The sequence below is a fragment of the Setaria viridis genome, chromosome 2 (assembly GCF_005286985.2).
Source record: "Setaria viridis chromosome 2, Setaria_viridis_v4.0, whole genome shotgun sequence".
Classification (NCBI taxonomy): domain Eukaryota; kingdom Viridiplantae; phylum Streptophyta; class Magnoliopsida; order Poales; family Poaceae; genus Setaria; species Setaria viridis.
This window is the reverse complement of record NC_048264.2, coordinates 4049583-4109837: the sequence shown is the minus strand read 5'-3', so window position 1 is coordinate 4109837 and position 60255 is coordinate 4049583. Positions and strand designations below refer to the sequence as shown.

Sequence of the window (60255 nt, the reverse complement as noted above, 5' to 3'; positions counted from 1 at the left end):
CTGTGCATGCAAGCCTACGAGCTTTGGTCGAGAGGATTTTAATTGATTGTTAATGATAATGTTTATTGGAGCGCATCTTAATTTGCAACCAAACATATTCTCTAATCATGCATGCAAAAGGATCAGAGATGCCAACCGGCCGGCGTATATACAAACCAACACACCACGCAGCTGGCTCGCTGACAGTGCCAAAAGATGTGGCAACCCGAATCGTCGTCCGTTCGCTCACTCAAAGTATAGTTGCAAACTCAAATCTGTAATGCATTCGTAGCGAGCCATATAATTAAATAAGTTGATCAGGGCAATTCGGCGCGTGATTGGCTGCGGTTTAAGGAGAGGTAAGAAGATCAGGTCGGTCAGTATAGAAGCATACAGGCCGGTTTGATTGGTTTGCATATGATCCGAGTCAGGATGGATAGAGTTGTTGATTGGTTGGTTGTGCGATGGGCTGCTTTGTGTGGCTGCAAGTGGAGCCCATAGTATTGCCCGTATCAGTTTAGCAAGGGAAGGCCAAGTCTTGCGTAGCATGCGGTCTAGAATGGAGGAGGTAATCTGAACGAGACCATACAACAAAAATATGTGGGTGTAGAAACCAATCAAGGCTAACATGCGCAGCGCGGAGCAGGATGGTGCGTCGAATCACGGTATTTGGTCTACCAACCACCCCGATTCATGTATGCTCTTTTACATGAGCGGAACTTCCTTGAGGTTAAAGGGGGTCATGGTTGAGATTTCTTTCAGTAATCACTTATGTCCACCACCTATAAGCACTAATACATGCATGTGCAATTTGTGTTTATCTCTTAGCTTAGTCCTCTGCAATATCTTGTTTAATCAAAAAGGTTGAAACTTGAGGGTATTGACGGCTGTCACAATTAATTTACTGAGCCTCCAAGACCTTATTGCTTACAACTACATGAAGTTTGGCTGTAGTGTAAGATTTGCATAGCCTTAACTTTGCCAAGAAAGTTTAACATGATAAGAAAAATACATTCAAAACAAGATGATTCTTAAGGTACGGATAACTCAACCAAGGAATCAATTGAGCACCAATTTCCTGCACAATGAGATGAGATGAGCCCCTTAGGTGGATGCGAAGCTCAACTCTTAGACACTGTTTGGTTCCGCTTATACACATGTTGTAGATGAAAAAAAGGAAAACCCTACCTAAATACTCTACTTATTCCTCATTTACCATAGAAGTTGCTCAGCATAGAAGCACGACTCACTTATTTTCTACTCCCTTTGTCCAAAAAACAAAGCATCCAAGAAATTTTAGGACAGATCAATATGGAGGTAAAATGCCCTCGATTGTCCCTATTTATTAACCATATTTGACGCTAATGGAATAACTTATTTTTTTACGGAGGGACTAAGCGGCCTGATCCCCACCCCACTCTTTTAGTAAATAAAAATGATTAGAATCGTTAAATATCCAATTAATTATCTCTCCATCGAGCCGTGGTACCCGTGCCTTCCGACAGAGACCGGAGTGTTTACCTCGTATAGGACGGTGACGGCCAGGCCACCACCTCGCCGTATGCAAAGCAGCAAGCCACGGCCTCGGACACTGCTCACCAGAGTGGTGGCACTACTCATTGCCTGGCACGGGACCACCGGTGCCCACCACCTCGTGCAAGGTGGCGGCGTCGGCAGCCGGGCAGCCACCCGCGGTGGCGGACAGCCTCGCCGGCGGTGGGTACATTCCCGGGGTGCACCCTGCACGCCCCCCCACCCCCCTCCTGTTCCCGCCATCCCACGCTGCCCGCCACCACGCCCACGCCGCCTGCTTTCCCCGCCACCTCCCACCCCCACCGCAGCTCACCAACCCCCACCCACTGACTCCCGGGCCCCATCTTCACCCCTGCCCCATCCGCACGCGGCACGCGCCTCCCCCTACCCCGCGCAGCCGCGACCTGCCCACTCCCTCACTGCGGCCACTTTACAGTGCCGCAACCGCCACGCGTCGCGCCGCCATTGGCCGGTGGGACCCTCCCACCACCCCACCCACCTCTTTATTCACTCCCACCTCCTCTCGCTTTCCCCTTTCATTCCCCATCCACGCCTCGGGGGCAAAGCAGGAGGGGAATTTCCGGCTAGGGTTTCGCGGATCGAGAGCGGGGAGGGCGGCTAGGGTTTCGGGTCCAGGTCGGCGGCGGCGGCGAGCGGGCCCGGCATGGCCTCGCCGGCGGCGGTGAAGGCGGAGGAGGGGGCGGAGGAGGGGGCGGTGACGGGGGACATGGTGAGCGCGGGGTTCGCGGAGCTCGAGCGCCAGCAGCAGCTGCTGGCCACCTGCACGCGCCTCTACCAGCAGCTCTCCGACCACTTCGGCTCGCTGGAGCGCGGGCTCGCGGCGCGCTCCGACGCGCTCCGCGTGCGCTGCCGGGCCTTCGACGCGCGCACCCACCGCGCGCTCGACGCGCTCCACCGCAGGGAGGCCTCCATCGACGGCTCCGTCTCGCGCGCGCTCGACCACCTCGCCTCCATCTCCGCCGACAAGGGGGCGGCCCCCGCTGCCGCTGCCGCCGGCGCGGACGCGGACGGGCTCGCGGAGGGCCTGCGGACGCTGTGCGCGCGGATGGACTCCGCGGCGTTCTTGGGCTTCGTGGTGGCCCGCCGCAAGGAGGCGGACGCGCTGCGCGCCGAGATGCCACCGGCCCTGAAGCTCTGCGTGGATCCGGCCAAGTTCGTCATGGACGCCGTCGCCGGCGTGTTCCCCGTCGACCGCCGCGAGGTCCGCAGCCCGGCCGACCTGGCCTGGGCGTGCGTGCTCATCCTCGAGGCCGCCGTGCCGGCGCTGGCCGACCCGGACCCGGAGATCGGCGCCGCGCGCCCGCTCGTGCCGCGGGAGGCGCGGGAGCGCGCGCGGGCCATGGCGAGGGAGTGGAAGGAGGCCGCGGAGAAGAAGGGCGGGGTGGAGGGCGCCAAGCCGCCCGATGCCCACGCCTTCCTGCAGCACGTGGCCACCTTCGCCGTCGCAGAGAGGGAGGACCGCCCGCTGTACCGCAGGATTGTGGTCAGCTTCTCCTGGCGCAGACAGATGCCGCGCCTCGCGCTCACCCTCGGCCTCGAGGAAGAAATGGCTGGTATATACACTTGCTTCTTGCTTGCTGCTAAGCAGCCTGCATTTTTTTTTGTTCGTGTCTGTTACTCCACAATTATTTCTGATAGTTCTTTAGGTTCTATCTATGCCAAGCAAGTGCTGGGTTTGATTTGGGGACAATCAAGTGTGCAGTGGTATAAATTGGGCGAGATCTAGCATTTAAATTGTCATCAATAGGGTTAAGTGGTTGGCACCAGTAATTGTAGATCAGAGCAGCAGTAGCATTTCAATAGGCTTTTCAGGGAGGGTAAAAAATACCACACAGGCAAAATGAGGAGAAAAGTTTCTTCTTTATTTTCACTAAGAGCGATTCCAATGGTCTAGCTTAGAGCTATCTCAATTAATTTTTGACTAGTTAAACAATGCAATAAGTATGAGACTAGTGTGGAGTGAAGAGCTAGTCTCGATGCAGTTTTAGTTTTCTCTCACAGCACGAGCTTCAAAGCTGTACATGGGACCCACATCAAGTATGAGCTATCAACTAACTTACACCTGGAGATGCCCTAATGCTCCTGCACTGCTAATTACCCTACTGTGCAAGGGTATGGTAGTAGTACTACGATTAAATCGAGTCTTTTTAGAGTAAGGCATGTCCTTTCCTGGGCTGGGTGGTCTCTGTCATAGCCATGTGCTAGAAAAGGTTGTCTAGTATTTATCTAGTGCTCAGGATAACTGTGTCTTCTGTTCCTGATGGCCATCATTCTTAGTGGCGCTTGTCTTGGGGGCCATTGCTTTAGCCTTTAGATGTCGTCAGATTCTTGTGCCTACAGTACTGTTGCCTTTGAGTGAAAGGCAATTCAGTGTTGCAGTGTCGTTAACAACAAGTTTCTGGACTCCCAGGTTCCAGTGCTGAATAGCCTTCTTTACTCTTCCAACCTGCAACACATACTAGTCTAGTACATAGTATTAATTTGTCATGCAGCCACAACACTGATAATTCCATGCATCTGCATGCTGTAACAAATTATTTCTGTTACTAGAATGGAGTTTGCTGCCAAATTCATGGCAGTTTGGTTTTGCTTCCTGGGCATTTCCACTGTTTGCATATGCCAATGCTTATATATGGACTATTTCCTTTGCTTTGTTAAATTTGGTGTGTTTTCACGAGCACATAATCGGTCATTGTCTTGTTGAGACTTAAGCAGACTAGTCACTACGTATTTATATACCTTCTTTGTAGATATCATTGAGGAGCTAATTGCTAAGAGGCAGCAGCTTGATGCTGTGAATTTTGCATATGAGGCTGGTCTTCAGGAGAAGTTCCCTCCAATTCCTCTTCTGAAGTCCTACCTAGAAGACTCCAAGAAAACATCATCTATTGCTTCAGATAATTCGAGCACTAGCAGTGGCCAATCAGGGGTATGTCTGATGTCAATTTTTGAACTGTAACTTGTTAACAGTTCTCACATGTGCATAGTGCTATCCGTCATCCACATGTTACTTCTGATTTCAGTTCTTATCACCTTGCCTGTTAATTGGATTCTATTGCGCCTCTCTTTGTTATATGAAACCTAATGGTGTCTGATGTTATTTATCTTGTAGAGCAATGTGAACAAGAAAGAGCAGTCGGCACTGCGAGCTGTTATAAAGTGTGTTGAGGACCGTAAACTGGAAGCTGAGTTTCCACTGGAGGATCTCCGGAAGCAGCTCGAAGAGCTGGAGAAGGCCAAGACCGAGAAGAAAAAGGCAGCATCAAGTGCTTCCAGTGGCGGCAGCAGTGGCCCTGCAACCAAGCGTATCCGTGCAAGCAATGGAGGCCCAATGCCTCCTGCCAAGGCAGGTCGAACTAACAACGCGTCCGTGTCTTCTTTCCCAACTCCCACCACATTTGCCCGCTCTCCCTCCCACACCTCATACGCCACCACTTCCCCTTCCCACACCTCATACGCCACCGCCTCCCCTTCCCACGCATCATACGCCACCGCCTCCCCTTACCCTTATGACAGGGCGGTTGGTCATGGCCTCTACTGCAACCGGAGCCCACCGGCTATCAGGGAGCCATATGTTTACCCAGTTGAGGAGGTAGCCACTGTCAATGTCGGCATCGCGATGCCATACTCTACCCCACCCATGAGCTACCCCACCCCCTATGGTGGGTATGCCAATGGTATGGCAGCTTACAACAATGGAATGGCTCCTGCCTTCCATCAGGCTTACTACCGGTAGGTTCAGTCAGGAAAAAAAAAGTCGCTGATGAATGACATGACAACAACTAATGATGCCAACGACTCAATCGCGCAATGGCCCTATTTTGTAGTGACTGACTACAACGGTAGATTGGTATCTCAGCTCATATGTCCTTACCACTACTATTAGATGTCTCTGTGTTGTATTAGCGCTCGTCTCATCCTAGAACACTACTTTTTACTGCTACTAAGGAACCTGGATGTAAATTATGTATGGTACCAGCGAGACTCACGTCCTCGCCTTATGTAATTCTATTCGGAACTATGAAAACCCCCCAAAAAAAAATCAGCATGTAATCCTTTATGTACCGTGGACTTGATTAAAAGCGTTTTTAGTTTACCTTTGCTGTGTGATCATTATGGTCTGTGGACATCACTTGAGTTTTGGTTTGAGTCTGTTGAGCACGTTTATTACTTGTTTGTCTTATGTTCCAACTGTTGTGGTCAGCTGGAGTTGGTTTGGAGGGGGGATGGTGGGTGAACTGAAGGTGATGATGGTCTTGTAGGTCACTATGAGTGGGGTGTGGCGGTCACATGGCTCTGCCTGTCCAATTTGGTACCAGTGTAGTGCAAAGAGCAGGCAGGCTAGCAGTTGCATAATGCACGCATGTTCTTCGCGCATCAATGCCTTTGCTGATAGCATTTCATCTCATTTGATGATTCCATTTTGCTTTTGCTGGCCTTTTCTTTTTTGCTAGGAGCTAATGGCGACATCTATACAACCTTATTTTGTTCATATAAACATAGTTATGCTTGTCAAATTTGTCAAGAACGTTGTGCGACTCAGACTGCTGCGCTGCTGCCGTTGACCATCAGCAGCACTATGTCAAATGTGACAAAGCTGCTTGTCAAGAACTACTATTAGATGCTCATCCCTGTTGCTTCAGATGACGAGACTGCTTTGCCGTTGATGAGCATCTTGATCTGATGGTGCTGCATATTTACAAAATATGGCCATCTCCTTTTCTTTTTGGCACATAAGCATGGTTATGCTTACAAAATTTGCCTGGGTTTTTATTTGATTGGCGTGATTTTGTTCATAGCAACAGGAAGGCAAAGATGCTTTAGCACCTCATCACCCCCCCAACACCAATGCTTCCTGGAATCACCAACTTTCTGCACGCGTTGCGTCGTGCTTCCCCAGCCTTGCTCTGTTGAGTTTTCTGCTCATACCATCAGCTTTGTTCTCGGCCTTATCCGCGCAGCATCCGCTCTTCTCCAGCCCCGCCTCCGCCGCCGCTCGTCGCGACAGCCGACAGCCCTGCCCCGCCGCCCCTGCGCTGCTACGCTCCATTCTAGCCGCCTCCGTGGCTTTGGCCCCTCTCGCGGCTGTGGGGCCTCGGCATCCTCGCCACAGTTTGGTGGAGTTCAGCTCGGCCTTCCGCATCAGCACCTTTCCCCCAAAATGGCCGTGTGGCCGGCCTCCCTCCTCATCGCCGTTCTCTCGTTCTGCGAGGCAGTACGGGCCATCAGGACGCACGGCGGCGGCGGCGGCGGCTATGTCTCCGCGGTCGGGGACCCCGGCATGCGGCGCGACGGCCTCCGCGTGGCCTGGGAGGCCTGGAACTTCTGCAACGAGGTCGGCCAGGAGGCCCCCGGCATGGGCAGCCCCCGCGGCGCCGACTGCTTCGATCTCGGTTGATGCTCTCTCTCATCTTCTCCTGCCCTTCCATTCTTCCAGTTCCACACGCCGCGGTTTTCCAAGATTCGAATTTCGATTATTCAGCAAGGCTAGCTAAATCTTTGCAGAGACTAGCGCTGGCGAGCACGGCCAGCCGGTGTACGAGGTGGTGCACCGGGTGACCGACGCCGACAACGACCTCCGCGCGGGCAACCCGTTCCCGGGGGCGCCGGCGAACGCGACCGTCACCGACGTCGACCGCTACGCGGCGGCCAAGGAGCTCTACCTCGGTGGCCTGTGCCAGGTGCCTGACAACCCCGCGCCGTGGCAGTTCTGGATGGTCATGCTCAAGAACGGCAACCTCGACACCACCGCGGCCATCTGCCCGGAGAACGGCCGCCGGGCACGCCCGTTCCCGCAGACTTCCCGGTTCCCCTGCCCGGGGGGCGCCGGCCGGTGCATGAACCAGCCGCTGGTGTTCCATAACCGCACCGCGCTCGACGACGCCGGCCGGTGGCTGCGCGGCGGTCTCTTCGGCACCTACGAGCTGGACGCCGCGGATCCCGGCAGCGGCGACGTGTCCTACTACTCCGTCACGTGGGAGAAGGAGGTGGCGGCGAGCGCCGGCGCCGGCGGGTGGGCGTTCCACCACAAGCTGCGGACGTCAAACGAGTACCCGTGGCTGATGCTGTACCTGCGCTCCGACGCCACCAGGGGATTCTCCGGCGGCTACCACTACGACACCAGGGGCATGACCAAACAGGTGCCGGAATCGCCGGACTTCAAGGTGCGCGTGACGCTGGAGGTGAAGCAGGGCGGCGGTCCCAACAGCCAGTTCTACCTGATGGACATGGGCAGCTGCTGGAAGAACGACGGCCGGCCGTGCGACGGCGACGCCGCGACGGACGTGACGCGGTACAGCGAGATGATCATCAACCCGGAGACGCCGGCGTGGTGCCGGCCGTCGAGGATCGACCAGTGCCCGCCGTGGCACACCTTCCGGAACGGCACCCGCGTGCACCGCACCGACGCCGCCCGCTTCCCCTACGGCGCGTACCACGTCTACTGCTCCCCCGGGAACGCGCGGCGCGCCGAGCAGCCCACCACCTACTGCGACGCCTACAGCAACCCGCAGCCGCAGGAGATCCTGCAGCTCCTGCCGCACCCGGTGTGGGGCGAGTTCGGCTACCCCACGGCCAAGGGGCAGGGCTGGGTCGGCGACCCCAGGGCCTGGGAGCTCGACGTCGGCGCCCTGTCCCAGGCGCTCTACTTCTACCAGGACCCGGGCACGCCGGCGGCCAGGAGGCGGTGGACGTCGCTCGACGTGGGCACGGAGATATACGTCAGCGAGAACGCCGAGGCCGAGTGGACGCTCAGCGGGTTCGATATCCTTGTGCCGGACACTTGCATCAAGTCGCAGCAAGAAGGAACCGCCGGCAACAGTTGCTGGTAGAGTAGTTGATCAAAGGGAACATCACGCTCGTGTCAACAATTCTGATTGAAACTTGTAACAAAAAAATGCTAACAAGGAAGGCATATGGACAGTAGTACTGCAAAATAAAAGAGTTCATCGATAGTAATTAGACAGCAAAAATTTTAGCTGTTGCCTTCTTTTTTATGGAGATATCGATACAAGGAACATCACATGGCCTCTGCCTGTCCAATTTGGTACCAGTGTAGTGCCAAGAGCAGGCAGGCTAGCAGATGCATAATGCACGCATGTTCTTCGCGTATCTCAATGCCTTTGCTGATAGCATTTCATTTCATTCGATGATTCCATTTTGCTTTTGCTGGCCTTTTATTGCTAGGAGCTATGGCGACATCTATGCAATTCTTGTTTTGTTCATAAACATAGTTATGCACTTGTGCTTGTCAAATTTGCCAAGATGTTGTGAGACTTGGAGACTGCTTTGCTGCTGATGGTCATTTTGCTCTTTACCTTCTCCCCAATCACCTCTGCGCTGGTCTCGAAGCAAAAAAAAAAAAAAGAGCATTTCAGTGTTTCAGATGACTAGACTGCTTTGCCGTTGATGATCATCTTGATCTGATGGTGCTGCATATATATTTACAAAATATGGGCATCTCTATTCTTTTCTGGCACATAAGCATAGTTATGGTTACAATTTTTGTTGATTGACATGACCTTGTTCATAGCAATAGGAAGGCAAAGATGCTTTAGCACCTCATCACCACCCCCCAACACACACATGCTTCCTGGGATCGCCAATCGTTGTGCACCCGTTGCTTCGTGTTCCCCAGCCTTGCTCTGTTGAGTTGGCAGACAATGCGCTCTGCTCATACCGTCAGAATGATAACAATACGAACTCAAAAGCAACGCCACAACATGAAGCCATCATTCTCGGTCTTTACATCACGTCCGCGGTGAAAAGAAGAAGAAAAAAAATCTGCTCCTGCCGGATGCGAGACGCCTGGACTTTTAATCCCTGTAAAAATCAAGCAATCTGGTCCTGGTAAAATCGAGATTCTCAAAACTCCAACACTCTTCCCAGGAAATGACATGGTACACTCTTTGCCTTGCAGTCTCGCAACGCCACTGGAAAATATCTCCTCGTTCCGTGGCAAAGTTGCTCGAACAGACGGCGTAAAGATGCAGGGTGTTTTTCTGAAATTTTCGTTGCTTCCACTTCACTCCAAAAGTTACAGAAAATAGAGTGAAATTTCCAAGTGTCTACGGAAACAGAGAGAGAGCCAACATTTAACATCTTTGCAAATGCTTGGATGCTGTACTGGGTCAACAAGGTAAGAGCATGGCAAAAGGGTACAGAAGCATGATGAACAGTTGTGCGAAAGAAACAGGGGAAAAACAGCGTCAACTGGTTCAGAGAACAAAATTGGCAACACGTAACAGGCGAAGATCACACTCATCCTCGAACAAACACACCCCACAGGAGAAAAAGATCACAAAAAGAAACTCAAGAAAGGTGTTTCTCTAAGTGGTTAGATATATTTGGAGCACCAGAAAGTCCAGCAATTTTACAAGAGGATTGATTAAAGCGAATCACCCGATCAATAAAAATTAAAGGAATTCAGGTGGGGTTAAGACCCAGTTAGAAGTAAGCTAGTTTGACAAGCAAGCCGAGCATCTTCTGAAAGCAAAAGATGCGATAAAAGGGAGCGAATACATCAGAACAAAACTAGGATAAAGTAGACAAGGAAATCTAGGCCAATATATGCTCAATAGTCTATTGGATACGCTCTATTGCTTTAAGATGCAATTATTACAAGTTTTTGAGGACACATGATGAATTTCTGTTATGATGCATGACTGCATGTAGAACAAAATAGATATCTCCTTAAAATGGATTGGTGATTGATCGACAGGCATCACCAATCCGAAACCTCTAGGGGTTTAAAAATACACCAGAAGATTATGACCCATGCGCCTGGATTACTTATAGACAAACTGATAAGAAAATGAATAGTTGATTGACCCAAACCATGACATCTTAACCTCCAAATCACGACACAATCATTTCCATCAGTTCAGCACAGGAAATGCACACACGCAACAAAGCTAGCCAAGTAGCCAGACAACTACGACTGTAGACTGGACACATTAAAATCACCTATACATCTCAGATGCCATGAGATTGGAAATTTTGCTCAAAACACTCCAGCATCAAGTGAATATAGAGTCAACTCTTAGTCTTGCAGTCTTCAGAACTGCTAACCTACTACAAAACATCACTAGATACAGAGCAACTCTTCAAGCAATTTCCCAATTCCTGACCAACCTGATTAACAGACTTCCCAATTTCTAACCCGAATCATTTGATCCTTCAGTTTTGCTAAGCTAATCAAACTGCAACAAATGCCTGGATGCTAATTCATGCTGAACCTTTACTCAACTAAACAACTAAAAAGGTATAGTTATATACATCACAAATGGTTTGCAAGAACTGACACAAGATCACCAACAGTTGAACGAGCAGATCAGAGAATTCACAGAAAACGGCGATTTGCATCCATCGTTCATACTCTTATGACTCTGTTATTAGCATATTATCACCATCATCTCGCATGATATAAATATTGATATTAGTAGTAGAAAGTAGAAACAGGCGAATCAGCAAAACAGTCGGGTCATGGCATAAATATACTATACAAGCACAAGGACGCTCTCCGTGCCTCCAAGGACAGTGGCGCCGTCGCCGTCGCCGTCATCGGGTCCGGCGCCCTTGGGGACGGTGACGACGAGCTCGCCCTCGGCGTAGGTGGCGGTGGCCATGGCGGGGAGCGTGCAGGGCGGGAGGCGGAATCGCCACCGGTCGAGCTCGAACGCCGCGGCCCCGTCGTCGTCGCCGTGGGTGCCGCCGGAGGAGAGGTCCCGGACGACGACCTTGGTGACCCCCGGGTGGATCTCGACGGCGTGCGCGCGGGCGCCCGCGGGGGAGAACCCGTCGACCGCCGCGGCGACGAACCGCAGCGCCGCCGCGTCCTCCTCGACGGAGACGTCCGCGTCGGCCGCGAACGGGAGCTCCAGCACCTTGGCGAAGATGTGCGGCAGGCGGCGCAGCTTCTTGCCTCCCAGCGCGGCCCCCGCCGCCGCGGCCGCGGACGCGCAGCGCTGCACGGCGATGGTCCGCTTCCGCGGGGCCGGGTGGACCCTCATGGCGTGGCGCGCGCGCGCGGGGGGCCGCGTCGGGAGGAGGAGAGTACGAGGGCGAGGGCGAGTGCGAGGGAGCGGAGCCCTAACCCTAGGGAGACGCGCGGTCGCGGTGGGGAGGGCGGATCGGAGCGGCGCCTCGGAATTCGCGCGAGCGGTGAGGGTGTGGAGCAGCCTCCGCGCTTCAGCGTTGGGGAATCGTAGGAGGGGGGAGGGGAGGGAGGGGAAGGAGAAATAGGAGGTGGTGACCGTTGATTTTGGTTTGGGCTCTCTTCGTAAAAATAGGAGTGGAATCCGTGATTAGGGAAATTGAAATACCTCGTAACTGAATTATTGCCATCGCAAAATACACATCACTACAGCTCGCAATTATAACTTCTACTACAAACTCTAGAGAATTAGGGTGATAGGGTTCATCCACACTACTTGGATCGATCATATAAAGTGTATTGCTTGTTTGGACTATTATTAAGCTGAGTATCAGATCAAACATTGTTCGGATTAAATGGCTGCGCCTATTTAGAATGATAATACCTCTCAAAAAAAAATTTAGAATGATAGTATGGCGAACAAGAAGAGTTTTTTTTTTTGAAAAGTTTAAGAGTTTAAACATGCAAACTACCATTTAGACAAACAATGATTGAAGTCACCTGTATAAGTTTTGCTAATAAAACATCATCATAGAAAATCATTGAAGTTGGAAAAAATATTTTCTTCATATAAGCATTACATTTATTTCCAACCAAGAGATCCTAACAAGCCTGGCCTCAAATCTCGTCGAGTTGGAAACGTGAAAAATATCGCGCAAGATGAAAAAAAAAGGAAAGATGAGAGGAAAAAAATCGTAGAACAAACAAAGGGTGGTGGTGCCTAGAGGGGATAGGATCGTAGGATAAGAAAGAAAGCGCACACGTTACGACGTGACGTGTGCTCCATTCGCACAGCCATCGTCCACGCAGGGCCGTACACGTCACATTCCCCATGTGGCGGGGGCCACCACAACGCGGACCCCGCATGCTAGAGACCGGCCCACCCATGTTAGTTACCATGTTTTTATTTCCTTTTTTCTTTTCCTTTTTACACTTTTCACGAGCTAGGACTACCAATCACTCCAATAGAGAGGGGAAAACGTATCGTCGGAATGCCATTGTCCCAAACCGACTACTGGACACAAATCACAACCATGGTCTGAACACAAGAACGAATTTTGAACTATAATTGCAATCTTTGTGGGACAATGGGAGTACATTGCAGGTACTCATTCAGCAAATAGGTGACTTGTCTTAAACTCTATAGGACTCAACTTATTTCTTGCGAAAAATCTTAGTGTTTTAAATACATCTGGGCTAGTGTAGCAAGTAAAATCTTGCCAAAGTCATGAATCCATGTGTAAAACTCAGGCCAGATCAAAGGAAAGTAACCAAAATCACAGTTTCTTGCAAGTTATTACTAGCTACTTGTGGCTGTAAGTGAATAACTACTTATACCAAAACTTGTGAACACATGGCTTAAAATACTTTCGTACGAAACAAGGTAATAACAATCATATTCATAATTTTTTTTAAAAAAATGCATAACAACTAAAGGGAACAGCTTGACTCGCCACTTGTCGCCGTCAGGACTTGCATGGCGACATCCATACAAACAAGTACCACCTGTAGCACTACAATTTGTACTCAGGTTCATAGTTTTGTTCATGATGTGAGTTTAGCTTCAACAATCATATGAAGCGTCTCAAGATGCACATGCTTAGAAAAAATGGTTTGAAAGAAAAAGAAAAAGAACATAATATATAAAAAAGAAAAACAGGTGATGGCCAGAAAGGCTGGATCTGATGCCAGGAATCGGATCGGAACACAATCTCCAGCCATTTTTGTCAGGTGAAGGAAAAAAAAACAACGATGCAGTTCAGAGTTGACCCCACAATTGCAATGGAAGTAGAGGTCAGTCAGGATACTTCATGTGGCAGAATAATCCAACCATGCTGATTAGACGAGCACTTAAACTATGGAAACATAGGCTGTAATGCTGACACGAAGCATAAGCCTACATGGACCCCATTGTGAATATAAAATCCACGTGATAAACTGATGTGATGCACTGATGCAAGAACATGATGTGGAGATGATGTTGACTGAAACCTGAATGCATTGCTCTTGGAGTCTTGGAGATGATGTCTACTGCAACCAAGTGGCATTGTTTACATTCTGACGTCTCAAGAGACTCCAAGAGCAAATGAGGCAGAATATTCAGAGTATATTGGTTATTTATGCTGCTCTCCATTATCATGTATTAAAATGGTACAGAATAGACCTTGTATTTCTACAGATTTTGAATTTAAATGATTCATAGCAAAATTCAACAATGGACTAGACAACAATGGTCGCATTTTTTAAAGAGAATAACAACAATGATGTGTACTCATGATATAACTTAACTGATCCAATCTTACTGGATATACAAATCAACTGTAGGAGTAGGAGCACACCCTCTCAAGTCAAAAGGAAGGAAAAAAAGGTACAAGTACACAGGTTCCTGGATCCCTTTTTTTTTTCCAGGTCGTCTTTTGCATTACATTGATTACAACAATACCTTGTTACTGAACTCTGATTCAATTCACCAATAATTTGAAATCATATTTCAACTTTTTTTATAAGGAAATCATATTTCAAGTTAACCTCAATACAAACATCAAAGGTCTACACGTACCGTCTATTGTCATCGATACACGTACTATTGGCACTGAAAAGTTCAGTGAGTTATTACAGATGACAGATGTTGCATATCTGTTGTGCCTGTAGTTTTCAGTATGTGCTTCTGTCTGTGATTCCACTTTGTTTGGCCTAGTGATGTAAGCAGAACCTGATATAAGTTGAACTGTGTGCAAGTATTTATTCTTTACATGCCCATACTTCAGGTTTCCATAAAGTATAAATATTCCCCCCTTTTCGGCACAATACATTCAACTTTGTAAGGAAATCCAACTACTAATGTTCAACCCCCGGTATAATTTTCATGGGGGTGCATTAAGTAACAAAGATTGTAGAGAAAACCGAAACCTACCTTGTCTTAGCATACAAGGTAACTAGAAAATATAAAAAGGGGCGAATACCTGTGTGCCGTTGCATCAGAGACCATTTTCAGACGATCATGAATCACTTCAATCACATAGGTAAATAGTCACAGTAGATTAACCTGACTGATGAAAGCGGTGACAGACGAAATTATATCCAGTGTGACTTTCATATTTCCCTACTGGTTTTCTGAACTCCAAGTGGATGGGATGGATCTCACTCGGTGCTGGGCACGGTGGCATGTCATACTTGAGATCCAGAACACATGGAGATAAAACCCTTAGCAAGTCAGTTATGTTTTGTTTCTCCATTATTTGTGTCACCTGATTCCTCTGGCAGGAGGCCTAAAAGAGGTAAGGGCAACAGCGAACTAAGATTGCAGACCACAATCAAGAGAGGTAAATTCCCAAAGGTGTCCCTGGTGACCCCAAAAACCTTTGTTAGACCAGCACCAACCAGACCACCAGTAACACTTCCAGCATTGGAAATGGACATCAAAGTTGCAAATAAAGTGGCTTCCATCCCTGGAGGGCACAATTTTGCAGCTAACACCAAGACCGGCATAAATGAAGCCTACAAAAAAATGAGGCAACATAAACTTGCATTCGAGGAAGTAACTGAAGGCAGGAGGCCTCAAAGCACAATTCTAAGCTAGATATGGTCAATATAAATATGATGCTCCGATTTTACACATGAGATATTGAGATTTGAGAATGCTTTTCCTAAGAATAGGTACCGGTGTTCACAACCCAGATCTGCTGATCCTGGACTTGTCAGTGGTCAGACTCAGTTGTGGGTATATTAAAGTACTAGTTTGCAGTGTCATTATGTCAGGAAAGAAGGCACATGATCACCTGAATGCATTTTTATGCGATCAACATATGTTTCCAATGCACCCCAATCATGTAAAATCCTTTGCTATTATTAAGCATTGCATTAATGTTACATACCTGACTAAGGACTGTGATGATTAATGAATCACCAATAGAGAACCACTCATCACTGATCCCAAACTGCCGATTAAGCCCAGTTACGAGAAGCACCTAAATATATACAGTGCAGTATGTTTAAAGAACAGAACCAATTGCAGCACCAATCAAATAAATAGCACAAAGAGCACCTGTGTCATCCCAAGAGCTGAACCTATGATGGTTGTCACAAGAAAGATTTTTCTTAGAGGAATTTCCTTCAGAAAATAGTTGTATATCCCAACACCAAGCAGGGATGCAATAGAGGTAACAAGCTTCACACGTCCTAGAAACTCTGGAGTGAATCCAAGCTTATTTGTGCTGAAATAAATTACAGGACATAAAAAATTGATCGTTTCAAAAACCACACAGATAAAACCATTTAATCATGTATATATTCATGTAAATAAAGAACATGATCAATCAAACAAGACAAAGACTTAGCATGGAAAACCCAAACAGTTAGAAGACCACAGTGCACAGAAGTGAGAATCCAAAGAAGGATGTCACAACAGTCCATCCTTAAATATGTGCCTAAAGTGTTTATAAAGGGTACAAAAGGACTCCATACCAGAAAATGGGACAAATCTGAAAAAAAGTTCTGACTCAGACAAGCGCCCTGCATGCTCCCATTAGGCCAGCGTAGCTCATAATGAAAAGTGGCATAGGTTTCAGGTCATTAAAATGCAAACCAAAAGCATCAAAGATCTGACATACTTGTTTAATTATTTAATATGCGAATAAGCATAAAAGAGTTGAGATCATATTCAGTAAAAAAAAGTTGGAAAAAAAGACCATATCAGTAGATATCTTCAAACTGTTAATACACAACTAGTGAAGAAGGGACCAAACAAAATGAAAAGCAACACTTTAATGGCATGTATAAATTATGATCCAAATTAGTTAACCAAAATCAATACTTTGTCTTTGTATTTTATGAAGCAAGGTAATTTTCTTGCTTTTGTGTGTGTGCCGTTACAGCCTATGGTAGCGAAATCACTCCAAATAAAGACGACCTAGAGGAAGCGTCCAATAATCTGCATGAATTAAGACCTTTCTTCCAATCCATGAAAGTTTTAGTTGTTGGATTACAACTAACCACAATGCAACAGTAAAAAAGTAATAAGGCATGTACAGGACAGATCCATCACATATTAATACCGTAAAGACTTTCTCATACATACATGAAGAAAAACATAGCAGAATCTGACTGCGGTGTTGCTTGCCAAAGGAATATAAACAAGGTTGGCAAGAAAATGCTAGGTTGCTTTACTGAAGTCCAAAGCTGTCTGACGTGCTGCTTAGAGCTCTCAACAAATCCTGAACCAGAGAGTAAGATAGTACGTTCTCCGAAAGGCATGCGATGTTCATTTACAAGAACTGCAACAGCAGATGTCATCAGGGGTAAAAATGCTGTAACACCAAAGACAAATCTGCGTTTAGAGGAATATTTTCATCAGTAGACTGAGCTACAAAATAATAGGGTGTGAGTCAGCTTAAGTGGTACTATCAGACAAACCTTACTCCGTAAGTATCCACAAGTGAACCGCTGAAGTAGGCACTCACAATTCCTCCAAAGGCAGAAGATCCCCAACAGAGAGACTGGAGAGATCCAGATGTACTTTGAGATTCTCCACGGGCTCTTTCAACAACCATAGAGTCCACTACCTACAGTGTTCCCAGACGTGTTATGAAACAAAACCTTGAAGCAAAATACTTGCAATTTTCTTATTCCCCAGTCCTACCGTGCAGTGAAAATGATATGATCTTTTTTTATACAAAAGATTCATTTGGATAAAAATAATAATCACACTGGCAAACTTGGTAAGAACAGCATTAATATTAGGGCTACACAGACCCGCAATGAATTGATTAGTTTCAATGGCATTGTAAAATAAGTTTAAATGGTTAGCCTTACAGTGTAAAACTTCCACTGAAATATGATTATGTTGGGATTATCCAACATTTTCTTGATGGGAAAGAGCAGTGTTAGCCTGTTAGGTTGCCAGAATGGTGCATTAGCATGCAAATTAGAAAGCTAGCTAGAACAAAAGCCTAGAACTGGAAATTGTATGCGGTAACTTTTGAAGAAAATTAAATAAAACAATCCAAGCTAATTCCAAAATTAGCCGATATGCTTCGACCTTCTAACGATCCAAGGAAAATTGTTCTACTAATGAGTATTAAATGAGAGCTTGTATCTTATTTATAGTTTTGACTTTTGAGGATAGTAACCATTTATTCTTTGGTTGCGCTGTACATTGATATGCTTAAACTTTACAAAATATATGATTGGATTGTGTCAATAGCTAGAAGGATGCATTGTAAGCTGCATCATGAAAGAAGATAAGGTCTGCATAAAAATTTTTGGAATCAAGAGAAGGAAAGAACCAGCAGGAATCTATTCCTAAACAGTTGGTCGAGTTGGTGTATTCAGTAGGGATTTAAATGAATCCTGCTAGAAAGCAAATCAATGAAAATTTTCTTTACATAAGTGCTTCAGCTTGTTTGAGGGGTATTAGCTCCTTTGTAGGTGCTCTCAATAACTTTTTTAATGCTAGACCACTTAAAGCTGTTCTCAAGCCTTTATTAATCTGTTAAGTTAAATTGAGATAACTCAATGCAAATTTGCACTGAGCCCTTTTCTCTATGGAAAGTAAAGTATGCCAACAAAGGGATAAAAATTGTTCCAACTCCCAACAATGATCACAGTTCCACTGTATAACAGAGTACAGAGCCAAATATAGAAGGAAACCAATTTTTCTCATTCAAATAGTAAATTTAGTGGCATATCAGATAAGAAATTACTAGCATGGAATATGACTGTTGAAAAGGAAAAAAAATGAAAGTATCAAGAAACAACTGAATCAATGAAATACACAGGACTTAATATTATTGATCGATTATAAAGGGCAGGCCAAGATAACTTGTGGGTAGAATATTCATTTTGCACTTACAACATCCGAAAAGGCAACAGAAAGTGACCCAAGAAGAATAGAGGATGCAGCACTGTATTTACTGCTCACTACTGTGGCCATCAAACTCCATGAAAGTGCTCCAAGTAACCCTGACAGAAAAAGGTATGACCTTCTTCGATATCCAAAGAGTGGAATGGAATCACTGAAAGGCGAGAGCAGAGGATTCAAAATCAATAGTACACATAAATGAGAAAGAGATGGATGTGGGAGGTTTTTGGGAAACCTGATAAAGCCATAGAGGGGCTTGATCAACCATGGCAAGGATGAGAAACCAGATACAACTGCAGTCTATATAAACGAACTATTTTAGTACTTAGCAATATCTATTAATTAAGAAGAAAATATTACATCATGGAAAAGGAATGAACTCTAAATCTACCATGAAGAACATAAAGATGCTATATGGAGGATGGGAAAAGGAATGAGCAACACATGCCTCAGCTGGATTGAGATGAAGATCATCTTTCAAATAAAAGCTCACAGCAAGCCGTGCAAGACCTAAAACCCCTTGCACAAAATATACAATGGCAACTGCCATATTATCTGGGGACAGATCCACCCCAAATGCTGTATAGTATCTCGACCCAGACTTGCTCTTGCGCACATCATCTGTACTGGGTTGCTGTGACCCCTCAGCATATCTACTACTCGTATCATCCTTCGTGGAGCCCACTTGATATCTAGGCATGGCATTCCCTACAATAGATAGCACGGCAGGAATGAGCATTTGAGATGATCGTGATGCAGAGGCAAACAAAACACATACTGCCAACCATTTAAGCAATGCATCATGGCCTGAATTTTGAAGGCATAACAGAAACATCCTACAACAAGCTTGCTTAGAAGCCTAGATTCTGTGGTCAAGCATATCAACCGCGACCTGGCCTTCACCTCCCAGCATATCTTCAATATGCACCTTGTTACAGTTACACATTATTACGCCATGTAATGCATCACTCACCCAGACCCGGCTCTAATTTACCAAATTGCAGCTGCCCACGGCAGCTGCATTGCGCCAACCGACGATCACACACGCACAACTCTAGCAGCTCGAAGTCAGAACACGCTACCTCAACCGAGCACGCTCTCCTCCCCACAATTCAACTCGATCTCCTGTTCCACCACACGAAATCCGACGACACGCTGAAATTCTCCCGATTCCGGAACCCAAAACCGCAACCCCGCACCAGATCCCGCAGCCACCAGATGGCTACGCCCCCGGAGAAGAGACAAACTCGAGCTCACCAGGCCGGTGGTCGGAGGACGAGGCGGCGGCGGCGTCACGGCCGTCCAGCTCGAGGGGGCGGCGGCCGGCGGCCTCCTCGTCGTACGGGTCGCGTCCGGCCGAGCCTCCGGAGGCCATCCCCGCGCTACCTTAGCCCGCTGGCCGCGGCGCGGTCTCCGGTGTGGGGAGGAGGCGGGCTGAGGTCGCAGCGGGCTGGCGGAGACTGCGGAGCACCGTGCCGGAGAAGTTGGAAGCGAGATTTGGGTGGCGCAGCGCAACGACGCGGCAACACCTGCCTCGGTGTTTTCTCTCTCTGACACAGTGGGCCCACACACTCACGCTCTCTCTGTCGCTTGGTTTGTTGGGCTGGGCCTGGGAACTGAAATGAGCATAGGCCTGTCTGTATTTCCTCTCTGATCACTGGGCCTATTGCTCACAGTCCTCTTCACTCTGCGTGTCCGTGCTCGGACGGGCCCACTAGTGACCATAGTGTCAAATGAAGAAGTGTATAAAAATGAAGAGAATAACACATTGTCCCCAAATGGACAGCCCAGTCCAGCCCGGTTAGAATCATCAGATTGGATCAGGTCAAGTCCAGCCAGGCCCATTGACAGACAGATGTACCAGCCAATCAGAATGTCTCAGCCACAGCAAGCAGAGCAAAATTCAGGCAGGAGAATATGGCACATTTGGCAGAAATCTTCTAAAGCTATGCATCTGTAACAACATTTTACAGTTGAAGCTGCTGATGAAACACAACACAAGCCATGGCATCCAAATATCCACACGCACAACAATGGATGGACCTGCTGCTCTCTAGCGGTCTAGCCTCTACAGACAATGACTAATGGCTGACTCAGACAATCCTCTTCTGTTTTTGCTTTTTGTTTTTTCTTCACAGAATTTACAGTGGAGACCCCTGGCCTCATTGGATGACACAGGTGCAGGCGCCGGTGTCTTCATCATCATCCGAGTCTCCGGATTCGCTGCATGGAAGAAAATAGCATGTAAGCATCAAGGGTGGATATGTACGTATCTTTTAATTCTGACAGTAAGATGTTGAGCAGTCAAGGATTGTGTAAGCATCGAAGCTAGATTTCCTCCGCCCCTAGTGTGGAAAAACTTGAAACGAACACGCAACTGAAAAGCTAGATTTTCTCCGCCCCTAGTGTGGAAAAACTTGAAACGAACACGCAACTGAAAACGATGGAAATTAACACAAGGACGCACAACTATATCCAAATGTATATTCCCATCACCAGCAGGAATGACAATGATGTTAGTAATACCGTGTCAATGCACCATTACTAGGTTTAATGAGAGATGGGGCTGTGACAAACCTAATCCAAATTCAACCTATCCAATCATGATACAGTCTTATATAGCAACAGGAAGCAACCTGTAGTAAAGAGACCCTCTGAAAATGAAAGTCCAATTGCCCTGATTGTGATTTCATTTCTTAAAAATTATGCGCTGACTTGACTGAAACACTCATTGGTCTGTAAGTAGGTATTTTATTTGTTTCTGAAAAGGATTATTACAAGGTCATATTGAGTAAGATTTATTGACGAAACCTTCAACGCGATATCCCTTTTAATGTTAACATGGAAACAATAAAACAAGCCAAAAAAAGGGCCTGGGCTTATTTTATATGAAAAGATGAACTGCTGGCAAGTGGGTAAATCTGATTTCGTTGCAAGCTCTGAAAATAACTAGCCTGCTGAACACACCAAATACTATTGGTGACTTGAGAAGCACACCACAAACATTTCACAGATGGATGGACTTGACCCCTATTTCAAACATCATCCACTTAACAACTTAAATCTATGACTCGTCCATGAGTATATTTGCAGTTTCAAAAGAACATATCAAGCTGAAAAAAAATCAGTTTGCATATAACCATCACAAGACAAGCTCGAAGTGACTAGCAGGTTATCTTAAGCAAAGTCAGCAAGCATGATGAAAAAAAGCCCCAATTTCCTTAGGTGGACTGGCCTAAACCTAGATAGCGACAAAACTAAACTGCTTCATAACGCTTCCTTGATGCATTGAAGAAAACCGTTGGGCGCACTGAACAAAAGGCGGATGGCAGTTAGGACTCCTGGGCAGCCATCCAACCAGAAAGGGGAAGGATGGTTTGGTCTATAGCTTCACCCAGACACAAGAAACTGGGTTTCGCAACAACTAACTCATTCTAATTAATGATCAGGTAGCGACCATATGGAAGCAAGCTCAATGCATCCACAGATGTACTTGCACACTCAAACCAAGGTCAAAACCAAATATAGTAGAATTGCTACACAATGACTTGGCCCAACCTTATCTAATTAACCCACCACCTAGGAACAGCAAAAGATGGCCACCATTACCAAGGGACATGAGGCATAAGACAAACCGTTGACTTGGCCATTAGATAGTGTTTTCCCAATGTCAGCACAAGGCACAACTGCAAGTGACCATGGCTTAAAGCAAATGGGCGTCGCGGAGACCTAAAACCAGAACATTCCTCTAGAGATCAGGGGCATGCCACATGCCCACTAGCAGAATTGACGTCTACCTAAAATGGTGAACAACACACATCACATGGCAAACATTCTCCAAATTTGACTCTACAATATTACCAAATTCACCCGCAATTTCAACTAGATAATACTAGAAAGGAAACATGGCAAGAACACCGCACGTACCTTGGCTCGAATTCTTTGACTTGTGTGAGATCCTTCCCCAACAAATCCTTCCACTTCACATTGCCTTTCACCACATTCTTACTGCTGTCCGCACAATCAGCTCTCTTCAAGCAGCTCTTGGAAGCCACCGCCACCTCCTTACAGCCTTTCTCATCATCATCATCGCCGCCGGGCGCCGCCGCGGCTTCCTCAATCTTCTGGACCACGGGCGGCTTGTCCTCGGTGACAGCGGCCGGGCTTGGAGACCCGGATGCCAGATCACCCCCTGCATCGTCTTTGGATTTGGGGAGGCAGGGCAGGTAGCACAGGGGAGGAGCGCAGTTGCTCTCACAGTAGGAAGAACTCCTCATCAAAATGGCGAATTGGGGAACTGAGCTCCCAGGAAACCCAACACATCAACCAAAATCTCCCGAAGAAACGGATCAAACGAGGCCACCGCCACCACAAGCGACCAAGGAATCACCTGACCGCAGCAACCTCGCCCTCAGAGCAATCATCCACCGCCTGCAATCTGAGCCTGGATCAAGAACTGCAACTGCCCACACCAGAAAGCCCTGCCACTCCAAGAAACCACCGAGCGAAACCGGCCAAGAAAGGAGCAAATCTCTGTGCAGCAAGGCGGCAACAGCAGATCGAATCTTGCACCAAAAGATCTCCTTTTTTCCAGGGACCAGGAGGAGTTGGAAGGGGGATGAGAGAGAGAAGAAAGGCAAGTGGGTCTCAACTCTCAACAACGAAGCACAAAGGAAGCGGAGGATGAGAGAGAAAGGGAGGAGAGGAATCCAGCCGATAAAGATCGCAACTTTTGCTGCGCTGCTTGGCCTCGCAACCTCGCGGCCAGCCCCACAAGAAACCGAGTGAGAAAAAGAAATCGCAGAAATCCCACGGAAGAAATGGAAATTCTTTTGATGGAGGGGAATGGAGAGATGGAGGGATCAAGTGGAGGCAAAGGATAAAGACTAGTGGTGGTCTTATATAAGTGGAAAATGTATAATTGTGGCGGTCTACTGGTGCTGGAGTGGTAGCATCACCGTTTTGCTCCAATGGAACAAGACAAGCGCCGGGAGAAAACAACGTGGATTTTGTTGCTTTCCTGTGAACTGGCTTTTCTCTTTTGGACTCCGGTTTTTCACCGCGGTGGAGAGCGAAGACTGAAGACCCCGAAGACCGGCCCTCGGGCAAAACGGCATCCAGGATCCCCTGCAACCACTTTCTCTGTATATGACTATATGTGGAGCTTGGTGATCTTGATGGTTATCTTCTGCTCTGGCTTGCACCCATATATACACATGTGTACCATAATACTGTAGATAAGGTTAATTGAGAAGGAATTTCACAACATCCTGTATTTTAGCATTGTCGTCTATTTTAGCATTGTCGTCTATTTTAGCATTGTCGTCGAAAAAACATGGCATGTTTTAGCTACCGCTGTATATCGGTATTTGATATTAACTTCACAAATAACACATATTTTAACTACTTCCTAAAGACTTATGGAGGTTTTTTTCTTTATTTGATGTTGACTCCGTAAAGCAACACATATTTAACCATGGCTCAAAAACCCGCCGGAACTTTTCTTTTTTCCTTTTCATCGTGTCAATCCAATTTGCAAAGGAAGGCATACTTTAGCTACTGCCTCAAAACTCGGCCAAGATTTTTTTTTCCCCACATCTGATTTTGGTTTAGCAAAGGAACACGTATTTTAGCTATGCGCAAAAACTCATCAGGGCATGCTTTAGCTAGTACTAAGAAACTTGACGTGAAGGTTGCCCTATTAATCCATATTTGACATTGGCTTTACAAAACAATAGATATTTTTATCTATTATTAGTGAAATACTCATAGACTATTTTCTAGATTAGGGACGTATTTGATATTGGATTTGATCTCGTTCAGGTATTTTTATTTCTTGTGCACCGTATTTGATATTGTATTCGCAAGGCAAGACATATTTCAGCCATCATTGCAAGACTTGTCGGATCCTGTTTCTTTTTCACTCCTAACCGAATCTTTCCTGGCAAAATTAGGCATATTATAAAATGGACAACCAAAACTTTCTCATGTGTTTTTCCACTTTGACTCTGCATTTGATCCTGTCAATGTAAGACAATGCGTACGTGAAATGCTGCCTCGGAATTTTTTTCTCCTGCGTACAGGTCTCATAATCTGAACAACAGATATGCTGAAAGGTACTCTAGAACAACTTGCATGGCTTGGAACTAATCATAGACGATGCCGATACGGATCCGATTTGTTTAGGTAGAGCATGTGGATCGCGTCCACAATAATGATGTGTGCCCCTGGATGTGAAGGCTACCTGAACGGGCCATTATTCCGTGGACATTTTGGTTTAGACAGTGACACAGGCGAACTCGAACTGTGTTAACCAGGTGCATGATACTTCAAGCACCATTATCCTAGATGCTAATCAGTTTATTCAACCACCAAACAGTGTTTTCCTCTCACAATAAATCAGTTGTTTCAACTTTTCAACCAGCTTATAAGCTGAAGCGAACAGGCTACAGATCACCTTGTCAGTCGACATTTTGTAGCTCCACAAAGTAACCAACCTTAGTGTCAGGACTAATTACGCTGCTAAGAATTTTTTTTCTGGCTTATCGCCGCATTTACCATTACCCAAGAAAAGCATAGGCTAATTTGCATTCCATGTGTTTGGGTATTCACGTGAATGATTAAAGATACGTGGCATCGCGTCAATTACCGTTTCAAACATTTGCCACCGCGCTTTGGAGTTATTAAGGCCGTGCCATTCGAGATGCTTTCAAGAGGAACACCTTTTTTTTTTTGGTACGGGGAGAAGAAAGCACCTGCACTGCCGCACATGCAAGATGTCGTGGGACGTCGTCTTCAGTGTCCGGTGACCGTGCCAAGTCACCAAACGGGCGGGACAACAGTATAATGGCGAACGGGCGGCAGGGCTGGGATGGGCTCAGAAGATCCGACCAGTGATGCCTCCCCTCGCACGGTGTGGTGCTCGTGGGATATTTAATTAATTGCTACAGTAAGAATTGTCGTACCTTCGAAAACCACTTTTATAATTTCATCATCCATATTTTTGTCACCACTTAGAAGATTTAGTTACACATTCGTCATTTTAGTCTCACTGGTGCGCCATGTCACGCTTCCACATTGGACGCCGCTCGTGAAAAGATCCCGGTGCCTCTAGTATCGTCCGGCTGCTACTCGAGCCTGTTCGCTTCAGCTTATAAGCCGGCTGAAAAGCTGAAATGGCTGATTTGTTGTGAGAGGAAAATACTGTTTGGTGACTGATAAATCGGCTGAATAAGCTGAAGCGAACGGACCCGATCTCCGATTCTCCATCCCCGTTCTTGTTCCTGCGCGCATTGTATACTGCTGGTGGACGGGACGGCATGGATCAGGGCGTGAGCCCCCGCCCTGCAGCGCCGAGTAGGCCCAATCGAGGTCGTGCTCGGCGGCCACGGCGGCGGCGCACGGGAAGTAGCGGTTGCCCCTGAGGTCGCCGCCGCGGAGGTCGGCGCCGAACTCGCTGAGGAAGAGCGGGAGGCCCTGGGCGAGGAGGAACCCGCCGCGGCGCTCGAAGTTAGCGCGTGGCGCGGGCGCAGACCTCGTTGGCGTTTCCGACCTCCCGCGCGCGCGCATCCGAGAAGCTGTACCAGTGCACCTCGAACACCAGCTTGCCCTCCGCCGCGAAGCTCACGCCCACCGGCCTTGCCGCCAGGAAGGACAGGTCGTAGTCGTAGCTCAGGCCGCCCATGATCACCAGCACCCGGGGGTTCGCCGCGCGCATCGCGGCACCGCCTCCGCGCCCCTCTGCATGTACGTGTACCAGTCCTCGGTGTTCTGCCTCGGGCCACGGACCTCGTTCCGCAGGCTCATGCCGCGTCGGCGAAGATGGTGGCCATGCTGGCCAGCCCGTCGACCCAGACGTCGGGGTCGAAGTCCCTGTCTGCCTCCGCCACCCACGCCGTGTCACAGCGCTGCTTTTGCTCCATCTCTTTCTCTTCGTTGAGTGCTCTTCGTCTGGTCTGATCTCGGGGTCTCGGAGGATCTTGGATCATGGAGGCCGCGTACTACTTGTTCCGCAGCGGGAGGCCGGAGGCGGCCACCGCGTGCGAGGAGCAGGAGGAGGACATCGGCTCGCCGTCGGAGTCCTCCGAGTCGTCGTCGCCGTCCACGTCCGGGGAGTCTTCCGAGCTCGACGACGACGCGAGCTCCTCCTCCTCCACCACCGGCTCTGACCGCTTTGAGATGTCCGGCCACATGACGGAGCTCCCCTTCAAGAGGGGCCTGTCCAGGTTCTTCGACAGCAAGTCCGAGTCCTTCGCCTCGCTCGCCGCTGTGGGGTCGCTGGAGGACCTCGCCAAGCCGCCGCGGAAGCGCCTCAAGCCGTCACCCCGCCCGCACGCCGTCGGGCGCCGACGGGCAGCCGCAGGCACCGCAGGACCAGGAGAAGCTCCGTCCGGCGGCCATTGTCGCCATCGTCCTCGAGGACATCGCTGGCGTGGGTCTCCTCTTCATGCTATTCCTGTACGCGCACCACGTCAGGAAGAAGAGGCGCTAGCGGAGGGAGCAGGACCCAGCGCCGCCGATGCAGCATAAGAGCGCCGGAGGATGACGAAGCCCGTTAGCGGAGTCCAGCGTGGAAGCGTGACATGGTGCGCCACGGAGACTAAAATAGCGAATGTGTAACTAAATCTTCTCTCCGATGGTAAAAATGTAGAATTTCAATCTTCTCTCCAATGGTAAAAATGTAGATGAAATTCTAAAAGTGATTTTCAAAATGCACCATTTCTTACTGTGACAATTAATTAAATATCCCAGTGCTCGTGCTCATCTCACGCTGCCACGCCAGGAATTACGCGGCCGGGGTGAAACGGAGCAGGGGCAGAGGCCGACGCCGGGCTGCGCAGGGAAGCGCCGAAGCCCGAAGCGGGGTGCGCGCTTCTGTCCCTGTCGCCTTGTCGGCAGTCGGCACAGCGTGCGGCGCCGGGCCGGACGCTTCCTCCGCCGCGCCAGTAGTGAACACGACGACATCCTCCTCCTCTCATGCTCCTCCTCGCGTCAGGGCGTCAGCCTCGTGGCCAAGAAATAGCCCAAAGGTGGATCCATTCGGCACCTCGAAATCCGGAGCTGCCTCTCGTTCCCGGAGGGAGAAATCCGCAGGATTCGGCTCAATTTCGCCCAAAGTCGCGATGGTCTCCATTGCCGGATGAATGAGTCCGTCCCCTACTTCCAACCAAATTTTGCTCAATTTCGCGAAAGTGAGAGAGAGAACCGAAGAAAGGAAGCGCATGTGTAGCACACCATGCATCTTCTACCACTCCTGCCAACGTTTGCTTGTACGCTATCCTAAAGAGTTTCTTCGGCCATTCTAAAGATCCAGTTAATTTTGCGCTTTTCGGATATTAACTATATGCCCAAGAAATGGACATGGACTTCTTCTTCTTTTTTTGTGAATAAGGACATGAACTTCTTCATGTATAGTCAAAATGTATGCGCGCTTCATGTCTGCCCTCCGCCGTCGATGTTCATGCCTCGCCCGGCCGTCGACTACTCCGTCGTCGTCTCCGGCGGCGACGGATCCGGCGCACCTTGTTACTTCGTCCTCGAGGCCTCCGAAGACCTAATAACCGCGAGCTCATCAGGCGACCTCATCCTCGAGGTCGCCGACTACGACGCCGACGAGAGCGCCGTTGACGCCGGCGACGAGCCCTGCTGGGACCCCTTGCGGCACGTCGACGAGCTGCCCCTCCGGCCCATCAGCCCCTTCCGCAAGGCCTGCATCGACGTACGCGCGGCTCTCAGCTCAGCGTTAATTACATTTGGAATCAGATAGATGGTGCATGCGTTTCTTACTTGCCGACCTCTGTCATCTGTGCGCGTTGCAGACTTGCAGGTGGCGTTCGTGGTGCTCACGGTGGCGATGGAGGCTGGCCTCGCGCGGGTAGCGCTCCACGACGGCGGCGCCACCGCGCTGGCTCATCACCCTGCCGCTGATGCTGCCGTTTATGCTTGGGTTCCTGTACCTGGCAGTGCTCATGTATCTGGTGGCCACAAGAGATTTCGACGGCGTTTGGTCCATCCACCCAAAAGGGTGGAAGCTGACCGCTCGGCCATCGTTTCTTCTTCTTCTTCTTTAAAAAAGAGAGTCGTCAACTTTTTATTACCAAAGTACGAGAATTCGATTCGTACCTGCGAATTCTTAAAACAAAGATATTGTTCAGTGATGGTGCAAAAGTACTCCACAGCAACATTCCTTTCCGTTTTCATGACAAGTGGCAAAGCATATCGCGGCGAATAAAACATTTGCCGCGTGTAGCACCTGAACTTGTTGTAATTGGTTAGCCGATACTCCCTCCATCCCATAATACAAAGGAGTGCACGTAACTTAAGATGCAAATTTCAAAAGTTTTAGCCTAAAATTATTTTTGTATAATAAAAACATTATCTTATAAAAATATAATATCATTGGACTTGTATTTAAAAATATTTTTATATCGCTATAATTTTACTGCTACAAATATTATATTATAGGAAATATTGAGAGTCAAATATTAGTACGGAAGACCATGCCAAATTTTACCACGTATTATATTTTAGGATATAGGGAGTATTTGTTTTGAGAGATGGAAAAAGGCTAGGTAAAATTAAGGGCACTCTGGAAAACAATTGGAAAGCTCGGTCGGTCAGGACGACCTGGCCCAATACCGGTGTGGTCGGGAGCTGCTGAGACCGACCCACCAGGCCGCGGAACAAACAGGGGGAGAGAGAGAGAAAGCCCAAGATGAATGCACTGGATCTCCGTCCCGCCGTGAGGGGTGGGGCGCGAGAGAGCGCGGAGGAGCGAGCTGCCCGAGCACAGCAAGCCTGCCGAAGCTTAGCTCCGCGTGCCTCGGAGTGAAATGAATGGCCATCTCCACCTCATCCCCCTCCTCCCCTCACCCGCTCCACCTCCCCTCCCCGCCCCCTCCCTTCCTCCCCTTCCCGCCCGCGCCGTCTCCTCCTACGCCTTCCCATGGTCCCCCTCCCCGCCTACCCGTCCGCGCGCACGCCGCCGACCCCCGCGCCGCGCACGCGGTGGCGGTCAAGTCCGGCGCGCTGGGCACGTCCACCTCCCCGGACGCCCGCGCCGCGAATGCCGTCATGTGCGCGTACCTCCGCGCGGGCCGCCTGGCCGACGCGCGGGGCGTGTTCGACCGGATGCCCGCGCGCGACGCCGCCTCCTACAGCGCGCTCATCTCGGGCCACGCGCGCCTCGGCTCCCCCGCGTCCGCCGCCGCCGCGCTGCTCGCCCGCATGCGCCTCGCGGACGCGCTGGACCCCACCGAGTACACCTTCGTCGGCCTCCTCACCGCCTGCGCCCGCAGGGGCAACCCGCGGCTCGGGGCCCAGGTGCACGCGCTCGCCGCCAAGTCCGGCCACTGCTCGTGCTCCGGCCCCGGGTCGCTCCTCGTCGACAACGCGCTCCTCGGCATGTACGTCAAGTGCGGCCGCCTCGGGGACGCGCTGAGGGCGTTCGACGGCATGGAGCGCCGCGACGTCTCCTCGTGGAACGCCGTCCTGGCCGGCCTGGTCGAGCTGGGGCGGCACGAGGAGGCGTTCGGGCTGTTCGGCGAGATGCGGGCCAGCGGGGTCCGCGCCGACAGCTTCTCCCTGTCGGCGCTCCTGGCCGCGGCGGGCGAGGGGGTCGGCCTCCCCGAGGGGGAGGCCGTGCACGCGCTGTCGCTCAAGTCCGGGCTGGAGACGGACCTGAGCGTGGGCAATGCGCTCATCGGGTTCTACGCGGAGCATGGCAGCTCCGTCGAAGACGTGGTGAGCGTGTTCCAGGGGATGCCAGTGAAGGATGTGATTTCGTGGACCGGGTTGCTGAATGGGTACATGGAGTTCGGTCTGGTCGACATGGCTCTGGACGTGTTTGATCGGATGCCTGAGAGGAACTTTGTCACATACAATGCGGTCCTGACCGGATTTTGTCAGAACAAGGAAGGCGTGCGGGTCACGTTCGCGAAGAAGGCAGGGCTCCGAGGCCTGGGGCTGTTTAGGCAAATGGTGGAGGATGGGCTGGAGGTCTCAGATGTCACGGTGACCGGTGCTCTGAACGCCTGTGCTATTGCTGCAGATAGGAAGGTGAGTGAGCAGGTTCATGCTTTTGTGACAAAGTGCGGCTGCGGCTCTACTCCTTGGATAGATGCCGCGTTGATCGATATGTGCATCAAGTGCGGCCGTTCTGGGGATGCACATCTGTTGTTTGAGCAATGGCGCCATCAAGAGAGCTTTCATATTGCTTGGAATTCTTTGCTGCTGGCTAGTGTCAGAGATGGCGAGTATGAGAAAGCACTTTCAACCTTCCTTCAGATGTTTAGAAGCAGTGGTGTAGGATTCATCGATGAGTTCATGCTGACTGCTGCCCTTGGAGTATGTGGCGCTCTGGGTGTTGCTGAACTTGGAAAGCAAATGCATTCCTTTGCTGCAAAATCTGGGCTTCTGTATGCTTGTGGAGTCGGTAATGCTATCATCAGTATGTATGGCAAGTGTGGGGAGTTGGATGACGCAGTCAATTTCTTTGAGCGGATGACTTGTCGAGACCTGGTGTCATGGAATGCAATGATCACTGCCCATCTTCTTCATCGTCAGGGAGAAGAGATATTGGACATATGGGGTCAGATGGAGAGATTAGGCATCAGGCCTGATTCCATTACCTTTCTTCTGGTCATATCTGCTTGCAGTCACACAAGCTCAGATTCTACAGACCAATGCAGGGAACTCTTTCTTTCGATGTCAAGCAGCTATGGAATTGAACAAGCCATGGAGCACTATGCAGCTTTTGTTAACGTTCTTGGCTGCTGGGGTCACTTTGATGAGGCAGAACAGCTTATAGGCGGTATGCCATTCAAGCCTGGTGCATTAGTTTGGCGGTCTTTGCTAGACAGCTGCAGCAAGCGCTCCAACATGACCGTGCGAAGACGAGCTATGAAGCATTTGCTTGCATTGGAACCACAAGATCCATCCACTTACGTATTGACATCAAATCTCTTCTCCGAATCAGCAAGGTGGCACTCCTCTGAGACCACAAGGCTGGAGATGCGCGAGAAGGGCATGCGCAAGATCCCAGCACGGAGCTGGACGTTCAACGACAACACTGTCCACTCGTTCTTCGCACGGGACAGATCACACCCGCAGTCCAAGGACATCTACGCGGGCCTGGACGTGCTGATCCTCGAGTGCATCAAGGCCGGGTACGAGCCGGACACCACCTTCGTCCTCCACGACGTCGAGGAGTACCAGAAGCGGCACTTCCTGATGTACCACAGCGCGAAGCTGGCGGCCATGTACGGCATCCTGACGGCAGGCACGGGGCGGGCCGTCCGCGTCGTGAAGAACATCCGCATGTGCGGCGACTGCCACTCTTTCCTGGAGCACGCCTCCGCCGCCACCGGTAAGGTGATCTCGGTCAGAGACTCGTCAGGGTTCCACATTTTCAGGGGAGGGAAGTGTACCTGCAGAGAATAGAGACAGCCGGGCCACTTTTTTTTGACATGGTTGCAGTTTAGGAGATATAGAAGATATATCCTTGTACTGAGGTCTTGTACATCACTATCAGATTCTTCAGAAGCCTAAGCATTCAAGCGTAAATATTTTTCAGAGTTTGACTTCAACGTCTCGGTTGTTTTAGTTTCAGACATCTGCTAACTTACCTTTGCTGTTTCGCTTTCAGAGCATTATTAGTAACCGTTTTTCAAGGTTTCTGTCTGCAATTGCTTGCTACCGGAGAAACCTTGGAAAGAACTTGCCTGCATAGAGTCCATGGAGGATTGGAGGGGTGCTACGGCTTGCCGGTCTCAGCCAAACAATGAATCATCACGCGGTCATGTAAATTTCATCTAAACCCCATGTTCGTTCGTATTCATCTCAAATGTCTCACGGCGAATCCAGATATAATTGTGTCCGGCTGACCATATACAAGATGCAACATATCAAAATTCCATGGACCGAACTGCTGCTGTTGAAGCTGAAGACGATGCGAAACGTGTCATCATTTTTGAACCATGGGAACATGCGTGGATCAAATCAAGACGGGGATTGGCAGCTTGCCCGTGCTGCCACAGTGCCGCCAGGCCAGGTAAGCGCAGAGGCAGCCGCCGGCGACGAGCCCCCGCCGCCGCGGCAATGAAAGCCTGCAAGCACGCGTTGCACAGGGCCCGGCGGTGAGTTTGTCACGTGCAAGTCAAACGTCTAACGCAGCAGCGCTGGTTCCAATACGCTAGTTCCTTTCATCCTCTGTACTCACCCTGCTCTTGCCGGGCGAGCGACGGCGACTTCCCCGCGCGGCGGCCGTCGTCGTCGGCTCCGGCCGGGACGAGCACGTCGCCGACAGAGGCGGCCGCGGCACACGCCCGGTCGTACGAGCCGCCGCCGACCGTGGCCAGGCCCCGGCGGCTCGTCGGCGTCGCCAGCAGCCGGTCGTTGTCCTCCGTGTCGGAGTCGCTCCACGCCACCAGCCTCCTGTACAGCGTCCGCATGGAGAGGCGCCGCCGAGAAGGTTTCCCTGCTGCTGGAGCTAGCAGAGGTCGCCGGCGGCGGCGCGGGCTCGCCGTCTGCTCTCCGCGCGGATTTCGTAAAATGGCGGATGGAACATTTTCAAAACGCCCCTGATTTGGTTGATCGCGATCGATCCTTTGTAAATTTCGGAACAAACCCCTGATTTGGGTCGCGATTATCCGATGCAGGGATCCGTTAGTAAAATGCCAGAACAAATATTTGCAACATGATTCCTGATTTGGATCGCGATTATTAACCGCGATCCGATTTAGGGGTCCTTCTCAAAATTTCTGGTTCCAGTATTTGCAATGCCCAGCTTGTGCCTTGAGTACCCCGAACCTTTTGTGCTGTGTTTTACTGGAGGATATTTACCTCTAGGATAGGTGATGAGCTGTTTGGGTTTCACGGATGCGATGTTGATCGGCCTGTTCGCTTCAGCTTATTCAGCCGGCTTATCAGCCACCAAACAGTGTTTTTCTCTCACAACAAATCAGCCGTTTCAGCTTTTCAGCCGGCTTATAAGCTGAAGCGATATTTCAAGATATCTGTCTGATTCTAGATTCACTGGACGTGCTGAGTGCACTGTTCTACTTCTTTATTGGAAGCTTTGTTTGAGATGCTGCATTTTTCAGTTTTCTACTGCACCGATGCTGTTTGTGCTGTATAATTCAGACGTGCTCTTGTTGTATAATCCATAAATTGTGGTTAGGCTAACTTGGATGTTTGTATCACAGCTCAAAGCAAACAATGATGCTACATAGGCTGGAGGATTACAAGTGAATTGTACAGCTTTTTGCTCCCGTGTGCGTGCGAGGTTTCCATTTTTTTATTATTTTTATATAAACCATCGTGTATTTCCCAGCAGCCAGTTATTATTAACCAGAAACTGTAACGTCACAGAAAGTTCAGTTTAACTTCAAACGAGAATTTTGAGGAGGTTGCAAATACTCTGGGTCAATGGAATGTGTGCGCTCAAAGGCCACCGAAATTGGCGAATTGCATCTGCAAAATGCCTCTTGTCATCATGATCGTGTTTACTTAAAGCTAATGTTTAGCCATTATTCAAGCTAAACTGCCATTTGAATGTACAAAACGATCTTTTTGAACAGAATAAATGGAGACCTTGCAATCTGCTGGGTTTAATATTATAAAAAACAAATTGACAATGCTACACAAGGTCCATTTAGAATGACACAATTTACCTTTTGCGGCAGCAAATTTTCAAACAATCTTATTTCTTTCTCTGAATTAAATAATTATGGTTTGAAATGCTGTGGCATGATAAACCTGTGTAAATGTTCGAGCAACTCCGAGACTATATCCTCTCTAATAATTGCTAAAAAATAGAGATTTTAATAAAAAAAATATGGCTTCTTTATTTTGTTATCCAAATATAGTTATCTTCTATTCTAGATTTTTCGCTAGCCAAAGATACAAAATGAGAATGGCTCTGTAAAATACACATAAAATGTAGAAAAACTATTGAAGAGCGAAAAGATGTAGAAAGCGAATTTTATACAAATGGTTTTTCAAATAATGATTTAGAGAGAGACTCTTGACATGCTCTTAAGTAAACGGTGTAGGGCAAAACTTGCTGACGTATTTGATGTTGACGTGAGCAATCCAGGACTGACATTGATTGTATGTAGCTGGACATATTGATGTTGACATGACGAATCTCTCCATTAGTTCAAACATACGGCGACTATCTTAGGGCGTGTTTGTATCCATCAGCACAAAATTAGCTAGCTAATAACTAATAGTTGCTATTTTTTAGCTAAGAGTCTGTTTGGATCCACATGCTATTAGTGCTATTAGGTGGTTAGACAGTGAGTTGAAGATGTATATGAACTATTAGCATCTATTAGTAACTTTGAACCTACTAATGGAACTAATAGTTAATTTTTAGTGCTAATAGATCCAAACAGGACCTTAGATATCTGCATAAATTAGTGTATATTGATTCAGTCTTCAGTTTGTCGGGAATTTCTTCTGCTATTTGAAAATGATGTGCGGCAAAACTTGTCTGCTTCAGCGAATGATGTTGAGCAAACGAGCAAGAGTGCGTGCAAATATCAAACGGCAACTTGAGGCACTCAAGTAGTCAAGTTTGCTAGCAGCAGTCAGTTTGAACAAGAGATACTCTATCAGAAATGTAGCTAATTTTGGCCAAAAACAATCACTCTAAAGCATAACTTACCATCAGTTTAATGTTAATTCATAACACCAATAGTAAGCAGGAATTAACAGAGGAACAGAGTACATGGGCAAATCTTCAAGTAAGATGAGGTAACATTCTCCTGCAATTATTGGTCTAAGAAAAAGCAGTCCAGATCATAAATTCAGGTGATTCAAGTGCTTGTTCGTCAACTACGCCCTCATCGCGCTGTCCTCAAACCCACCTGAAAAGTTATGAACAGAGAATGGTAAACATCTGAGCAAATGAAAAGAAGGAAGCATTGCCCTGTAAGCTTAATGATCCTCGCAATCATAGTGAAAACACATTTAATGCGCCAAACTTCTGTAATTATCTCATAAGCAACTGAGAACACCCTCGCTCATATTTATGGCCACATATCTCAACTGTGTTCCCATTCTAACCGGCATAAGATGTCATAACACATGCTTGCTTCATAGGTGCACTCGGTACAGATTGTGGCTTTAGATGGGCGATCTTTTCGCAGCTACCACTCTATATATGCATAATGCACACTAAAAGCATGCCGATAACACATGTGGAATGGATGCTTCCAGCCTTTGTGTACACAGAGACACAGATCACACATTTTAGCAAGATATGTAGCGCTATTCATAGCTCAATTGCACAAGTAGGACAAATCAATTTAATCCAACCACAATAAAAGCAGCAAAAATCTGGGCTATCATCTCTTAACCATGTGACAAAGATTTGCCGGCAAGGATCAACCCTGACATGAGGCACAGCTCACTAATACACTTATCAAACACATAAATAAAAGATATGCTCCTATACTTAGACACATCACCTCTCTTGCAATATACAATCACTTCACAATTTTGCATCTGCTATCTATACCCAGAAAAAGACAACAACTATATTGTTATCACAAAAAGATAATTCAATCACCTGCAGGGGTTAAAATTGCTACAAGATAAACGGACAAGGATATTGTACAGCGGGGAAAGAATAATGTGCAGGAAAACAGGTCGAATTCAGATTGCCATAACTTCTGATCTACCACACAAATCTTTGGAACCTTTATCTTTCTGGGAAGGAAATGAAATTATCTAATATTTATTAATACATCGATTTTTGAATATAGAGTGGAATCTACTCAACTAATACATCAATTTTCGAAACATAGGTTGGGAATTGATCAAATCTACCAATCAGATCTAAAAGAATACCACAAGCAGGATGTGGCAATGTGGGTTTAATTTTTTTTCCTGTGTTCCATCATTTCTCACCAGTTAGGCTGGAAGCTAAAATACAAACAACCCAGATTATTGTGACAGGGAACACAAATTAGTGCTAGCTGAATGTTTTTTTTCCTACCAGCAACTAATTAAAAGTTCAGATATTACAGAAAAGCCTTAAAATGCAGGTAAACTTTATGCAGTATCAGCTGACATCTAAATTCATCTCCTATGATATTTATAACCTCACCTTTCATGCACATTTCTCCTTTTACTTTCTTCCTTTTCCTTGCTTTCCCTTTCCTGTTATTGTTCGATGAGGCCTTCGTCTCCTTGTAAAAGCAAACTCTCCAAATTTATGGCCAACCTTCCCTTCAGTGATCTTGCACCGGACATGAGTTTTTCCATTGTAAATGAGCACAGAGGAACCAACAAATTCCGGCAAAATAGAAGATCTACGAGACCAAATCTTCTTGCCATTCATGTTTTCTCTGTTCTTCTTTATTCTAGCCAGGAAAGCGTCAACGAATGCTCCCTTCCATAGAGCCCTTGAGCTGCACATAGCAGTAGATACATTCAACAATCAACGAGCAATGCAAGAGGTAGAATGACATAGAAGCACAAGCTAGCGTTGGTGACGATCCGCATACATAATAACTTAATAAGCTTGTATAGTTATATTTACCTGAAAGCACGCGCCGCTGCTCCAAGGCCGGAGAGTAGAGGAGATGCGGTGTGCTGGGCCCTGGGAGCCTGATCAGACCATGCGGTGGAACATACAAATTGATCAGATCAACATCGACACACGAACAGCCAACAGGACGAAAGGGGGGGAGGGGGAGGTGGCACCTGAGAGATGGCCGCGGCGGCAGCGGGGAGGGCATGGCTAGACCTGGCGAACCTCGAGGCGATAAGAGAACTGATCGCCATGGCTTACGCTCAAGCTTGGGCTTGGCTCCCGGCAGCAGCTGGCGGCAGCGCTGTGTAGGGACGGAGACGAGGAAGAAATGGTGAGATCCCAAAGAAAACCTACCTAGTGGGCGGCGTGGCGGCGGGCCTCCTGTTCTCGCAATGCGTCGAATTGGGCCGGCATGGGCTGCGAAAGAAGGAAGAAATGGAGTCCCAGGGTTTAGGGCCTGGATTTTTTTTCTTTGCGTCCCTACATTTTTTCCGGAGTCAAGAAATTGTCTCCCTCGACTCTCACAAACTATTTAAATTACTTCCCTGCTACGGTTAAAAGAGATTTTTAAGGCGGCTTCATCATTTTCTATTAAAAATAAGTTCGGTAAACACATGGTAACCCTTTTATAAACCATAAAATATTTCAGACGCCTTGCAATGGTGTGCACACAGCCCCGTCCCTACATTTGTGGTTGCGTGGGGTTCCTATTTTTGTTATTTTTGATAAATAAACTATCATGTTTGCTTGTTATTGACCAGAAAGTGTAACTCGATTGAAGACTCGAACTTAACTTGAAACGAGCCCTGTGCGAAATACTAATATAATACTCTGGGTCCATGCAACATGCGCTGGGTGAAAGTGAAACAAACATGCGCGGAACACTAGCAATAGCTTTTGGGAAGGTAAATGCTTTTGTGAAGGTAATCACTAGGTTCAAGAGTCACCTTTTCAAGTACTCACGGTAAACTATATCAAGCTACAACACAAATCATTGAAAGTGAATGAAGAATGAAAATATACTCCTTTGCTGTGTGCAGGGTAGAAACTTGTAGGAGACATTTGCAACTGCAAACTAACCCTGCCTAATCATTTGATTCTCTTGGCTGAAGGAAGAGGCCTGGGAGTAAATGCAAACTAACTTGTGTGACATTATTGAACTAGATAAATTAGACCCCAAATCTACCAGAGATCCAGGCGGCTAACATTAGATTCCAACTTAAAAATACATCAAATCGACACACTCATCTCCACAGCACCGCAGAAGCAGCGAAAACCGCCGCCCTCATCGCGCAGCAGCAGATCTAGGGGGAGATGAATCATGAAGCGCCACACGCTCCCCCGCATCCAATCCACTAGCAACCGAATCGCGCGTCAAGAAAGGTAGCGCTAACAGGTTTCCCCAACCGAAAGAATACAGCCAAAGACGCCGTCTTTGTAAGGAGTAGTAGGAGGAGGAGGAGGATAAGCGGAAGCAGGCGGGAGGACGGATCGAATGGTTTACCTGAAACAGGGCAGACAGGTCGCGGGAGGACGGAGACGAGGGTGGCGGCGGAGGAGATCGGGTGGCGGAGGAGGAGGTCAGGTGGCGGCGGCGGCGGTCTCTCCCGCGAGGAGGAGATGTCGCGAGACGACGGGGACGGGGCGGAACGCTTCCCGACCTGTGGAAGTCGGGAGTGTTTCCGCGTGGAAGCTGGGCTGATTCGGCTGAGAGCCGCGGCCAGCAGGCTGCCAAACGCGCAAAATGGGCTCGGTGTGGAAGATTTCCGCGTGGGCCGGCGCGGCGCGGAGCCGGTTCCCTTCGGGGAAAGTGGGCTGCCAAAGAGGCCACTACGTGCGGATTTGCCACCTTACTAGCTCTTTCGTCATTATTATTACCAGCAGAAATTGCGGTGCGTTGCTACGGGTCTTTATTTGCTCTCACGATCCGACCAGACCCGCTCCCTCTCCGATCCTCGTCACCAGCTCCTCAGGGTTCAGGTTGGGCCCGTGATGTAGCGGTCTGTTATCCTTCCACCGTCGGAAGCGGGCAGTGATCACTGCTATGTGAAGCCAGCCTCACGTCGTTGCTGCCACTTCAAATCCAGTGAAGCCCGAGCTTTCGCTTGAGCCGCACAGGACACTACCAAGCTCAGAGTCCGCACTAAACATCCACACCACCTTAATGTCCCCACTTGGGTTACAAGCCCGTGCAACCGAGCTCAGCGAGGATGGCTCGCGAGGACGAACATTTAAGCTGGTGCGACACTGCTTCATATGGCGAGGTGGTACTAATATAAGGAATAGGAAAATTTCACGTTAGTCTCATGTGCACTTTGAACGCGAAGACGGCCCGCCGGCAAACTAATGGCCCAAACCAGCTCGCGCTACATTCGTGCGGCCTATGCGGCGGCCTGCCCGCGAGCCCTGCTCGTAGAGGTGACCCAGTACTCATGGCCTGGCAGCGGCCGAAGCGGCCCAGTACTCAAAACCAGCTCGCGGCACCCCAGCACTTAAGGCTGCTTGGCCTGGCAGCGGCCCGCGTTAGCGGCCTGCCAGCGCGCAAGGCGGCCAGTGCTGGCCCAACTGACGCAAGGCAAAATGGCCTAGCTGCCTAAGCTGACGCATGTGAAAATGCCTGAGCGCACGCGCTTCCTCCCGGCTTGTGTGAGCCAAAATGGCAACTGGCCCGCCAGCTAAAAGCGGCCCAACGTGCAGCTCGCCATAGCTTAATATATTGTGGCCTGCCAACCAATGGTTAGGCCGCCACAACCTGCCTGGGCTCGGAGCCCACTGAAGCTAGCAGCTTAATCTAAGCCGTTGATCGTCATCCGACGGCCGGACTTGTGTTTCGGCGGAACAAAAACTCCCTAGCACCGGCTCCCCTGAAACCCTAGGCCATTTCCGCCCCCTTCAGCCGCAACTCTCCACTGCAACTGCGTCGCCGCTCTCCTTTCCTCGCCTCCGCTCTTCTGCACCCGTGCAGATCCATCGCCGCCCTACCTGGCTCTGCCGCGGGCCCTCTCGCCGACGCTAGCGTGCAACCAAGTCACGCGCGGCTCCGTCGAGGGGCTCCGCTGCGGGCTGATGGTGGGCATGACGGTGCAGTGGCAGCTCCGACGAGGTTGGCGCCGCCCGCGGTCCACCGCTAGCCAAGGCGCGCCGTCGGGGTGGTCTCATGGCGGGTGGTGAATGGCGGCGGAGGTGGTGGCCCTCCCTAGGCTTGGCGCGGCCAGCGCCGGCCCTGGGAGGGGGCACGGGGTGCGATGGCCTAGGGCCCACAGAGGGGGGGCCAGCCCAGGACCCCATGTATACGGATACAGCCATACAGGCCACAACCTGACAACCAGACTACTGCAGCAGGCCGCTAGCGCCAGGCTTTTAGCGTGAGAAAGCCAAAACGCGTACCGCTCGTCCGTCGGTCCATTATCCGTGAACGCGAATCGGCACGCCGTCCACTCGTGAGTCACCGAGTCGTTGTCTCATCGATTAGGCGATTACCGTGCCGCACTGCCGCCGGAGGGGATCGGCCTGCGTGGCTGCACTGCACAGTCTGACAGTGACACCGGCACACCGTGTGGCACGCGGCACCGCGCGTGCGGCATAGGCTGACAGGCGCACAGCGGGTCAGCCGCACAGGTATGATCTAGGTTTTTTTTTTCTTGATCGTTTTTAATCTAAATTAATTACTTCGGACTTCTAGTACTCGGTACTCATATAGTCGTATTTTTCTTATAATTTAGGTGCTAGAAACTTAGAATGTTACCTAAGAAACATTTGTCGGGGTCTCAGAAAAGAAAACGGAAAAGAGTAGAAGATCAATTTATTGAATCTCAAAAAGGTGCTATACATAAGTTTTTTTTCAGCTTCAAGCAGTGTTGTGCCTGATGATAATCCTGTAGATGCACTTGATATTGAAGAAACAAGGGCTGCAATATCAACAAATTAATGATAATTTAAGTGAACAAGTTGATGACATTGATGATGCTACAGAGAATGAAAATTTACAGCCTTCCTGTGAACCTGAAAATTCAATTGATGATGTGCAAGAAGCTTCTATTCATGATGTCTTTGATCCTAGAATTTGGGGAAATCTTGATAATAAAGGTAGAGATATATTGATTGAAAAGGGGCCGGTGAGAGAATTGAATCTTGAGTTCCCTGCAGATGCTCTTAATAGACATTTTTCATATGCTTACTATTCCAGAAAGTTAAGCAATGGTGAGGTGGTTGATAGAAAATGGTTGGTTTACTCTAAACATGTGTACAAAATTTTTTGTTTTTGCTGCAAATTGTTTAAATCAAGTCAGAGCAAAAGTTTGCTAGCACATGATGGATTGAGGGATTGGAAACATCTTAGTTTTAGACTCAAACAACATGAGAATAGTGTTGAGCATATAACAAACATGAATACTTGGAATGAACTTAGGCTAAGGTTGAGCAAAAATAAAACAATTGATGATGATTTGCAATGAGAAATTGCAAAGGAGAGAGAGCGTTGGAGACAAGTTTTAGTAAGAATTGTTTCTGCTGTCAAGTTTCTTGCTAAACATAATTTGCCTTTTCGAGGGAAAAATGAGAAATTATATCAAGATAGCAATGGCAACTTTTTGGGCACAATTGAAATGATGGGTGAATTTGATCCCGTGATGCAAGACCATATTAGGCGGATTCAAAATAGTGAGATTCATCATCATTATCTTGGGCATAAAATTCAGAATGAGATGATTTCTCTTCTTGCAGATTGTGTGAAACAAACTATACTAAAGATCATCAAAGATGTCAAGTACTTTTCTGTTATTTTAGATTGTACTCCAGATGTGAGCGATGAAGAACAAATGACTAATTATTCGGTGTGTCAATATGTCAAGGAATGTTCCAAGGGTAGAGGAGTTCTTAAAGGTAGATGACACATCAGGATTAGGTATTTTTAATGAATTAAAGAATGTATTGGCCTCTCTTGATTTGAATATTGATGATGTGAGAGGACAAGGCTATGATAATGGTTCAAATATGAAGGGTTCTCACCAAGGTGTTCAGAAGCGCTTGCTTGAAATTAATCGAAAAGCACTATACATGCCGTGTGCATGTCATAGTCTGAATCTTACTCTTTGTGATATGGGAAAATCTTTCAGGTAAACTATTATTTCTATTATACATTATTTTCATATAATATGTCATGTTTTGGGAAAAGTTTTAAACTTACTATTTGTTAAATCTTGCAGGCAAGCTATTTCTTTTTTTGTCTCATCCAACATATATACACATTGTTTGCAAAATCTACTAAAAGGTGGAAGATTTTAGTGGACAATGTTCCAGGATTGACAGTTAAGTCGTGGTCTAATACACGCTGGGAAAGTCGAATAAAAAGTGTTCAAGCTATCAGATTCCAAACTCCTCAAATAAGATCAGCTTTAATAGCGCTATAGAAGGCTTCAAATGATGATCCAATGGCAGTTAGTGAATGTCAATCTTTAGTGAGTGCACTAGAGAATTTTGAATTTTTAGTTGGTTTGATTATTTGGCACGATATTTTATTCTCTATAAATAAGGTGAGCAAGAAGTTGCAGTCTAAAATTGTGAGTATAGATGATACTCTCAAACATATTGAAGGTGTCATATCATATTTTAAGAAGTATAGAGATGAAGTTTCACTTCTAGTATGGATACAGCAAAAAACATTGCATCTGAAATGGATATAGAGCCAAAATTTCGTACAAAACGTCAAGGAAAGAGAAAGAAACAATTTGATGAACAAGATGACCAAGATGAGAAAATACAACGATCTGCTGTGGACTCATTTAGAGTAGAGTACTTCAATGTTATGATTGATGCTGCAATTGCTTCATTGACTAGTAGATTTGAGCAGATGAAAAAATTTGATAACATTTTTGGGTTCTTGTTCAACTCAAAAAATTTGAAATCTTTGGATGAAGCTGATCTTTGGCTGCACTGCAAGAATTTTGTGGAAATATTTTCTCAGGATAACTCATCCGATGTTGAGATCAATGATTTTTTTCAGAATTAAAGGTGCTACAAGTGACTTTGCCTGATTCTTTGATGTCAACGCTTGAGATTTTGGAGTTTGTTATAGTTGCAGATTGCTATCCAAATGTTTCAGTTGCCTATCGAATCCTCTTAACTGTACCTGTGACTGTAGCTTCGGCAGAAAGAAGTTTTCTAAAAATTGAAGTTGTTGAAGAACTATTCGAGATCAACTATGTCACAAGAAAGGTTAAATGGATTGGCTATGTGCACCATCGAGAGGGATATCTTGGACACTATTGATCTCAATACCATCCTTGATGATTTTGCATCAAGAAATGTCCGAAGAACTATCTTTTTATGAGAAGCAATGTATATTATGGAGTTCTATTCTTTCTTAAGGTAATCATATTAGTTTTAGTCTATATTATTCCTTGGTAATTATGAAACATGTTAAATTAAAAATATATTATTAGGTTTGGTTTCGCTTTGTAAGAAAAATTAGCACTTATATGTATTATAAGATTTATATATAGTTTAGAGGGGCTCTCGCGACGACCGTCAAAAGCTTAGGACCGGCACTGTCGGGCACGCGCGCGCGTGCCTCCCTCACTATCTATCGCTACGTGCCTGCATGCGTCCATGCTAATGCCAACGCCCAGTTAATGCCCGGATCGGTTTCGCTGCAGAATCCACCCAAAATCCACGCGCAGTTACTGCTCCACTACTTCTCCCGTTCCCATCATGCTCCGATCCATCCTCTCGCCTCTCATCCTCACGCTGATCTCTGATTGCACACCTTCACATCCATCATCACTGACCTCCGTCCACCTGATCGTACGTGCGAGTGTATATAATTAGTGTTCCAGTTCCTGAAGCCACTGCCACTGCCACTGCCTGTGTATTGGATTTAGATGCCACTGCAACACGGACAGTAGGATAGGATCTTCTTCCCTCCATCCAACCAAAGCTTTTCTTTGCTCGAATCCTTGTGTTGTTTGTTTGGCGAATGGCGATGGTGCCGTACTGCGACGGTGACGCTGATTGGTACCACTTCCCTCCGCTGTGTCCCCCATCGCCGCTCGCCTTACTGAGGTCAGTACTCGGTACAGAGTCATTGGATTTCTTGGATGTCGCTCGATCGATCTCCATCATCTCCTCCTGCGAACTAATCAATGTCATTCTCTTGCCTGCAGCGCGGAAGACTACCCTCTGCCGATCGCCGCCTTTCCTCCCGCGCATCTGAGCCGCGGCGACGACGAGCTCATCGACGGCTCCTGCCATGGCGCGCTTGCTGCCGCGGCGAACTGCCCGTCGTCGGCTCTGATGAATCTGAGGTCAGTCAGTCAGTTCTTTCGCTCCAGGCTCCAGCAATCATGGACTGGAGTCTCGGCCAAATAATGCCATAAATTATAAACTGACGACAGGTCATCGGCACTTTGCAGCGAGGGCGAGAGCTACTACGACCTGCCGATATTCCCTCCGCCACCGGCAGCCGGCGACCATCAGTTCTTCTCCAACCAGCTCCCGCCCGTACCTGTGGATAGCGCGACGGTGGGCCTCGACGACGCGCTCCTGCAGCCGTTGGGCGACATTGATCTCGAGGCGTTCGACAACGCCGACGAGCACAAGGCACCCATCATGGTCGTCACACGATGATCGTGCCGGCAGGTCAGCATGCCGTCGGCCAAGAATACGCAGGCGTCGACGTCGTCGACGACGCGGATGAAAAGCCCATGGCGCCCCACGCGGCCGAGGCGGCTCGGGTGCGGCCGGCCGTGGCGGGCGGGGAGTTAGGGACAAATCTCACCACCGTACCATTTTCATTGTCTAACAAAGTAATCCTCGTCAGGAAGCCAGAAATGAACAGGCGGCGCCTGGCCGGGTTTGCAAATTGGACCTTGCAGTGCGATTGCGTGAAATAGCGATCCTACGCTACGTAGTACGTACGCTAGTTCATACTGTCATGTGCGTCACGAGAAGTTGAGAACCCAAAGCAACGCACAGACGACACAGTTGCCTTGGTGAGTCGGTGATGCAGTTTTCTAGTGTGAACCGCATGCGCTATGCGCTCCCTCCGTTACAAAATAAATCAACATCTCATTTCTCGTGAAGATCAAATTCATAAAAAATATATTAATATTTATAATGCATAATAAGTATAGCTAGATTAAACATGTAATATATTTTTATAATAAACTTATTTAGATATACAAATGTTGATAGATTTTTTATATTTATTTATGGTTAAATTTAGAAAAGTTCGACTTAGCGAGAAATGAGATACACGTTTATTTTATGACAGGGAGTAGTGTAAGAAAATGCATCTACAGTAGCACTGTTTTTCGTTGGAACGTGTGTTACGCACGTTGTGCTGACTTGAACCCTGTGCTAGTCTAGAACTACTTTCTCTGTCAGAGAAAGATTACAGTTCTAGATACATTGGCTGTCCCGTTTGTTCCCTTTGCTTATTTTTAGCACTCGTCACATCGAATGTTTAGATACTAATTAGAAGTATTAAACGTAGACTATTTACAAAATCCATTACATAAGTGGAGGCTAAACGACGAGACGAATCTATTAAGCCTAATTAGTTCATGATTTGACAATGTGTTGCTACAGTAAACATTTGCTAATGATGGATTAATTAGGCTTAATAGATTCGTCTCGTCGTTTAGCCTCCACTTATGTAATGGATTTTGTAAATAGTCTACGTTTAATACTTCTAATTAGTATCTAAACATTCGATGTGACATGTGTTAAAAATAAGCAAAGGGAACCAAACGGGCCTTATTACTCAATACAATCTTTAGACAAAAAGTTTTTAAAAAATATCATTATTTTATTATGATGAAATATATTATGTGTATCTACAATGGACAAAAAAAAGAAAACATGTCAGGAATACTCCCTCGACGTCATCTCCTTCAGATATTATTAAATAATGTGGAATATTCACCAAATCAGTAGTTCTTACTTTGATAATGACTCTGGAAAGTACATTGTCCCTTTGCCACAAGATGAGCCTTCCAAAGGACTTGATAGTTTCCTCAATCTCTGCTGTTGAGCGATTACCCAATGGATATCCTATCAACATGAGCTAACATACTTTATTGAAAAGCACCCTTCTAGCATTGATCCCCTGTTGTGATTGACAAACTCGAAACCTAACCCTTGATAAAAGTGCGGACTATGGTGAACCAAAGCATCCCTATCCGAGGGTCGGTCCATACGCATAGATACCTAGCCTCTACCAAATGGGCATCGTTGAACTTCCGGCAGTGAGTTGTCACGTGCAAATCAAACGTCTAACGCAGCAGCGCTGGTTCCAATACGCTAGTTCCTTTCATCCTCTGTCTCACCCTGCGCTTGCCGGGCGAGCGACGGCGACTTCCCCGCGCGGCGGCCGTAGTTGTCGGCTCCGGCCGGGACGAGCACGTCGCCGACAGAGGCGGCCGCAGCACACACCCGGTCGTACGAGCCGCCGCCGACCGTGGCCAGGCCAATCGCGATCCAATTTAGAGGTCGTTTTATAAATTTCAGAACAAACCCCTAATTTGGATCGCGACCAATAATCACGATCCGATCCGATTTAGAGATCCATTTATAAAATGCTAGAACAAATACTTGCAACATGACCCCTGATTTGGATCGCGATTATTAACCGCGATCCGATTTAGGGTCCTAAAAATTTCTGGTTCCAGTATTTGCAATGCCTAGCTTATGCCTTGAGTACCCCGAACCTTCTGTGCTGTGTTTTACTGGAGGATATTTATCTCTAGGATAGGTGATGAGCTGCTTGGGTTCATGAATACTTGTAGCAACTCTTTTGGTGCCCGTGTGTCCAAGCGTGGATTGAATTTGGTGTTCTGTGAAACGGTAAGGTTTTGCCTTCGAATTCGGTGAGGATTCTGAACCTGGTAATGGCTTTGTGATTGGGAAACGCAAGATCTCGATCAAATTTTGTGTTTGTAATGTGGTGTGATCTCGGTCAGAGACTCGTCCGGGTACACGTTTTCAGGGGAGGGAAATGTTCCTGCAGAGAATGGAGACCGCCGGAATGGTACCACCATTTTTTACATGCTTGCGGTTTAGGAAACATAGAAGATACCCTTGTAATGAGGTCTTGTACATCACGATGAGATTCTTCAGAAGCCTAACGCATTAGCGCATAAATATTTTTTTTCCAGAATTTAACTTTACCATCTCGGTTGTTTAGTTTCAGTTATCTGCTTAATGAACTTACCTTTGCTGTTTTGCTTTCAGCATATTTTTCGTTTTTCAAGGTTTCTGTTCGCAACTGCTTGCAAGTTGCAACCTAGCCCTGCCATTTCGCCAAGGTCATCCGGAGATGAACTTGTGCTCAGTCAGCCGGCCACAGCATGGAATTTGGGATGGCACCTGCAAGGCTTTTGCTCCGCTGCCTAGATCTATGGAGGATGTATGTTTCCGTTCAAGGCGCATTCTGTAAAGTACGTTTTCCTGTTCGCAAAGCGTGTTCACTCGGTCTTACGTAAAAACCATCGAAACCTCATGTTCGTTTGCGTTCATCTCACTCGCCAGAAAGGTTTAAATTTGAGAGATATTTAACTATTTGCCACTTTTACGGAGGGCACTCATTTGCTAATTTTAGATTGGTTTCTACACATTTACCATCGTGTAACAATTGAACCTACACATTTGCCACTTTTGCCTACATGATTCGTCACATCCTCCCTCCGCGCTACTGGGTGTTCATGCACTACACGAGCTGTGAACGAGTATGGCGGCAGCGCGGCGCCAGGGAGTGCCTCGCCTCGGCCGGCGGCGCGGGGGGCATCTGCGTGCTCGACGGCGCGGGGCTGCTGCGGCAGCAGGGGATGCGGGAGGGCATGCGGTGGAGCAACCTTGGCATGGGGCTCTGGCTCGAGGTTAACGGATAAGGGGAGGGCAACGCGGTCTTTTCCCATGGCTGATACACGTTGGAGGGAGGACTTGACGTGCCACGTAGGCAAATGTGCCAAATGTGTAGCCTCAATTGTTACGCGATGGCAAATGTATAGGAGCCGATCTAAAATTGGCAAATGAAGGAGTGCCCTCCATAAAATTAGCAAATAGTTAAATATCACTAAATTTGAATCCGGATGAAATAAGAATGATTGGATATATAAGATGAAACATTTTCAAACTGAAGACATATTATGATCATCTTGGAACCAGGAAACGTATGGGTCAAATCAAGACGAGACGGGCAGCTTGCCCGCGCCGCCGCAGTAGCGCCAGGCCAAGTAAGCGCAGAGACAGCCGCCGGCGACGAGCCCCGCCGCCGCGAGAGCCTGCACGCACGCACGCGTTTCACATACATGGCCCGGCGGAGAGCTGTGCCACGTGCAAATTAAATGTATAACGCTACTCACTTTGCGCGTGCCGGACGTCGACGACTTCCCGCCAGCGCGGCCGTCGTTGTCGGCTCCGGCCGGGACGAGCACGTCGTCGACCGAGGCGCACGCCCGGTCGTACGTCCCGCCGACGCCGACGCCCACGGCGAGGCCCCGGCTGCTCGTCGGCGTCGCGAGCAGCCGGTCGCCGTCGTCCTCCGTGTCGGAGTCGCTCCACGCCAGCAGCCTCCTGTCCAGGGTCGGCATGACGAGGCGCCGCCGAGAAGGTTCCCCCGCCGCCGCTGCCGCAAGCGAGGAAAACCAAACGCCTGATCGCGCGGTTCCTTTGCCGCGATCGTTACAATGTTTACCAATTGGAGACCAACCAACCTGCCTGCCTAATAACAGCCCGGCGGGCGTGGCCATTTCCAATTTATACCCGTGCCAGCGCCCGGCGGCGGGTGGCCTTGCCGGCGGACACGGGGACCGGCGGTGGACGGTATTTCATTTACCGTCCACCCCCTGGGCAGCTGAGGGCCGTCCAATCCGCAACCGACGGTCACGAATACACCCGATGCGGACTCTAACCGCGAACAAGGCGTGAGTGATCCCGCAGCGCTGCCTCGCCGGCGTCCGGCGAGCTCCCGACTCTGTGCACGAGGCGGTGCTTGCTCGATCCGGCCGCGAAATCTCGAGTGCTTCTGCTCCCATGGCGAAATTGGATGCGCTTTGTCCTTCTCTCAGCAGACCTCCACAGCACATCCCGGCTCGTTCGTTTCCTGTTCGTGTCCATCACCATGGCGAGCTGGAGCCGTGGGTGCGGCCGCGCCAGCCGGCTTGGGGGAGGAGAACGAGCGGCCGCCCGGAGATGAGGGCCGAGGCGCTGCCTATCCCCACCACGCGAAGGTGCGCTTGCGAGGTACGCTCCAGTCGATCATCTTATCTCATCTCTTTCTTATCTCTCTTGCAATTAGTTTGTAGGAGTAGGCGCGAACGCTGTTGTAAGAATTCATACTACGGTTGGTCAAATTGGTTTGCCATGGCAGAAAGTAGCACGGATGCCAAATGGAGCAGATGCTGCTCTGCCATGCTGGTGCCCTGTTATTGACTCGACAGAAGGTACTGCCCAGCTCGACTCGGTCCGCTTCACCGTCGACCAGGCTGTGACGAGGATGGCTAGCAACAGATCGGAGTGGAATTGGAGGAATGCAGCAAGGATCAAGGATAGGTAGGGAGAATTGGGAGGCGGGTGAGTGATTAGCTAAGAACAGAGTTCAATGTTTACTTGAACTGATCAATTGAATCATCTTCAGCAACCAAGTCACCTTAACATTTACTCAGAGGCGAAGCTCACATCCAAGGTCAAATTATTCTCCTGGCTTCTCAGAGACTCAGGCCCTGTTTGGGAGGAGGGGCTAAAATTTAGCCCTAGGCTAAAGTTTAGCCCACTCAAATAAAGGGACTAAAATTTAGCACCTAGGGTGTTTGGGAGGGAGGCTAAAATTTAGCACTTTGGTTATCAAAAGACTCTTTTACCCCTCTCCTTTACCCTCAACTTCTGGTGGCGGGGTGGATAGCCTTGTATCTGTACCCTATCCAACACATACCAGGCCGTCTTCCGTGGCTAGCTACTGGCCATCGCTCGCGGCCATGTCGTCGTCGAAGCGGTGGACGTCCACCTCCGGCACGGAGCTCCCGGGCCGGTCGCCCCTTCCCCCGCCGCACTCTCGCCAGCCACCAACGGCCCGTCCCTGGACGCCGCCGCCGACGTCGCTAGCTCCGGGTCGGAGTGCAGCGACGCTGCATCTAGGGGCTCCACCACGTCGAGAACGACGGCGGCCTCGAAGTCGCGCTCGCCGCTGCTCCCCGCACGAGCTCCGTCCGCCTGCTCCGTCCATCGTCGTCACGGAGCAGCACCGGAGGCGGCGGTGCCGAGGCCGGGCACCAGATGAGGATGGCGCATTCGATCCGGCAGCGGCAGCGGTGCCGGCGGAGGCCGCGGGGGCGGGCGGGGCCGGCGGAGGCCGCGCGGGGCGCAGGGGCCGGCGGGCGCGGCGCGGGGCGCGGCGGGCAGGCGCAGGGGCGGGCGCGGCGGGCGGGCGGCGCGGGGCGCGGAGGCCGGGCGGCGGCGCGGCGGGCGGGCGGCGCGGGGCGCGGAGGCCGGGCGGCGGCGCGGCGGGCGGGCGGCGCGGGGCGCGGAGGCCGGGCGCGGGGGAGAGAGAAGAGCGCGGGGGAGGAAAGAGGGAAGGGTACCAGGTGGAATTTTGGAGGAGGGGGACCACTTTTAGCACTTTTAGTCCATTTTAGCACCTCTTGAGAGGCTAATGGATTATGGGAGGCTAAAATTTAGCCCCTCCATTTTAGCCTAGGTGTTTGGGAGGAGGAGGGGCTAAAAGTGACTAAAATGGGGGTGCTAAAATTTAGCACCCTCCTCCCAAACAGGGCCTCAACAACTCTAGGGCGAACCATTCCGCAAGAACATCAGCAACATCAGGAGATGCATCTCAAGTTCTCAACACTCTTTATCAAAAAAAAAAAAAGGTTCTCAACACTCAAGGAAAACATCAAGAGGGGTGAGGTGGAAGATGGGACTGAAATAGGGTGTGTTATGAAAACTGTCCCCTGCTTCTGTTTTTTCCCAGGGGTGTTTGCGCAAAACTACCAGGTTCCCCAATTTTTCCTCCGCGCTCGGCCGGCCCTCCCCTATTTACCATTTTACCCCCCTGCTAGCACCGCCTCTCCCCCAAATTTTGAATTTCGAAACGTGGCCTCCCCGCAGAGAAGCCACCAGCCCCACCATCATGAGCCTCTCCGTCCACCGCCGCCCCCGCGACGCCGTCGCCGGCAAGGGCGGCCCGATCGGCACGCGCGACGCCGCTACCGGCCGCCACCACGCGCCCGCCGCCGCCACCACTTCCTCCTACTCCTCGTCGCCCGAGGGAGCGGAACCGGCGCGGCCGTCGTGGCAGCCGCTCCCGTTCTCCCTCCCGAAGCGCCGCCGCGTCGGCACGAACAACTCCTCCGACCCCGCCTCCGGCCCCGCATCGCGGAGGACGGCGGCGCGCATGACGTGGCCCCCTGAGCGGACGCCGAGGCGCCCCGGCCTCGCCGGCGGCGGCGGCGCGCTCCCCTCGCCCAAGCCTCGCGGCCTCACGCGGGAGGAGGACTACCTCGGGTGGCTGGGCTCGCTGCGTTCGGGGCCGCAGACACGGGCCCTCGCCGACGCCGACGCCGACACCACCACCAACACCAACACCAGCGCGGCTCGATCGCCGACGGCGTCGTCCGCGGCTCGGGTCCCGCCCCGGCGTCGCAGCGGCGGCATCCACGCCTCCGCCTCCAGCCCCGCCATCAGGTCGTCCGCGCTCACCGGCACTCCAAAGGGTTGGCCCCAGGCGTCGGCCGCCTCGCCTCTGGGTTCTGCTCCGTCGCCTCTGTCCGCGCTGGCCACTGCGTCCCATGGAGCTCGTCGTCAGTCGCGGACGACCAAGCAGCTTACAGGGACCCGTGGTGATCCTCCTCTGCGGCCGAAGGCCAAGCTACCCACCGGGACCCCTAGTGCTCTTCCTCCGCTGCAGACGACGAAGCCGACCCCTGAATCTCCTTCGCCGCAGACAGGCCCGGCACCTCCGCCCCCTTTTCTGGCTACGTTTGGTCACAGACTCGTCGAGGTACTTTGTGTTTTTATCTGCCTGCTGATTGTTGGAAGCAACGATGAACCCACGATAGATCGATTAGCCTTGATACTTTGCAGGATATGATAGAGGTGGTGCTCTCTGATTGCTCTGATTCTGCTATCTGATCGATCTCATTTGCCCTGCAATTGATATTAGCACAATCATATCAATCGATCATTGTTGCTACAACTCTCTTCTGAATGAGCTCGCATATGTTTCTGAAAGTTGTTTCAGTCATTTGTGTAAATGTTCGGAGCCTGTTGCTGCATCAGTAAACTAAGTTTGCCGCAACGTCAATTGCAGGTGTTGTTGAAGCTGAACCATTTCCGTGCCGCTACTCCGCAGCTGACCACAGGGACCCGTGGTGGCGCTTCTCCGCTGCAGGCCAACACGGTAGGTTTGGCATCGGGAGCCCTTCATCTTCCTCCTTATCTGGATGCGCTTAGTCAGAGAATAATTGAGGCAATCATTTTAACCTGCTAAATCTTATGCCTGCTTTTGGCATGGGAAAATAAACTGGACATGGAAGCAACCCTGAATTGATATTAACTAGTAGGTAGATCAATTGGCATACTTTTCAGTACACTCTCATTGGGAGTTATCTGTTCAGACTGATTCTGTTCTCCATTGGATAAACTGGTAGGTCTGCAATTTACCTTACTCCTTAGCACAAACAGATGGTGTTCTCTGTTGGATAAATTGGTAACTCTGCAATTGACCTTAGCACAAACAGATGGATTGAATCATTATCACTACCACCGTTTTCTGAATAGACATATATGCGTATCTTTGTAAAAGTTGCTTCAGTCATTTGTGTAATATTCAGAAGGTGTTGCGCTGTTGCTGCATCAGTAAACTAAGTTTCATGCATTGCTATATGCAGGTCTTGTTTGACCTGAACTATGGTCACCTTGGATATACTGGTGTGGTTCTTATGGGTGTGTATGCTGGACTGATGGAACTGCTGTCCGGTTGGAAAACAATTCTGAAGGTTTTCTATGTCCTGCTGTTGATCCTGGGTGCTTTCGGTCTGGGAACAGGTCTGATGGCCGCCACGTCAGTCCAACCCACAGGCTACACGCATCGAGTGTCTTCTGTGTGCTCCCGCCTCTGTACGTGCTTGGCTACCTTTGTGTTCATCGTTGCGCTTGCATGCCACATGGGGAGTCATGGGTACATTGCTGGCATCGTGCTTGGTGTGGTGGCAGTTTGCTACATGTTGTCAGTTTGGATCGAAGGTGACCCTACTGCTTATGGTGCCTTCACTTGGGCGTGGACTGCCATCAAGGATCTGTGGCAGCGCTTCAAGTGGTCTGGTCAGAGAGGACCACTCCTTCCCTGAAGACATTCTTCTGTTGGCCTGCAATGCTCAATCAGTACATTCATCTACGTCTTACGTCTTGCCTGAATACCTGATGGCTATGTACCATACCCCAGTACACTGTGCAGGATCCCCCTCCTCCTCCTCCCTTTGAAGACATACTTTTGATGGTCTACAATTTTTGGCCAGCAACTTCCTCAACCTGCTTGGAATTACGACCCGACATATCTCGTTGCGATGTTAAGGCATGGCTGCTGTGTATCATGCTGCCTTGGTTTCTTGTTCATGGACAAAAGTTTCTTGCCTTCAAACTGTTGCCTGTAACTCTGAGTAGATGATTCCCACTTTTTCCCTTTACTCTTATTCAGCTCCTTGTCTCTAACTCTATATGCAGACAAATTGGTTACTTGTGCATGTGTAAAGATAGTTGATATATACACTTGCAATAGATCTGGGGATACCAGTTTCCTGAAATTTGTGAAAGGATATTCAGTACTGTAGTTGTTGTGCATACTTGACAGCTGCAGACTTTTCTACACCAGCTTATGGCTTACATAGTTACATGGAGTTCATGCGTGCAAATATCTGATAATGTCATACAACTCTGAAGAATCCTACCAGTTTCAGGAAGATCTCTAGCAACAAAACGTGTCCTTGTACTCAGCCAACCCGAGTTAGGGATCGCTCATGACTAGTGCTCTCCACAACATGCCATATGTAGGTTACCATTCATCAAAAGTGCCACGTTAATCACGCTTGGTTAGTTAGCTGCCATGAATTCCATATTGCATCGTGCTTTGTTTTGTGTGTGTGTGTGTGTGTGTGTAGTCATGAAGAATATAGCAAGAACAGTAGTCGCTTGTGCCAAGGTTGGACACATTGGATTCAAACGAAGGAACCAGTCACCACACCTGAGACCATTGCCTTTCTTCTGAATTATGATCATACCAGCTTGCAGCCACACAAGTTCAAACTCTGCACACGAGCTAAGCTTAACTTTCTCTGCCAACCAGACTGTAGCATTGCACCAGCCAGGAGCACTGAGCCAGGAACACCTGAGAGGCTGAGACCATTGCCTTTTCTTTGTTGACAAATTTGGGTTCCCCCTAAATGCACATTTTTTAAATAAATTTAAACAAAGAGATTGGAAATGTCTTAGACGAGAGGAGAAATTTAAAGCCCAGCTGGCAGTACGTTTCTTCTGATCTGGGTCAGTTCTGAATCGAAACGGAAACGAACTGCACAATGACACGGTCACCGTTTTCTTCCTGCGCTTTTAGCTTACACATCTACTGATATACAAAATTCATATGAACACGAGTATATTACACCGAGCCACGAACAAACTAGCAGATCATCATCGATACGGATCGCCTTGCCTGCCGCCGGCCATGGGGACACAATGGGCGGTGGATTACAACGACCTCCTATATCTCTCGCTAGAAGAAGAAGGCACCATCGCCGGAGCCATCGGAGCCTCGCGCGCGCCGCCGCCGTACCCCCGCATGGGCGAGCGCGATCAGGGTAAGCAACGCAGCACCGGCGGCCGCCTGCTACAGCTCAAATAACCAATAACAGTAATAAGAAGCTGATGGCTCTCGATGGCTTGGTTCTGCAGGGGTTCTCCAACGCCGTGGGTCTGGCGATCTTCGCCCTCCTCGTCGCGCCGCCAGCGGCGCGGTGCACCAACAGGGACGAGCTCTTCTCCTGCGTCGCCTTCCTCGTCATGTCCATCGCCTTCCCGGTCCTCGGCTATGTGTGCACGAACGGCGGATCTGCCCGGGCAAACTTGAGGAGCGAATACCTCCTCAAGATTAGATTCTTGACTTGCTTTTGCTTCTAGACATTGGGAATTGATTATCTTGTCTTGAGAATAAACTCAACTAGTTTTAGATATGGACGTACATACACATACTGCATTCAGGATTAGGCCGTTAACCATAGTTGATGGACGATGTAGATACCAATACTCGTGCATAGTCTGCTCTTACACGCTGCACTAATGTTAGTTGGTTCTTATGTGGATAATGTGATGTTGTTAACATAAGCCAGTTTACCGTGTCGGCTGTCATGTGTTAGCATAAGTTTTACTTCCAATATTTATTTTAATTTACCACAAATTGATGAGAACAAGAGTTAGGTGCACTAATTTGTGGCCCTAGTTTTATAATTTTTTGTAGACCTGTCATTTTAGAAATGCATTTGAAATGTGCAAAGGGTAGTGGCACCTATCATTTTTATTAACATGTTAGGGCTAACTTGTTGGTTCCACATGGACAGACCGGGGTGGATTTGAGTTCATTGGTGGAGAGGTAACATAACCAGTGTCAATGGTTAAGGGAGGAGGCCGGACCATGAGGAAACACAGACTCCGTCTATGGTTGACGGAGGTAAGCTCCTAGCTCCTGATGATCACGTTTAAGCCACGGCACGCACAACAAGGGTTATCAAAATGAAGGAGGAGATGTAGACTTTGCAAAAAAAAAAACTTTCTTTAGGAAAAAAGGTCTCACTCTCAAATGTTTCCTGCAATTTCTGTGATGTTTCGTTTCATAAAACTGGTCTGGTCAGCAGAAAATCTACCCGATCGATAATATTCTAGGTTAACAATTCATTTATACATCATCTTCAGGTCACAACAGTAGAAAATGTCAGCTTAAAAGTGCTGAAATACATCTTGAAATCTACTTCGTCTTAGCAGTCTCAATGCCTTCATTGCATTGTGGTTTCTCCTTCCCTGACCTTTCTCATGAACCAGTTAGCGATCTTAGATAGATGGTTCCTTCCCTGACCTTTCCCATGAACCAGTTAGCGCTCTTGAATGGTGAATGCAACCTGTACATCCACCACACCAAGAAATTTTCAATCCCTATATTTTCCTGAGTCAAAACTTTCAGCATCTTGAAAGGCTACACATCAGATGACCGACTCGTGAACTCTTGAACAAGTGCTCTAAAGAGAGACGGACACTCGACCATATTGGTGGGCCGGTCAAACTCCTTTGCTAGTCCTGCTACTGCAACAATTGGAACTTTATTAGATTGATAGTAAGATGGTACTGGGCAGCTTGAACTAGACTTCTAAAGGCTGCTAGCAAAATATTGCTAAGAAGCACCGAATTTCAGTGTCTAAATGTAGTATTATTGTGAACAAGAACTTAATTTTTTTCTTTATTAGAAGGGTACCAGTAAGACTATTTTTTTCTCTCCAAAAATTGGTTGAGTTTGAAGAATTTTAATGCAAATACTATGGCTATGGGAAAAATTGGTTGAGTTCGAAGAATTTTAATGCAAATACTATGGCTATGGGAAGGGGCCTAGGCCCCTATTCTCCCCCTCGTGATTGTGAACACAGCTGACAACGATTCGAAACCGAAACACCTTTAGGTTCTTATGAGATGATAGCACAAAATAAATAGGTATACAAATTAGGCTTGTTGGTGAAATATATACTTGCCAGATTTCATCATCAGAATATTGCTAAAGTGGATCTTAAGTGATGATACCGAATTGAGACTTTAGGTTGTGGAGTCCTAAAGTGCAGATGTCAACACCATAGATAATGATCTTCCTTTCAGAAGGCTCAACTATTCTGAAGGGTGTCTACATAAGTGTTGATTTCCACTCAATTCTAGCTACCAAGAGCTCGAGTATTCTTTCTCCCATTTAATCCCATTTAATTTTATTGTGATGCCATTAAGATTAGAAACCTCCTACGCGGAAATGCTGGTGCTCGGAATATAAGCTTCCATAAGAACTCTATTGCAGCGAGGGACGGAGGCAGCTGGCCAGAGGGTGCCCATGCCCCCCTCCCCCTGCCTAAGTAAACCAATATTTATCACCTTTATCATTTAGGTCTCACTTTGCGGGCACTATTTACATTGATGAAGGGCCTCTAGTCTGGTGCTTAGAGTACTTGAGTAGTATCCAGTAGGTCTAGGTTCGACTTCCTGTGGAAGCGAATTAAACGGGTCTGGAATAAAAAAGTAAAAAAAAACATAGGTAGGTTGGGGGCTTCCGACTTGGGTAAGAAACTAAATCTACCTTGAGATCGATCACATCGACGCTACCATTTATTGGCCGGTTTGCATAACATAGCCTTTCAATCCTAAGCAAGTTGGGGTAGGCTAGAGTTGAAACCCAACAAGAGCCACAAATCAGGATTCGGGCACATGAATAGCTATTTTCCAAGCACTCCTATCCATGGCTAAATCTTTGGATATATTCCATCCCTTCAAATATCCTTTTATTACATCTTCCCATGTTAATTTTGGTCTTCCTCTGCCTCTCTTCATATTACTGTCACGCCTTAGGGTTTCACTACGCACCGGTGCCTCCGGAGGCCTTCGTTGGACCAAAGTATTGTATCAGTTTTTTTTTAAAAAAAGTAGCACTTGATCCTCCATGCTGCTCCGGATTGAAACCATTTTGTTTTTGACAATAAACAACCTGATCCTTATGGCCAGAAACAAGGTTGAGTTACTAAGTGATAGGCCATACGAAACTGAGAGACCAACAAATTCAGCATCACGAGAACAAATGAGAAATGTCAGCAAAACAAAAAATAGAATGAAAATAATAAATATAATTTGTACCTATTCAATCGTTGAGCCGATGTCTTTTGGGAGTTGGATTCATCCTCAACAATGGAGGATCTGGTGTCCGATTCAACCCCGGTGATGGAGATTTGGCACTGGGTTCCATCTTGACATATATAGTCCCTTTCCTTAGGATCTGGTGCTGCAGAATCTCGCTGTACCGGCCATATTGCACAGTCATTCTATCCTTCATCACCTGGAGGCAGTATTGCAAGCTAAGTGGTTTCCACTAAAAAAAGGAAAGTGTTACAAGTGGTTTAGAAACAATTGGGCAAGAATGGGAGAATTCGCATGATGCGGTATCTAACTAACATGCTAGCTAGTGTGTTGATCATTTTGGTGTCACGAGTAGTCTAAAAAGTAGTGTAACATGATCAACTAATTACTTTGTGACTCAAAAACAGTGTTAGCCATTACAGGATGATGAGTAACTTTTTGCAATAGTAACCGGTTTAGGTTATGGAACGAGGGAGGTATCTGGTATCTCATGATGATGTGGTTTAGTCCACCGGTAAAAACAGCCACGCCCCTAACCTAGCTACCGATCAATTACCATCGATATTTCCATATAAAAAGAAGGCAACTGCTAGAATTTCTGTCTAATTACTACTCCCTCTGTCCTAAATTACTATTCATTTTGACTTTTCTAAGTACATAATTTTTACTATGCATTTAGATATATATTATGTTAATATATATCTACTATGTACCTAGAAAAACTAAAACGAATAAAACGAATAGTAATTTGGGATGGAGGGAGTATCGATGAATTCTTTTATTTTGCAGTACTACTGTCTATATGTCGTCTTCCATTCTTCCTTGTTAACATTTTTGAGCAACCATTTGTTGCAAGTTTCAATCAGAATTGTTTACACGAACGTGATGCTCCCTTTGATCATATCAGAAGTGCATCTAGTGTTGCTATGCTTGCAAGCGAGCTCCATCCATCGGCGAGAAACACCCTCCACCTACTCTACCAGCAACTTCCTTGCTGCGACTTGATGCAGGTGTCCGACACAAGGATATCGAACCCGCTTAGCGTCCACTCGGCCTCGGCGTTCTCGCTGACATATATCTCCGTGTCCACGTCGAGCAACGTCCACCGCCTCCTGGCCGGCGGCGTGCCCAGGTCCTGGTAGAAGTAGAGCGCCTGGGACAGGGCGCCTGCGTCGAGCTCCCAGGCCCTGGGGTCGCCGACCCAGCCCTGCCCCTTGGCCGTGGGGTAGCCGAACTCGCCCCACACCGGGTGTGGCAGGAGCTGCAGGATCTCTTGCAGCTGTGGGTTGCTGTAGGCGTCGCAGTTGGTGGTGGGCTGCTCGGCTCGCTGCGCGGGGGAGCAGTAGACGTGGTACGCGCCGTAGTGGAAGCGGGCGGTGTCGGCGCGGTGCACGCGGGTGCCGTTCCGGAAGGTGTGCCACGGCAGGCACTAGTCTATCCTCGACGGCCGGCACCACGCTCGTAGGTGACGAACAGACCGCCGCGTAGCCACCGGCCGGCGCCACCGAGCGCGGTGCGGTTGTGGAACACCAGCGGCTGGTTCATGCACCGGCCTGCGCCCCCCGGGCAGGGGAACCGGGAAGTCTGCGGGGACGGGCTTGCCCGGCACCCGTTCTCGGGCAGATGGCCGCGGTGGTGTCGAGGTTGCCGTTCCTCAGCATGACCATCCAGAACTGCCACGGCGTGGGGTTGTCAGGCACCTGGCATAGGCCGCGGAGGTAGAGCTCCTTGGCCGCCGCGTAGCACGGCCGGTGCCCCCGGGAACGGGTCGCCCTCGCGGAGGTCGTTGTCGGCGTCGGTCACCCGGTGCACCACCTCGTGCACCGGCTGGCCGTGCTCGCCAGCGCTCGTTTCTGCAAAGATTTAGCTAGCCTTGCTGGATAATCGAATCTTGGAAAACCGCGGCGTGTGGAAGAATGGAAGGTCAAGACAGGATGAGAGCATCAACCGAGATCGAAGCAGTCGGTGCCGCGGGGGCTGCCCATGCCGAGGGCCTCCTGGCCGACCTCGTTGCAGAAGTTCAGGCTTCCCAGGCCACGCGAAGGCCGTCGCGCCGCATGCTGGGGTCCCCGACCGTGGAGACATAGTAGCCGCCGCCGCCGCCGTGCGTCCTGATGGCCCGTACTGCCTCGCAGAACGAGAGAAGGGCGATAAGCAGGGAGGCGGCGGCCGCCGGCCACACGGCCATTTTGAGGGAAAGGAGCTGATGCGGAAGGCCGAGCTGAACTGCGATGAGGAGGAACTACTACGGAA

At 48.8% G+C, this 60255-nt stretch overlaps 9 protein-coding genes, 1 long non-coding RNA gene and 1 pseudogene across 11 annotated transcripts; 5 read left to right on the top strand and 6 right to left on the bottom strand.

Moving 5' to 3' along the window:
* Positions 1-2049: 2049 nt before the first annotated feature.
* On the top strand, positions 2050-5629 carry LOC117843147 (FRIGIDA-like protein 4a). The gene is made up of 3 exons (XM_034723708.2): positions 2050-3086; positions 4284-4462; positions 4646-5629. The coding sequence occupies exons 1-3, from the start codon at positions 2177-2179 to the stop codon at positions 5267-5269; spliced, it is 1713 nt and encodes a 570-aa protein (XP_034579599.1). The 5' UTR covers positions 2050-2176; the 3' UTR covers positions 5270-5629.
* A 141-nt stretch (positions 5630-5770) lies between these two features.
* LOC117843148 (uncharacterized) lies at positions 5771-8676 on the top strand. Its single transcript, XM_034723709.2, has 2 exons — positions 5771-6926; positions 7039-8676. Exons 1-2 carry the CDS (start codon positions 6695-6697, stop codon positions 8361-8363), a joined length of 1557 nt encoding a protein of 518 aa, XP_034579600.1. The 5' UTR covers positions 5771-6694; the 3' UTR covers positions 8364-8676.
* A 2196-nt stretch (positions 8677-10872) lies between these two features.
* Positions 10873-14005, bottom strand: LOC117843150 (uncharacterized). The gene has a single exon (XM_034723711.2). The coding sequence runs from the start codon at positions 11541-11543 to the stop codon at positions 11031-11033; it is 513 nt and encodes a 170-aa protein (XP_034579602.1). The 5' UTR covers positions 11544-14005; the 3' UTR covers positions 10873-11030.
* Positions 14006-14405: 400 nt separating this feature from the next.
* Positions 14406-20065, bottom strand: LOC117843149 (folate-biopterin transporter 1, chloroplastic). The gene is made up of 9 exons (XM_034723710.2): positions 19803-20065; positions 18994-19253; positions 18781-18845; positions 18537-18699; positions 17099-17247; positions 16764-17012; positions 15732-15900; positions 15562-15654; positions 14406-15184 (listed from the first exon to the last, which is right to left on the bottom strand). Exons 1-9 carry the CDS (start codon positions 19918-19920, stop codon positions 14900-14902), a joined length of 1551 nt encoding a protein of 516 aa, XP_034579601.1. The 5' UTR covers positions 19921-20065; the 3' UTR covers positions 14406-14899.
* Positions 20066-20403: 338 nt separating this feature from the next.
* On the bottom strand, positions 20404-23434 carry LOC117843151 (uncharacterized). Its single transcript, XM_034723712.2, has 2 exons — positions 22473-23434; positions 20404-20768 (listed from the first exon to the last, which is right to left on the bottom strand). Exons 1-2 carry the CDS (start codon positions 22820-22822, stop codon positions 20708-20710), a joined length of 411 nt encoding a protein of 136 aa, XP_034579603.1. The 5' UTR covers positions 22823-23434; the 3' UTR covers positions 20404-20707.
* A 2404-nt stretch (positions 23435-25838) lies between these two features.
* LOC117843004 (uncharacterized) lies at positions 25839-27205 on the top strand. The gene has a single exon (XM_034723553.2). The coding sequence runs from the start codon at positions 26532-26534 to the stop codon at positions 27072-27074; it is 543 nt and encodes a 180-aa protein (XP_034579444.1). The 5' UTR covers positions 25839-26531; the 3' UTR covers positions 27075-27205.
* Positions 27206-27702: 497 nt separating this feature from the next.
* Positions 27703-28576, bottom strand: LOC117843006 (uncharacterized). The gene is made up of 2 exons (XR_004637593.1): positions 28332-28576; positions 27703-28253 (listed from the first exon to the last, which is right to left on the bottom strand). It is a non-coding gene; the product is annotated as an uncharacterized lncRNA (long non-coding RNA).
* Positions 28577-29281: 705 nt separating this feature from the next.
* Positions 29282-32131, top strand: LOC117846229 (pentatricopeptide repeat-containing protein At5g03800). Its single transcript, XM_034727356.2, has one exon. The coding sequence runs from the start codon at positions 29382-29384 to the stop codon at positions 31983-31985; it is 2604 nt and encodes an 867-aa protein (XP_034583247.1). The 5' UTR covers positions 29282-29381; the 3' UTR covers positions 31986-32131.
* Positions 32132-35193: 3062 nt separating this feature from the next.
* LOC117845519 (small ribosomal subunit protein uS19m) lies at positions 35194-38765 on the bottom strand. Of its 2 annotated transcripts, none has more exons than XM_034726579.2 (5): positions 38594-38765; positions 37260-37506; positions 37096-37163; positions 36661-36964; positions 35194-35416 (listed from the first exon to the last, which is right to left on the bottom strand). In XM_034726579.2, the coding sequence occupies exons 2-4, from the start codon at positions 37338-37340 to the stop codon at positions 36682-36684; spliced, it is 432 nt and encodes a 143-aa protein (XP_034582470.1). In that variant the 5' UTR covers positions 37341-37506; positions 38594-38765; the 3' UTR covers positions 35194-35416; positions 36661-36681. The 2 variants fall into 2 exon arrangements, with proteins under 2 accessions (XP_034582470.1, XP_034582469.1); XM_034726578.2 differs by having other exon boundaries at positions 37260-37390.
* Positions 38766-50688: 11923 nt separating this feature from the next.
* LOC117843181 (uncharacterized) lies at positions 50689-53876 on the top strand. Its single transcript, XM_034723742.2, has 3 exons — positions 50689-52081; positions 52391-52480; positions 52971-53876. The coding sequence occupies exons 1-3, from the start codon at positions 51212-51214 to the stop codon at positions 53427-53429; spliced, it is 1419 nt and encodes a 472-aa protein (XP_034579633.1). The 5' UTR covers positions 50689-51211; the 3' UTR covers positions 53430-53876.
* A 5102-nt stretch (positions 53877-58978) lies between these two features.
* Positions 58979-60255, bottom strand: part of LOC117843974 (uncharacterized) — a 1412-nt pseudogene continuing 135 nt past the window's right edge.

Excerpts from the sequence above, each read along its gene's own strand:
- LOC117843147 (XM_034723708.2), top strand. The coding sequence starts at position 2,177 with ATGGCCTCGCCGGCGGCGGTGAAGGCGGAGGAGGGGGCGGAGGAGGGG. Across the intron at positions 3,087-4,283 it reads CCTCGAGGAAGAAATGGCTG|ATATCATTGAGGAGCTAATT; the intron begins GTATATACACTT and ends CCTTCTTTGTAG. Across the intron at positions 4,463-4,645 it reads CTAGCAGTGGCCAATCAGGG|AGCAATGTGAACAAGAAAGA; the intron begins GTATGTCTGATG and ends TTTATCTTGTAG.
- LOC117843148 (XM_034723709.2), top strand. The coding sequence starts at position 6,695 with ATGGCCGTGTGGCCGGCCTCCCTCCTCATCGCCGTTCTCTCGTTCTGC. Across the intron at positions 6,927-7,038 it reads CGCCGACTGCTTCGATCTCG|AGACTAGCGCTGGCGAGCAC; the intron begins GTTGATGCTCTC and ends AAATCTTTGCAG.
- LOC117843150 (XM_034723711.2), bottom strand. The coding sequence starts at position 11,543 with ATGAGGGTCCACCCGGCCCCGCGGAAGCGGACCATCGCCGTGCAGCGC.
- LOC117843149 (XM_034723710.2), bottom strand. The coding sequence starts at position 19,920 with ATGGCCTCCGGAGGCTCGGCCGGACGCGACCCGTACGACGAGGAGGCC. Across the intron at positions 18,700-18,780 it reads CCCCTCTATGGCTTTATCAG|TGATTCCATTCCACTCTTTG; the intron begins GTTTCCCAAAAA and ends CTCGCCTTTCAG. Across the intron at positions 15,901-16,763 it reads TCTGCTATGTTTTTCTTCAT|CACAAATAAGCTTGGATTCA; the intron begins GTATGTATGAGA and ends AATTTATTTCAG.
- LOC117843151 (XM_034723712.2), bottom strand. The coding sequence starts at position 22,822 with ATGAGGAGTTCTTCCTACTGTGAGAGCAACTGCGCTCCTCCCCTGTGC. Across the intron at positions 20,769-22,472 it reads GTCAAAGAATTCGAGCCAAG|CGAATCCGGAGACTCGGATG; the intron begins GTACGTGCGGTG and ends TCTTCCATGCAG.
- LOC117843004 (XM_034723553.2), top strand. The coding sequence starts at position 26,532 with ATGGAGGCCGCGTACTACTTGTTCCGCAGCGGGAGGCCGGAGGCGGCC.
- LOC117846229 (XM_034727356.2), top strand. The coding sequence starts at position 29,382 with ATGGCCATCTCCACCTCATCCCCCTCCTCCCCTCACCCGCTCCACCTC.
- LOC117845519 (XM_034726579.2), bottom strand. The coding sequence starts at position 37,340 with ATGGCGATCAGTTCTCTTATCGCCTCGAGGTTCGCCAGGTCTAGCCAT. Across the intron at positions 37,164-37,259 it reads CCGCCGCGGCCATCTCTCAG|GCTCCCAGGGCCCAGCACAC; the intron begins GTGCCACCTCCC and ends TGGTCTGATCAG. Across the intron at positions 36,965-37,095 it reads GCAGCGGCGCGTGCTTTCAG|CTCAAGGGCTCTATGGAAGG; the intron begins GTAAATATAACT and ends TGCTATGTGCAG.
- LOC117843181 (XM_034723742.2), top strand. The coding sequence starts at position 51,212 with ATGAGCCTCTCCGTCCACCGCCGCCCCCGCGACGCCGTCGCCGGCAAG. Across the intron at positions 52,082-52,390 it reads TTGGTCACAGACTCGTCGAG|GTGTTGTTGAAGCTGAACCA; the intron begins GTACTTTGTGTT and ends CGTCAATTGCAG. Across the intron at positions 52,481-52,970 it reads CTCCGCTGCAGGCCAACACG|GTCTTGTTTGACCTGAACTA; the intron begins GTAGGTTTGGCA and ends TGCTATATGCAG.